A 72,089-nucleotide genomic window follows, 5' to 3' on the forward strand; every position below is an offset into this window, starting at 1 on the left:
CCCTGTGGCCACAGGCTTGGGTGGAGCTGAGAGATCTCTCCAAAAACTGCTCTTGACAGAACAGCTCTAAGAGAGAACCGTTATTAACCCAAGGTCGCACCAGTAGCTGGATGTCAATGGGTTCCTTCTCATCAAGTCCTCAATTGTGGGGCTGGGGAAAAGGGCATGTGCCATAGTTTTGCCTTCTTTCCAGCTTTCCAGATATTTTGGCTGCTGTGATTTCCTCTTTTACAGGGGAAGAGATCTTCATTATACCGTAAATCACCAAGTCCATGCCATATGATTTTGATTAAATATCCCTCGCTCCTGCACACCTTATATCCCTCCCAGTCGTGCACGATGTTAACATAAACGTGAAAGAACCAGTTCATTTGCTTTGCAGTGTTGGGTTTAAGTTTTTATTTGTCTTTTTTTTTTTTAGCTTTGGTCTATACAAAAAAACCCTTAGAGAAATAATAATAAAATTTTCTGAACTACATTTGCAGCTGCATCGATCCCTTTTCCAGTGGAAGCCTGAAGCCATCACGCTGAGAGAGCCGCTTTTTAAAAATGCATTAGAAGAGCGAAGGAAGGCAGCGATGCCGGGGAGGAGGGAAACACGCCAGTCACCGGGGAAAGTCAGGGGAGGGGAGAAAGAGAAGGCCTTGAGTTAAAAGAGATGCTCAAGAACTAGTCAGTAGAAGGCCTGCTTGCTTCAAGAAATGGATAGAGAGAACTTTCTTTGTAGGGGGGGGCTTGACTGGGGCATTATGGGAAATGCACGTTGCCAGGGCAATCTCACCCCTACCCCACACCAGCTGTCCTTATTCTTTCATGAAACCAGAAAGTAAAACGCAAGGGGAAAAGAATTAGCAACATTTCTATTTTATTCGCTTCCTAATCAGCAAGAACAAGAAGTGCAAACAAAGAAAGGGGCAAGGAAATGGCAAGAAGGTGGACTGGTACTACACGTGGAGGGGGATTGGTATGTATTTATTTGAAAAATAAAAATACTCTTATGAAGATCCCACAGCCGTTCCGAGAATGTTGTCCGAATTTTAAGGAAGTTAGATGTAGGAAGAGAGGAGGAGAAGAAAGTTTGATTCAAAGATGGAAGCTGGGAGAGGGGAACGGAGAGGCGGGGGGAGAGACGGACTTGCTGGTAGAAAGGTTATCGTTACATGGTTGTCAGAAACGATCCTGGGTACGGGGGTGGGGGCATCTTTCCCACAGGCCCGCAGAAAGGAAAACACTTTTTTTAGAAAATAAAACCTCTTTGCAGGGAAAGGAAGAGTCCGTTATCTTTCTCAGGCACTTCTGTCTCCCAAGCGCCCCCGGACTCGAGCACTGCTCTCTTCTGTGTTGAGAAAACATCTGTGTGATGAGGAGGAAAAAAGAGTCAGAATCAAAGGATAGAGAATCTCTAAAACCCAGGCTCCCCCGTAGCCCATACGGCCTCCCAGTGCCTCTCACAGAACAACCAAGTTAAGTGCCGGACTCGCAGAGAAGGTAAGTGGGCAGCCGTACCCTCTTCTGAGGGACAGAGCTGTTTATTTTACTCCAGAGATAGTAGCAGGGGTGGAATTTTAGCAGGAGCTCCTTTGAAGAAGATGATGACTGCAGATTTATACCCCGCCCTTCTCTCTGAATCAGAGACTCAGAGCAGCTTACAATCTCCCATATATCCCCCCCCCCAACAGACTGTGAGTTGGGCTGAGCTGAGAGGACTCTCATAGCAGCTGCCCTTTCAAGGACAACCTCTGCCAGAGCTATGGCTGACCCAAGGCCATTCCAGCAGGTGCAAGTGGAGGAGTGCACCCTTGGTTGATACTTTTGCAAATCCGGTTCTCCCAGATAAGAGTCTGCGCACTTAACCACTACACCAAACTGGCTTTCATATTAGGCCACACACTGCTGATGTAGCCAATCCTCTGAGAGCTTACAAAAAAGAGCCTTGTAAACTCTTGGGAGAATTGGCTACATCAGGGGTATGTGGCCTAATATGCAAAGGAGCTCCTGCTAGAATCCCACCCCTGGATAGTAGCATATAATCAGGCTTGAAGAAACCTTGTTTTGCTCATTCGTTAGCCTGTGTCTACCAAGGAGAGACTTTACTGTCTTATAGGCACTGCCCCAAGGCAGAAATTGCTTCCTGGACAGAAGCGTTTTGGAAGAGAGGCACACGAATGGCTGCTGAATGAGAAAAGAAGGGAGGAGCTTCCTGCAAAGAGTATCCCAGTCAGTGGCTGTTAGCTTCTGTGGAGCCTTTTGTGTTTGAAGAAGAAGACTGCAGATTTATACCACGCCCTTCTCTCTGAATCAGAGACTCAGAGCGGCTCACAATCTCCTCTATCTTCTCCCCCCCACAACAGACACCCTGTGAGGTGAGTGGGGCTGAGAGGGCTCTCACAGCAGCTGCCCTTTCAAGGACAACCTCTGCCAGAGCTATGGCTGACCCAAGGCCATTCCAGCAGGTGCAAGCGGAGGAGTGGGGAATCAAACCTGGTTCTCCCAGGTAAGAGTCCACGCACTTAAGAGCCAGTTTGGTGTAGTGGTTAAGTGTGCAGACTCTTATCTGGGAGAAACAGGTTTAATTCCCTGCTTCTCCACTTGCAGCTGCTGGAATGGCCTTGGGTCAGCCATAGCTATTGCCAGGGCTCTTTTTGTAGAAAAAGCCCAGCAGGAGCTCCTTTGCATATTAGGGCACACCCCGTGACATCACCATTGTTTCACACAGGGCTTTTTAGTAGAAAACGCCGAGCAGGAGCTTATCTGCATATCAGGTCAGGCGGAACTGCATTCCTGTGTGTTCCTGCTCCTATCGCAGGAGTTGTCCTTGAAAGGCCAGCTGCTGTGAGAGCCCTCTCAGCCCCACCCACCTCACAGGGTGTCTGTTGAGGGGGGAGAAGATAGAGGAGATTGTAAGCTGCTCTGAGTCTCTGATTCAGAAAGAAGGGCGGGGTATAAATCTGCAGTCTTCTTCTTCTTCACCACTACACCAAACTGGCTCTCCTTGATCAATGTTCGGAAGCAGCAATCTCTCTCATTACCAAATCCTAGGGCCAGAGGGACAAAGGAAGTCTCTCTCATCGATGACTGGCTTGCGAGAGTTTCCGTGGGGCTGCTACCTGGAGGCTGCCCCGAGCCACAACTCTGGAACAGATGAACCGCTGGCCTGACTCAGTGATCTTCTTTATTCTGCTTGCGACAAGCTTGCAGAACTCTGCTGCTTAACTAAGCGCTCTCACGTGAGCATGTCCCCTCACAAACCCCCCCCCACAGCCCTGGATTTTATATTTATAGCATGATTTTCTCTCCTATGGGGACTCAAAGCAGCGGATGTTGGCATATGCTCCTCTTCCGTCCTGTTCCCACTACCCTGTCAGGTCGGTTAGGCTGAGATTGTATGACTGGCCCAAGACCACCCAGCAAGTTTCCATGAGAGATGGTGCAACCCAGGGTCTAACCACTACACCATGCTGATAAGTGTTACTACCAAGTGCTCCATTTCCCAAAACAGAAGCAAACCACCTTCCACAGAAGTTATGACTATCAGTATTATTTCTCAATAGGTTCCTTCCCAGGGCTGGCGGACAATCTGTGATCTATGAATCTGCTGTGTGCAGGCGTTCAGAATTAACACACAATGGTGGCACAGTCTGCAGCTTGACACTGGTCAAGCCTACATGGTGTGGTGGTTGGAATTCAATATTAGGATCTAGGACTGAGGTTCCCAACTTTCTGCAACGTGCAGGCCCCTTTGGAATCCTAACAAAATGGCTGCCTCAGGAGATGGACCCAACTACAAAATGGCTGCCACAGCTTGACTTCAGTCACACAGTGAAGATCTTTATGCTGTGGTGGCAGCTGTTGCCAAGCAACAATAAATCTGAACAGCCTATTGGAAGCCTTGCTGGGCAAAAGCCCCACCTGGCCCTGCCCACTTTCTAAAAACACTTGGCGGATGCAAGAAAGGGTGTCAGCAGGCACAATGGCACATCATGTTGGGGACCCCTGATCTTGGAGGCCCAGGTTCAAATCCCCACTCTGCCATGCCAGCTCAGTCTGTGATCTTGGGCCAGCCAGTCAGTCTCTCTCAGCCTAACGGACCTTATGGAGTTGTGAGGGTAAAACAAAAGGAGTGAGGACATAGCTCCTTATTGTTTGAGGAATTTTGGTCCCACCTGACTAGTCGGTTCTGAAACATGCCCACAGAGGCCTTTACCTTAAGCTCTCCCAAGGAGTGCACTAGGCGAGCATGTGGTCTGCGTAGGGTGCCCGCACATTGTCACTGTAGGCGTCCATGGGGTACTCGGCGTCCATATCCAGGTGCATGTCCATGGGGTCATCCCCAGCGTACATGCGATAGCCACCGTCCAGTTCCACTAGAATCAAAACAGAGGTGCTCATACAGTGGTTAATGCGAGGAGGAGGGGTGGCAAACACAAATGGCTACTAAGCCACAGATGGAATTCCAAATAGGATGTCAGGTACATGCAAAAACCTGACCTAGAGCGTTGCTTCCATGGCTAAGGGTGCTCCAATCCCCACTGCTTTAGCACAGCTAACTGTGCTACGAAGAGAGGATGTATGCCATAGGCACAGACAGCTTTAAATAGGGGTTAGGCAGATTCATGGAGAAAATGTCTATCAGTAGCTACTAGCCATGGTGACTAAAGAGAACAGGATTTTTAAAAAAAGAATGTGATTTATCTCCTGTTCCCCACCACCAAAGGATCTGAATTGTCTCAGTCTTATTTCCAAGAAGGAAGATGCTGTCTGCAACCCAACCAGAACTCAGGGTCTTGGTCAACACTAAGTACCGTTCCACTGAAGAACCGCTCTTCCTGACCGTTAAGAGTGGTTCCGCCGTGGAACAGGCTTCCTCGGGAGGTGGTGGGCTCTCCTTCCTTGGAGGTTTTTAAACAGAGACTAGATGGCCATATGACAGCAATGAGAATCCTGTGAATTTAGGGGGAGGTATTTGTGAGTTTCCTGCATTGTGCAGGGGGCTGGACTAGATGACCCTGGAGGTCCCTTCCAATTCTATGATTCTACTTTTGGGCCTCTCTGATTTCCATCACGTCCCACAAAAGTCACAGTTTCTCCTGGAAAGCTTAAGCCGGGCAACTTAAACCAGGTGGAAGCCAAACAAACCTAGATACTTTTGAGGCAATGTAGCTTCCTTCCTCATTTCACATTGAGAGAAGTTTTAGTATCCCACTTTATTGTATTAAGGAAGACAGTTGCTACTAGGACTATTAAGAAGGTAAATAAGAATATGTTTTTTGTCTTGGTTACTTACCATCTGCATATGGCTCGTGAATGGGTATCATGCTCTGGGCCTATGGAAAGACAACAATTCACATATGATTACAAGCTTTCCACAGACTGTGGTAGTTAATTCAGACCAACCACAAGGGGTCACTATGGAGTGATATTGCCTGAGTGTTCCTCACTTAGGTTTTCCATGGCAACTGGGGGCAGCCATTTTGTTGGCCTATGATTTTCACCTGGACTTTGTGCTTGTGAGGAGGCTGTGAAACTACTGCCTCCTAGGATGGCAAATGGTCAAGAAATTGCATAAAAAAGCCCAAAAACTGGTGAAGGAAGCTCATCCTGCAGAGCTTTGAGATCCACCAGACTTTCCCAGTATGAACCATGTCCTTCATAAGCTCCATGCTTACTCAAATCAGTTCTGTGGTTGGGCAAAGAGTTTCTCACTTCGGGGCCATTTTTCAGGAAAGCAAAATATTACCCATCGGAAGGACTGTCACTCTCTGTATCAACCTATGTACTCCAAATGCGTTCTCTCCCTTTCGGTCCACCCCTCTGCTCATGTGGCAGGCTCTACCCTTGTCTGTTCCAGTTCTGTTTTGATTGCTAACCCCTTATTATGATGTTTATGATGGATGTTTGCCAGGCTTGCAAGAGCAATCCTTCTTCAACAAGCTCTCTCTCAAGGGGCCACTATGTCCCAAGCTGGAAGTAAACCAGCTTTCTGATAGGCAACTGATGTTCTGCTGAGGAGCGTAGGGTTTTATACTGTATGTTTTTAATTGTGTTTGGTCATGTCTGTAAGCTTTTTAGGACTAAACAGGAAGAGCAAGGTATAAACATTGTGAAATAAGTTAATTCCTCTAATGAGACCCCCACCTCCCTCAGCCCCAGGCTGTTCTTACTGGTTATCCTCACTCTCTCCAAACTCTGTTGGGAAAATGGCACTTTTAAAAAAGACATATCTTAGGTGGCCTAGGTCTCTGCCTGCAAGAATAAGCACCTAAATCAAAATTATCTAGGTTGGAGCGTACAGATTCTGGCTTGCTTCCCTAGGCCAGGGGTCCCCAACCCCCGGGCTATGGACCGGTACCGGGCCACGGCCTGTTAGCAACCAGGCCATGAGTTGTATAATTATTTCATTATATACTACTATGTAATAATAATAATAATGATGACATTGGATTTATATCGTGCCCTCCACTCCAAATTTCAGAGTGGCTTACAATCTCCTTTATCTTCCTCCCCCACAACAGACACCCTGTGAGTTGGTTGGGACTGAGAGGGCTCTCCCAGAAGCTGCTCTTTCAAGGACAACTCTGTGAGAGCTATGGCTGACCCATTCCAGCAGCTGCAAGTGGAGGGGTGGGGAATCAAACCCGGTTCTCCCAGATAAGAGTCTGCACACTTAACCACCACATCAAACCAATAGAAATAAAATGCACAATTGTATCATCCCAAAACCATCGCCCCGCACCTCGCAGTCCGTGGAAAAATTACCTTCCACAAAACCAGTCCCTGATGCCAAAAAGGCTGGGGACCGCTGCCCTAGGTGTCACAGCATGTACAGGAAATCAAGGGAAATCAAGGTGGGGCAATGTTCACATTTGTGCAGGGATTTTGCAGAAGACCCAAGGAGTGCCTCACAACTGCCACCGCCTTCTGCAAAACCCCAAGTGGGGACGGAAGCCAGGCCTCCTTTCTTCTACCAAATTCTCCAGGCAGGAAAAGGAGAGATGAGTCCTCCCTCCTTCTCTTCCTACAAATCTCCCCAGCATACATGGGGAAGAATGAGTCTCTCAAATCAACCTAGAAACAGAGCTTGAACTACACAAGCAGAGATCGGTTCAGAGTAAGGAAGACTGTGTGGAACAATCCGCCAACAAAACTGCCCTAAGTAGAGGGTTGGTAGAAGACTGAACTAGATGATCCACAGATTCCAGTGCAGTTTTCATGCAACAGCTCTGTTCTAAGTGCCAGAAGGAACAAGTTGCTTCCTGCCTCCTAAAAGACCAGTCTAGAACCAATTTTTTTTCCAGCAGAGGCTCTGAGACACCCCCTCCCAAAACACTCCCCTTGGGTCTTACGTGGCCAAAGCCTCCACCCTCTTCATTTTATATGAAGCACATTTTTAAAAACCCTTTGGAGATGAAAAGAAGATAACGACTGCAGATTTATACCCTGCCCTTCTCTCTGAATCAGAGACTCAGAGTGGCTTACAATCTCCTTTATCTTTTCCCCCCAGAACAGACGCCCTGTAAGGTGAGTAGGGCTGAGAGGGTTCTTACAGCAGCTGCCTGTTCAAGGACAACTACAAAAGCTATGGCTGACCCACAGCCATTCCAGCAGCTGCAAGTGGAGGAGTAGGGAATCAAACCCGGTTCTCCCAGATAAGAATCCACACACTTAACCACTACACTAAACTGGCTCTCAGAAGGCGCTTGTGCATCCTGAAGTCTGGCTCTTACAAAAGTCGGATCCTATGCTTGAACTTCAAAAATGTTCCAAAATCTGCTTTTGAAATTCAATGCTTCTGAAGGAGATAAAACACTTTTTAAAAATGCTGCTGACCCTTCTTCCAACTCCCAGAGCATGAGCACGAAATTTGGGAAAGGGAGGCATGTTTGCCTTTGTGATTTGGTTTTTTACCATGCCTCACTGGTGAAGATTCAAAAATATCTATAACCGCTGATTCCAAGAGATTGTTACGGTCAGCTCGCTAAATACGGTACTCTGCGTTTCCATTTTGTAAAATCAGAAAGCAATGGATTATAATAATTATGGGGTTTGGTAAGCCAATTCATACCAGGGCAGAACGTGCGCAGCAACTGATCTCCTCCCCTCCCCCACCTATCAACCCCTCCTTGCCCAAGAACCAGAGAGCACTCACAGCTTCCCAAGCGGCAGGGTCGTGCTTGAACAGCGAATTGGTCAGTTCCACTGAAACGCGTTTCCGATAATCTGGGTTTTTGTCTTCTGAGATGCGGAAGAGCACAGCTGCCGCATAAGTGGCTGGAGGGGGGGAAAAAAACACCAAGAGGCCCTTCATCAAACATCCTTTGATGTTAATCTCTGTGCATCTGCAATGCTATCCTTTCTGTTTTGGGTGCATTTCTGCAATGCCGCCATCTCAACCTCCCTGTTTGTTTGGGGTTTTTTTTGTAAACTTAATCTCCCCTTTGCCAGTTCCGTATCCACCTTTTCCCATCTTTTCGCTATAAAAAGTGTGATAGTGTTAAGCAGTGTGATAGTACAATTTTTTTACCAGTAAATAAATACACCAAATTTTACCATCCTGTGTTATTGCAGAGCTTTTTTTGTTCTCAAGACTGAATGTTATACCTACAGTGGTTTTGCAAGGGAGATTTGTGAATAGACCCTACACTAATAGAATCTGCCCTTCTGACCTTAACAGGACTGACACACCCTTTCACGCTCTGCTGGAACGCAGATTTTTTTAGGTTGTGAGGGATTCCTGTACCCAACCAGTCATCTCCCCACACTCTGGAAACCCTGGCTCTTTTGCTCAGGGATAAGGCTCCTAAGATCACTCCAGCAATTGCAAAGTTTGCCTCAGTCCTTTTAGCCCTTGCACCAAAAAGTGGCTTCTGCTGCTCAAGATCTGTGAATCAATGAGAGCTTCTAAGGGTACAAAAGGAAAGGAGAAGAAATGCAAACTTAATCTCTGACTTAAAACAAACTCTCCATTCCTTCAATCAGTGGCAATTATATGTCAAACCTTTCTTTGGCTGTACTACTAGGAAGCCAAAGACCTATTTGTCTGAATCATCCTCTCCCTTCTCTGTAGAGGTGGGTTGGATCCAACCAGCTTTTCTGAGAGTCAAAAAGGCACAAAGAGGTCTCCCTTCGAGCACCCTCCCCCCCAAAAAAAAAACAGCTCTCAGGAATCACTAATCCTGCATGGACAAATGTAGGACAGGGGTGTCCAGTAAGGAGGGTTATTGGGCCCAATTAAGCCAATTGGAGCCAACCCACTATATACAGAAAAACTAGTCTACTTTTGGGAAGGAGTGGTCAGTCTAGCCTTCTTCCAGAGGGTCTAGTTTTCCATCTGTAACGAGCATCCCTGGATAAAATAGAAATCAACCTTAAAAGGACCTCCACCGGTTACTTCTCTTCCACCTGGATATTTGCCAAGCAAAACCCTTTGCCAGTCCTTTATTCACTTTTCCCATCTTTTCACTATAAAAAGCATGATAGTGTAAGCAATGTGATAGTACAATGCCTTACTGGAGTGCAAATAAATACACCAAATATCCTGCACTTCCCTTTCCCCAAAAGAGAACAGAACAGCGCAAAGCTTTGCTTGACTTAACTTTGGCAAGCCCATTTTGCCTGGCACTGCTATATTCAAACATCTTTTAATTATTCTCCCCGCGTTTGTCTGGGGAGCTTTCCCATACGAGATAATTAAACTAATAAGCCTGTCGATCAGAGAAAGGGGGAAAGCGTGCCTGCAGGAATGTGCAGTATCCACATAGCTGAACACAGCCCAGCATTTTTTGAAACAAACAAAGTGGCAACACAGTATATTACAGACCAAAATCAACACCGCAGCGTATATAAACAATGAAGAACTTATAAACCTGAAGAGTCTTATACACAGTACAGAAAATTGTTTCAAAAGGGGGTGGATTTCACAACACAAATTTCTAACTAGTTTTATCACCACAGCTCCATACAATTTTTCTAGAGAAGTTCCTTGTTGAATCTTTTAGAGCATACATTCATAGTCCTTATTGTTGAAACAAGTCCACTAGAACAGCGGTCCCCAACCTTTTTGGCACCAGGGACCGGTTTTGTGGAAGACAATTTTTCCACGGAGCCGGGGGTTGGGGGACGCCGATGGTTTCTGGATAATACAATTGTGCACTATTTCTATTAGTTTGGTGTGGTGCTTCAATGTGTGAAGTCTTATCTGGGAGAACTGGGTTTGATTCCCCACTCCTCCAGTTGTAGCTGCTGGAATGGCTTTGGGTCAGCCATAGCTCCCGCATAGCTGTCCTTGAAAGGGCAGCTGCTGTGAGAGCCCTCTCAGCCCCACCCATCTCACAGGGTGTCTGTTGTGGAGGAGGAAGATAAAGGAGATTGTGAACCTCTCTGAGACTCTGAAATCTGAAAGTGGAGGGCAGGATATAAATCCAATGTTGTCTTATTATTATTACATTGTAACATATAATGAAATAATTATACAACTCACGGCCCGGTTGCTAACAGGCCACGGACCGGTTGGGGTCTTCCTCCCTCGACTAATGGCTCCAAAGGCTCCAGTCTTCTCCTTACGTGCCTGTCGACTTTATGGGTCACATTTCTCAGAGCTGCTTGATCACAGAGCCATTCTGCAAATTCAGTCTTTTGACATCAAAACTAAGACTTCCAACATTCACAAAAGGCTTTCTGTACTGTGTATAAGGTGTCTTTATAAAGTAAGAAAAGACTCTTCAGGTCTATAAATTCTTTATGGTTTATATACACAGTGGTGTTGCTTTTGGACAGTATTTTTGGAAGGCAAGCGTATATACATCTCTCACCTGTGCCTTCGTTCCGGGAGTGCAGCAGCTCCATGAGTGGGGCTGAGGCACCCTCTGCGTCGATGGCATCAGCTGCTTCTTTATCCTGGGCCAGTTCACACAGCACGCCAGCTGCCACACGCTGAATGTTTTCTACTGGAGAATAGAGGAGCTGCAGTTTGGAAAGGGAAGAGAGAAAAAGAAGCATGAGGAAGTGAAGACTTCATAAGACCGTAAGAGAAGCCATGTTGGATCAAGCCTATCCAGTCCAACACTTCGCGTCACACAGTGGCCAAAACCCAGGTCCCATCAGGAGGTCCATCAGCAGGGCCAGAACTCCAGAAGCCCTCCTGCTGTTGCCCCCAAGCACCAAGAATACAGAGCATCGGTGCCCCAGACGTAGCGTTCATCCACCTTGTGGCTAAGAGGCACTTATGGACCTCTGCTCCATACGTTTATCCAATCTCTTCTTGAAGCTGACTATGCTTGTAGCTGCCACCACTTCATGTGGCAATGAATTCCACATGTTCATTACTCTTTCTGTGAAGAACTTCCTTTTATCTGTTCTAAGCCTATTGCTCATTAGTTTTGTTGCGTGCCCACAAGTTCTTGTATTGTGAGAAGGGGAGAAAAATACTTCTTTCTCTACCTTCTCTGTCCTATGCATAATTCTGTAAACCTCTATAATGTGAAGAAGAAGAAGAAGAAGAAAAAGAAGAAGATGATGATATTGGATTTATATCCCGCCCTCCACTCCAAAGAGTCTCAGAGCGGCTCACAATCTCCTTTACCTTCCTCCCCCACAACAGACACCCTGTGAGGTAGATGAAGATATTGGATTTATATCCTGCCCTCCACTCCGAAGAGTCTCAAGAGCGGCTCACAAGCTCCTTCACCTTCCTCCCCCACAACAGACACCCTGTGAGGTGGGTGGGGCTGGAGAGGGCTCTCCCAGCAGCTGCCCTTTCAAGGACAACCTCTGCCAGAGCTATGGCTGACCCAAGGCCATTCCAGCAGGTGCAAGTGGAGGAGTGGGGAATCAAACCCGGTTCTCCCAGATAAGAGTCCACACACTTAACCACTACACCAAACTGGCTCTCCGTCATCATTTCTCCAAGCTGTCACCCCTCAGTCATCATTTCTCCAAGCTGAAGAGCCCCAACCTCTTCTTAGGAAAGGTGCTCCATCCCCTTAATCATTTTAGTTGCGCTTTCCTGCACTTCCCTCACCTTTGCTACACAGCATCTTCATTCTAGGTTGTTAGCTTGTCGGAAGGGACCACAAAGGGCTACTTGTCTTAAGATCAGCGCCAAGCTTCTGAAGAGGCCCATGGACACAATAGGATGAACAAGAACCAAATAAAGCAAAGAGTAAAGAAGAAAGACGAACGGGTTCTTCGGGATGCTGGCTAAGACGCCTGGTTAGATCCCCATTTTTCTCTCTCTATAGTTCTATCCCAAGAAGGCTACAGCAGAAAAACAATGCAAAATTGGAACTATTCAAGCGGGCTCTTCTATGCAGGCAATTGGGTAGCACTGTTACAAAAGGCCTCACAAAGTTACTTGGATGAATCATTGGGGATTGTGAACTGTACAGCTGTGTAACATTTGCTGTGGGTTGTTTCCCCTTGTGTAATTCTGCCTCATTTAACACGCCACATTGATACTCAATACTTTGCTTCAGTTTGGGTTTTTTAGACATCTGGTTGGATCTACAACCCAAATCCTATTTCCAGGGCTTTTTTCACAGCAGGAACTCCTTTGGCTATTAGGTCACACCCTCCTGAAGTAGCCAATCCTCCAAGAGCTTACAGTGGGCCCTGTAAGAAGAACCCTATAAGCTCTTGGAGGATTGGCTACATCGGGGGTGTGGCCCAAAATGAAAAGGAGTTCCTGCTACAAAAAAAGCCCTGTCTATTTCATTGTTTCCTGACTGCTCCGTTTTGCAGATTGTCTTGGTATATAATTTGCCTTGAGTCCCAGTGAGAAAAGCTGACTATCAATAATGTCACTAAATAAATGAAGCCGCATTTGCCCTTGCAACTCCTCTGCAGAGTAGGGTGGGCTGGGATGAGAAAGAACGACTGATTTCCCGTCATCAACAAGTGAGCGCAATGACCTGAATCAAGGTCTGTCTCTTGCATGCTAAGCCGCTCAGAGCAGCCATTCCCAGCATCACCCATCCTTGCAGCATTCCCTCCCCACCCCCTCCGAGCAGTCTCTCACCTGCACGAAGAGCGGAATGGTGTTCAGACGGAAGATTTCCATGCGGTTCATAGGGTCGCGAGCCAAAATGTGCAGGGCGCCTGTGGAGCCTTCCACGATCTCTTCCATTTTCACTCCATCCTGAAACGGGGGGGGGGGGGGGGGAGGGCAAATTTAAGAGACTCAGGATATACAGCGCACAGTAGCTTGGTCCTAAGCCCCATCAACCCACGTCTACTATATTTGTTAAAGTTACAGCCTCATGGCTTATTCTCCAAATAAATCTTTCAAAATCAACAATTTCAATGTTTGTTTGTTTTTTTACTTTTAGGATGCTCCCTCCCGCTACACTCAAGCCACACCCTGATGCCCTCCGTGCCCCCTCACCGTGTACGGCTGCTGTGTGCCAGCAGCTGCGTGGCGCTGGGCATCCTGATGAGCCTTCACCAAAAGCTGGACCAGGCGTGGGATGACGGCAGCTTCCTGCAAGGGGGCGTGGTTGGCGGGACACAAGGCCAGGTTGCGGATGAGGCCGATGGTAGCCTGGGAGCAGAAGGGAGAAGAGAGGCACATGAGGCTTGAGAACTCCATCCAGAAGGCTTTTCTGTCTGCAGAGTGTGTTCTACCATCTAGATCAGGGGTGTCGAAATTCATTTGTTATGAGGGCCAGATCTGACATAAATGAGACCGGGTCGGGCCGGGCCATGTGTGTACCTGTTTAAGGTTAAGTAATAGCAGAGATATAAATTTTATAAAGGACACAAAGTTTTTTAAAAATCCTTAAAATAAAACACGCTTAAAACATTAGGACTTGATGGTCTTAAAGGTGCTTTCTTTGTATTTCTCCCACAGGATCCAGGGAACTGGGCAAAGGAAGCTCTGACTCTTTTCTTCCTTCCCCAGGGAACCAGGAGAGGGAGGAGTCTCAGCCAATAGAAGGAAGAGTGGCTTGGCTCAGTAGCTGGGCTATGCAATTGGGAGAGCCTGGCAAAGCAAACTCTCCCCCCCAACCTTCCTTCCCAAGGGAGGAGTCTCAGTCAATGGAGAAAACAGAGGTTTTGCTCTGTAGCTCCTGCGTGATTGAGCAAGCCTGGCAAAGCAAGCTACTATGCAGAAGGAAGCGAGAGATAGGAAGAAGGAAGCAGATGAGAGCCAGTTGCTCGGGGGCCTGATAGGAGCCTTCCGGGGGCCTTGATTCGGCCCCCAGGCTGCACGTTTGACACCCCTGATCTAGATACACAGCAGGGACACACAGCCAATCAATACAGGACAACGAAAGCAAAGTCTCTCTTTTTTCCCTTTGCTGTCAAGTCGCAGCAGACTTACGGCAACCCTTGGTGGGGGTTTCAAGGCAAGACTTCAGCGGTGCTTTGCCATTGCTCACTTCCACGTAACGACCACTGGAATTCCTTGGTGGTCTCCCATTCAAATAGCTACCAGAGCTGACCCTGCTTAGTTTCCTTAACCTGATGAGATCAGGCTAGCCTGGACTATTAGGTTCAGAGAGAAGTCCCTTTTTGTCTGGCAAAAATAACACTGCCAGTGGGAAATCCCACTGTTGCTGACTGATAAGAACTGTGCAAAGTGGCAGCTGCGTTACTTGGCCACTGCAAAATAAAATCCCTGTAAGAAATTTTAAGAGAAATGGTAAGAGAGGATTGGCTACATCGGGGGGGGTGTGGCCTAACAGGCAAAGGAGTTCCTGCTACAAAACAAAGCCCTGTGAGAAAGGCTCAGATTCCTGTAACAACCAAGGAGACCTAAGAACCAGACACACTGCCGTGCTTCCCTGCCGCCATACCTTAATCAGTGGCCACTGGTTGGGTTGGTTGAGCAGCTTCACGATGGCGGGGATGCCATAGTTGAGCCGCACAGAATTCTGGGCCATCTCGGCCTCAGGATGCCGGCTGGTGAGGTGCCTCAGGGCACAGACGGCAGGCTCGGTGATGTCCTCTTTGTCTCCCGCCCGGAGGATGGTGTGTATCAGGGCCTCCACCCCGTTGGACTGAGTCACCAGGGTTTTGTTCTTGCTGTTGTTGCAGGTCAGATTGGAGAGGGTGCCAGTGGCACAGGTCAGCACGTTGATGTCATCGGAGCTCAGCTGGTTGACCAGGATCTTCAGGACACCGTCGAGGCCCTCCTGCAGAAGGAGACAGCGGATGGAAGGAGAGGGGGGGAGAGAAAGTTCACCAGCGTGTTACAAGCTAAGTCTGTTCAGTGGGGAAAAGGAAGACCAAGCGTATTTTTCGCTCCATAAGACGCACCCCTTTTTTGCATGCCAGCACGCGATCTCCGGCTTTTTTGGGGGGGGAACTTTGGGCTATAGCGTTTTAGCGCTATAGCCCGACATTCAAAAAAAAAAAAAAGCTGGAGATTGCGCGCCGGCAGGCGAAAATGGCTGGCGCTGGTGGAAGCGAGATAATGTGCACTCTTTTTTGCAGTATTTGCTCCATAAGATGCACACATTTCCCCCCACACACACTTTTTTTTTTGGGGGGGGGAAGTGTGTCTTATGGAGCGAAAAATACGGTATATATATTAACTTATACCTTGTGCCTTCTCTTCCCAAAGGGGAACTGTGGCTTACATTTTTTAAAAATACAAATAAATACAATTATAGAACAGCTAAACCAATCAAAACACCAATTTAACAGTGAGTGATTCGGAGAATTAAAACAACTGGCCAGGTTTCTGGTTCGTAACACTAACAAAAGGCCACCCAGAACAAAGCAGCCCAACGTGTCCTATGGAATGCTAGAAGATCCCACAGGGCATCAGCTTCCCCAAGGAGCTGATTCTAGAGAGAAGGGGCAACTATTGAAAATGCTCTTGGCCCTGGTGGTTGACAAACAGGCAATCTGAATGCCAGGTACCTGTAAAAGGCCCTGTGAGCATTTCAACAACCCCACCCGTCAAAACTTAATACAGCTTTACTGCAAACCCATCTAGCTTGGAATCTAACAGGTAAATCCTAAGCTTTACACCTTTATACATTGATACGCCAAGAAAGGTCAGTCAGTCTGTCTGTCTGTCTGTCTGTCTGTCTGTCACCTTTATTTATAAATCTACTGAAACCACCGGGCTTAGATTAAGGTGCAACTCTGCTTACAACTGCAGTGTTGTCAACATGAGGGGGGTCACATTAAGAGGTTATATCCTGCTTTCTGGCCACCCAGATGCAGTAAAAAAAATGGGATCAGAGAGAGATGGAATTAGTATTTGCCGCTTTGGAGAACGTGTTCTTGACCTATTGCCCTTTACGTCCTTCTCAAAAGGGTCCATCAGTGACTGACCAGAAGCCCACAGCGGTTCTACAAAAGGAGATCAGGAGGGGTATATGGATGGGTCCAATAGAGGAGGGTCTTGAGAAATATCAATTTAGAGCCCAAACACTCCAGTCAGCTCTGCTCACCTGTTTGGTGGCCACATCTGAGAGGTTCCTCAGAGTCCACAGACAGTTCTGCACCAGTCTTGGGCTGGAACTGGTCAGGTGCTTCCCCAGGGCTTGCATGCCACCTGTGGAGGGGGAGGAGAAGAGAGAAAACCTAGTTATCCACTTCCCAGTGCCTTGCGCCTCAGTATCCTAAACAGGGTTGTCCACAAGGTCTCAGGATATCTTCAAACAGAGCTAAATCTCTACGCTGCAGACTTTGAATCTGTCAACTTCATGTTCCCTCCATTCTTTCTGAAGAAATCCAAAGGCCTCTAAAAGCATCCTTCAAGACACACTGTCTTTTAGCATATTTATAAACCTACATCTTCCTCAAATATCGGGACCCACTATGCTAAGGAAAAAACCACACACACTCAAATTAAGGTTCTACTAAAAGCTGATATAAGACACTTCAGGTCTCATTTTATATATCTGTTTACATTAATGCCTTTCTAACAGGAACAAAGGAGTGACTTAATTGCATGGTTGAATGAACATTTCAGGGTGATCCTGCGACACGAGTTATTCCCCCCCCCCCAATTATCAGGTGTGTAGCTGCGCTGACCTGCAGGAGAACAGCACCATTCCAATTCAGTAGCATCTTAAAGACCAACTAGATTTCCAAAGTATAAGCTTTCAAGAGTCTCACGAAGGGAGCTTTGACTGTCTAACGCTTACACTCTGAAAATCTGGCTGACCTTTAAGGTGCTAATGGACTCGAATCTTGCTTTTTGTTGTTGTTGTTACATGAGAAACGCAAGGCTAACAATGCCAAATGCTCTGCTGTTAATAAAATAGCTCTGTTAATAAAATGCTTCCAATAACTAAGCACAAAACACAAAAGTTAAAGATGGATCTTGCTCAGAAGATTATGTTCAAGGGGGTGGACCCAACCAGCTTTCTGATTGGTAAAAATGGGAGGAGAAGGGTACCAGTGTTCCCTCTAAGCTGAGTTAGCGTGAGCTAGCTCACAGATTTTTAGCCTCCAGCTCACACATTTTTATCTTAGCTCAGGAAGAATGGCCCCAGAGCGCACTGATTTATGTAGCAGCTCACAACTTTAATGCCAGCAGCTCACAAAGCAGAATGTTTGCTCACAAGACTCTGCAGCTTAGAGGGAACATTGAAGGGTACCCGCTTGATCACTTTAAAAAGCTATTTTGGCAATCAGGGATAGAAACAGAAGCTGTGTGAGATGGGGTCTGTTAAAAAAAGGAGATCTGATTTAGCAAGCAAGCTGGCTGGATTCAACACTTGGGAGCATCAGCTATCATGAGTCCCTGGAAAAGAAGGACTTGAACCCAAAACCAAAATCCAACTCTCCATCCAGGCTGAACTTGTAGAAAGCAAAGGAGCTAGAAGCAGGACTTGTGAATAGGCTTTTCCATAAGTGGAAGGGTCTAGAGGACCAAGTGATTGGTCTGGGAACATCAGACGTTGTAGCAACAGCCAGAAAGGTTATAACAAAGAAAAATAAAGTAAAATATAACTATGCCCACAGTACAAATGCACAAAACATCAGTATGTAACTGACTAATGCAATCAGAAGTGCAAAAATATAATTTAGAAACAACAATCCAGTGATTCAGCATCTAAGGACCTAACCCCAAACGTTCATTTACATAAATACAGGTTTAAAAGTACATATTGTCTCTGTGTGCAAGAACCAACAGCAAACACATTTCAGCACGCGGCCTTCCTCGGTATACGTCAAACTGAGCGCTCCCATTCATTTCACAACAACATACAGAAAACTGACCATATGAAGACTGGACCTTAACTCATGCTACAATGTTCACCTGCGGAGTAAGTGGTATCAAATTTTCCCATGATACAACATGGGCAATTCATCAAGTTAGTTTCCCTGAGCACTCCATTGGAGCTTTGAGCATTTCTGATCAGACCTAAGAAGATCCATGGGCAAATGAAATGTTTTGCATTTTTAAAACCTCTCGTGCAGGGTTGCACTGTGGGTTGTCCCCACAGCAACAGCCAAGCCAAGGTAGGTAGGTTGGAACTGAGCAGGGCCTTGAATGAGAAACCACCAGCTGCCCCTGACTCGCATCTGTTGGCTCACCACCACTAATAATGCACACGGGAATCACAGGGTTGGAAGGGACCCTAGGGTCATCTAGTCCAACCCCCTGCACAACGCAGGAAATTCACAAACACCGCCCCCTACATTGAACATATGAAGCTGCCTTATATTGAATCAGACCCTGGGTCCATCACAGTCAGTATTGTCTACTCAGACCGGCAGCTGCTCTCCAGGGTTTCAAGCTGAGGTTTTTCATGCCTATTTGCCTGGACCCTTTTTAGTTGGAGATGCCAGGGACTGAACCGGGGACCTTCTGCTTACCAAGCAGATGCTCAACCACTGAGCCACCGTCCCTCCCCATTATTCCCACCAGCCTCACCCCACCCCACCTCCCAGAGGACAACCTGCTGGATTTCTTTAATCTAGCAGCCCTACGACCTGCTCCCTACGACCCTCCACACCAAATAATCCCTGGCCCATCTCCAGAGGCATTCGCAGCCTCTCCCCCACCACAAGCCTCCCCCCTCCACAGGTACTCCAAGGACAACCCCAGGTACATATGAACATATGAAGCTGCCTTCTACTGAATCAGATCCTGGGTCCATCACAGTCAGTATTGTCTTCTCAGACTGGCAGCGGCTCTCCAGGGTCTCAAGCTGAGGTTTTCCACGCCTATTTGCCTGGACCCTTTTTAGTTGGAGATGCCGGGGATTGAACCGGGGACCTTCTGCTTCCCAAGCAGATGCTCTACTACTGAGCCACCGTCCCTCCCCTGCTCTCCAGGGTCTCAAGCTGAGGTTTTTCACACCTATTTGCCTGGACCCTTTTTAGTTGGAGATGCCGGGGATTGAACCGGGGATCTTCTGCTTCCCAAGCAGATGCTCTACTACTGAGCCACCGTCCCTCCCCTGCTCTCCAGGGTCTCAAGCTGAGGTTTTTCACACCTATTTGCCTGGACCCTTTTTAGTTGGAGATGCCGGGGATTGAACCGGGTACCTTCTGCTTACCAAGCAGATGCTCTACTACTGAGCCACCGTCCCCCCCCTAATTCACAGAATCAGCATTCACAGAATCAGAAATCAGGGCCTTTGGTTATCTTGAGAATTAAGTATCTCCTCTTTTAAAAAAAAAAAAGTAAATAAACACCACGGGCATCTTATTTGCTTTGCACACTCTTAAGTGTAGATTTAGGAATTATTCAACATGTAAGCAAATAAAGGCAACTGCCTCAGCCCAGCTTTCTACAGACCCTGTTGCAAGTTAATGCTTTTATGGAAGACAAAAGGAAGGGTGTGGCTGACGGGCAGCCGATGACTAATGCGGGCGCTTGGGAAGCACCTTCGCCCGACTCCACCTGAGCGTTCAGCCGCTTTTGAGGTTACTCACCAGCTTCCACAATGGCTGGCTTGTTGCTGGGGCACACAGACAAAACCTTCAGGACGCGGCTCGTGGTCCACAGCAGCTTTTCATACGTGTAGCTGCGCATGATCTGGACAAGGGCTTGAGGGCCGCTGTTGGCCAAAATGATGAGCTGTGAAGATGAAAGGAAAGGGGGGGGGGAGAGCAACATTGACCTTCTCCTCAAGGATAAGGACGTCATAGAACCAGGTCCGGCCCTGGCCCTTTTCAAACATTATATATATGTTTAGCACAGCAACCGTGTGCATCAAACCAAGTTTGCTCCCTAAACGCATGGCTGTTTGAATAGTGGTGATATAAAGAAGAAGAATGCAGATTTATACCCCACCTTCACTCTGAATCAGAGACTCAGAGTGGTTTACAATCTCCTATATCTTCTCCCTCCACAAGACACCCTGTAAGGTGGGTGCGGCTGAGAGGGCTCTCACAGCAGCTGCCCTTTCAAGGACAACCTCTGCCAGAGCTCTGGCTGACCCAAGGCCATCCCAGCAGCTGCAAGTGGAGGAGTGGGGAATCAAACCGGGTTCTCCCAGATAAGAGTCTGCGAACTTAACCACTACACCAAACTGGCTCTCTGGAATATGTTAATCTGGAATAGGGTTGCCAGTTCCCAGTGGAGGTTCCCCCCACTTTTGGGGGCTTTGATCCACTGCTGGTGGAGAACCCCACCTCCTGCAAACAGGGATGTTGCTGTGCGATGTTCCCGATGCAATGACGTTACTCCTGGGTGCCGCCATCGCACCAGTGGCATTGCACGGAGGAGCTCTGGTATTTTTGCAAGCTCTAAAGTTTTGAGGGCACAACCCCCATAGATTTTCACTCAAACACCAGAACGTCCCCACCCATCCCTGGAACACCTTCCAAATCCCCTCAGCAGATGAGTGAGGTAAAATTGGCAACCCTAATCTGGAACATTTTTAGCCCTGGACTGGACCAGTTACAAAACCCTCCTACTTAAGAGCACTGAATTAGCATGTTGTTAATTTCTGTAATGTGGGTGTGGAATGTGCTAACCAGGAGTCGACTTTCCACACACAAAATATGCACATTGCCTCTGTTCTGACAGCATAGCGACCACATACGTTGGGAAGTTATACATGCAGTTGCTGGCCTCCTAGTGCGCATGAGCATAATATCTGAGCACAGCTCATTGGAACGGTTTTTACAGAACTCAGAATACTTTGGCATACAACCCGTCTCCCTCTCAGCCCCCCTCACCCCTGCTCTAATAATGCAGCCTTTTGAGGGGCTGAAGTCAAGAGGGGGAGTCCCCCCAAGAGGCTTAATCGAGACTGAAAACGTGAGAAGAGGCAGATGAAAGAAGAGTATGCACCTCACCTACAGCAATTTCCACAGTATGTGTGGCCGGGGAGGGGGGGGGGGGGGGAGGAACTGCATGTTATCTGAGAATGCATGCAGGTGCAAAGTGCTCAGAACCAAAAAGATCTCCTCTCCCGTACATGCAAAAGAGAGTATTCCGGCTGAGTGGGCAACCTCCCCCTTTCCCCCCTGACCTTGCTTTCCTGATTCCCGTAGGCAAGTAGCTGCAGGCAGTCTGTGGTGATGGCCAGAAACTTGGGGTTGTTCTTGGTCAGCAGGGGGACCATCTTCTGGAGCCCGTCGGCCAGGCGCACGGCCATCTTAGCCCCTTCCTGGTACAGCAGCAGGTTGTGAAGGGTGGTGATGGCATAGAACAAGACAGACTCTACGGGAGAGCTGCAGACAGAGGAATGACAAATTCTTTTAGACCATGTGCAGAATCCCTGAGAAAGACAGGGCAGATCACAAAAACACTTTAAAAGAGGGGGGGGGCAACTGCCTTGACATGCCTGGGGCAAGTGATGCTCTGTATTCTTGGTGCTTGGGAGGGGCAACAGTGGGAGGGCTTCTAGTGTCCTGGCCCCACTGGTGGACCTCCTGATGGCACCTGAGTTTTTTGGCCACTGTGTGACACAGACTGGATGGGCCATTGGCCTGATCCAACATGGCTTCTCTTATGTTCTTCTGTGACACAGAGTGTTGGACTGGATGGGCCACTGGTCTGATCCAACATGGCTTCTCTTATGTTCTTATGATAGCCCAAACAAGCCCGATCTCGTCAGATCTGGGAAGCAAAGCAGGGCTGACCACCTGGCAAGTGTTTGGATGGGAGACCTCCAGAGAATACCAGGGCCAGGAGGCAGAGGCAGGCAACAGAGCCACTTCTCTGAACGTCCTCCATACCACAGTAGGAATCACCAGAGGTCACCATGACTTCCAGGCAGGCACCAAAATGCAGAAAAAAAGGGGGGGGGACTGAAAAACAGCCAGTACACAACCTAGTCTTGAAATGAGGCCTCAACCAGCTTAAGCCCTTCTATTTCCCAGCCCCAGTCCCCTCTTAAAGCTGTACTGAACAGAATTCAAGGCTCAGTGGTAGAGCATCTGCTTTGCATGCAGGTCTCAGGTTCTGTTCCCGGCACCTCCTGTTAAAAGGATCAGGCAGTTTCCTAAATGCACTGGCTTTCAAGAAGATGACACCTTTGCGTAGACAGAGAATGCATAATGCCCTTGGAACCATTTTAAGTGCCAGGACACATCCCTTAGCCTTCTGTGTTACTCCTTCACAAGTTCTTAGGCATACAAAAGTGCCTTTTGGGGGGAGGGGGATTTCTTCAAAAAGGCAGAGATACACAATTGCCAGGAAAGCCTGATGTCTTTTAATTGTTATATAAATAACATGAAGCCTCAAAAGGTAAGGGAAAGCACCACAAGCTGGTATGGAGAAATCAAAGGGAAAGAAAGTACATAAAGTACAGACAGATGGCAATTATGCACTTCTAATTACAAGGCAGGCTTCTTCTATAAGGTACACACTGTTAAGAACATAAGAAGAGGCCTCGTGGGCCAGACCAGTGGTCTATCTAATCCAGCATCCTGTCTCGCACAGTGGCCAACCAGTTCCTCTGGAGGGTGAACAATGGGGCATAGAGGTCAAGGCCTTTCCCTGATAAGAACATAAGAAGAGGCCTGGTGGATCAGACCAGTAGTCCATCTAGTCCAGCATCCTGTCTCACACAGTGGCCAACCAGTTCCTTTGGACAGCCAATAACAGGGCATAGAGGCCGAGGCCTTCATAAGAAGAGCTCTGCTGGATCAGACCAGTGTTTCATCTAGTCCAGCATCTTGACTTTTCGTTTTAAAACAATTTTATTCCAGTAGCATATGGTAACAATAGGCTTCCCAAACCTCCCGCCCTGGCGGGGGACCCCAGGATTTCCACCCTCTTCCCCCGCTCCCCCAAAAAATGAAAGCAGGGGGAGAGGAGGGAAACGGCGCCGGGGAGCATGGCGAGTCGCCCGGAGGCCACCGCGCCGCACCGCTGCCGCCCCCTCCCTTCCCACCGCAGTTGCTCCTCCAAGATGGGCCCAGGCTGAACCCATCTCGGAGGAGCAGCCAAGAGACAGCAGCAGCGCAAGGGAGGGTGAGGCAGGCCAGAAGCATGGCGAGCCGCAAATCCGGGCCCTTCTAGGACTCGGACTTGTGGCTCGCCACGCTCCCGGCCAGCCTCCAACCCCCACCTCCGCTTCCACCCCAGATGCGGAGTGGGCGAGGCGGCAGCGGCGGCCTCTGCTCCGCTCGCCGTGGCTGCTCTTCCAAGATGGGCTCAGCCTGAGCCCATCTCGGAGGAGCAGCAAGGCGAGCGGAGTAGAGGCCGCTGCGCCGCTGCCGCCTCTGCTCCGCTCCGCGGCTGCTCTTCCGAAATGGGCTCAGGCTGAGCCCATCTCGGAGGAGCAGCACGGCGAGCGGAGAAGAGGCTGCGGGGCGGTTCGCCACGCTCCCCGGCGCCGTTTCCGCCCCTCCCCCTAGCTCCACCCCAGTGTCTCCTGGCTCCACTCCCAAAGTTTCCTGGCTCCACCCCCAAAGTCCCCAGATATTTCTGGGGTTCGATTTGGGAACCCTAGGTAACAATCAATTCTTGCATTATTAATTACTTCTTTTTATCTATCCCATATATTACTTTTCTAACCCCTCCTCCCCCCATTACCTGACCCCCGCCGATGTTGTATACTTAAAATACTAATATTTAAAAGTACCTAATAAAACAAAAAATTCTATTTTTCTTTCTTTTAAGACTTAATCCTTATCAAAAATTGTCCAATGTCCTTTTATTTTCCATTCTTTTTCTATATAACTTCTAAACTTCTTCCACTCTAACTTAAAAGTTTCTAGATCATAGTCTCTTAAAATTCTTGTCAATTTGTCCATTTGACTCCATGTTATAACTTTTATAATCCAATCCCATTTCTCTGGTATTCTTTCTTGCTTCCACAACTGCGCATACAATGTCCTAGCAGCTGAGAACAAGTACCAAATTATAGTTCTATCTTCTTTTGGAAATTTTTCCAAATATAATCCCAACAGAAAAGGCTCTGCAACTTTCTTAATTTCATATCCCAAGATCCTAGATATTTCTTGTTGAATCATCTGCCAATACTTTTTTGCTCTTTCACAAGTCCACCACATATGGTAAAAAGAACCTTCATGTTTTTTACACTTCCAACATCTATCTGGCATCTTATTGTTTATCTTTGCCAACTTTTTAGGAGTTATATATCATCTATACATCATTTTAAAACAGTTCTCTTTAATATTAAGACATGTTGAAAGCTTTATAGATATTCCCAAGTTTCCATCTGTATTTCTTTATTTACATTAATTTCCCACTTAATCATTTGAGATTTCACTACTTCATCTTCTGTAGACCATTTCAAAAGCAGTTTATATAGTTTTGAAATTAATTTTTCATTATCTCAAAGCAGAACTATTTCCATTTCTGTTTGTTCTTTTCTTATTCCTTCAGTTTTAAGGTCTTTTTCCACCAAACTCTTTTTGTTGCATTTGAAAACAGTCATATTTACTGTTCAACTCTTTCGCAGTTTTCAGCTCTATTTTACCGCCTTGTATTTTTAATAGCTGATTATATGACAACCACTTTTCTTCACTCACTTCTGCTGGCACTATCCATAACGGTTTTCTCTCATTGCCATATTTCTTATATTTCATCCACGTATTCAACAAATTATTTCTTATAGAATGGTGTGAGAAAAAACCATCCATCTTTTTTTCCCATAGTACATATAAGCGTGCCAGCCAAATTTATTTCAACGCCGAAAGTTTTCTATTTAGTAGCATCACCCATTCTTTTATCCACACTAAGCAGACTGCTTCATGATATAGTTTTAAATCTGGTAATTGGAATCCTCCTCTCTCTTTTGCATCTGTTAAAATTTTCATTTTGATCCTTGGTTTCTTCCCAGCCCACACAAATTCTGAGATCTTCCTCTGCCATCTGTTAAACTGTTTGTTGTCCTTCACAATCGGAATAGTTTAAAATAGATACATTATTCTTGGTAAAATGTTCATTTTAATTGCAGCTATTCTTCCCAGCAATAACAAATTAAGTTTATTCCATTTTATCATGTCTTCATCCATTTTACGCCATAGCTTCTCATAATTATTTTTAAACAAATCAATATTCTTCATTGTTATCTCCACACCCAAATATTTTACCTTCGAGGTAACTTCACAATCCGTTAGCTTTTGTAACTCCTTTTGTTTACTTACTTGCATATTCTTACATAAAATTTTTGATTTTTCTTTATTTATATAAAATCCCACCAGTTCTCCATATTCTTGTATTTTAGCTAACAGCAAGGGTGTTACTTGAGTTGGATTTTCATTTATAAACATTATATCATCTGCAAATGCTCTATATTTATAAGTAAATCCTTTTATTTTTAATCCTTCTATTTCTTTGTCTTCTTGAATTTGCATCAGCAAAATTTCAAGTGTCATTATAAACAACAGTGGAGAGAGCGGACACCCTTGTCTTGTACCTTTACTAATTATCATATCTTCTGTAAGATCTGCATTTATACATAGCCTTGCATGTTGTTCAGTATATATTGCCGTATATATTGCTTTTAAAGTCTTCTCCCATCTCCATTTTCTCCGTAACTGCAAACATAAAGTCCCAGTTTAGATTATCAAATGCTTTCTCTGCATCCGCAAAGAACAATGCTACTTCCTTTTCTGGATGTCTTTCGTAATATTCTACAATATTTACAACAGTCCTAATATTGTCTCTTATCTGTCTTTTGGGGAGAAACCCTGCTTGATCTTCCTTTATAAAGTTTATCAAATATTGCTTAAATCATTCTGCCAGTATTCTTGTGTATATTTTATAGTAATTATTCAATAATGAAATCAGTCTATAATTTTTTACATTCGTGACATCTCTATCTTCTTTTGGAATTAACGAAATCACTGCTTCCTTCCATGTATTTGGTATTTTACCTTTTAATCTTATCATGTTAATCAATTTTTGGAGCTTCGGTAATAATTCCTCTTTAAATGTTTTTAAAAACTATATCCATCTGGCCCAGGAGCCTTTCCAATTTTCATTGCATTGATCGCTGCTTCAATCTCTATTCTTTCAATTGGCGCATTCAAAACTTTTTCCATATTTTCTGTTAAGGGTGCTATTTTAATATTTTGTAAATATAGTTCCATCTTTTCTTTCTTTATTTTAACATCTTTAAATAGTTTAGCATAATATTTAAAACATTCTTTTTATTCCTTCTTGAACCACAATCTTACTAATAATTTTACTTTCTCTTTTTTTCAATTGCCAGGCCAGGTACTTTCCAGGTTTATTTGCTCCTTCAAAAGACTTTTGCTGTAATTTTTTCAAATTCCATTCCAATTCTTTATTTAACAAATGTCTCATTTGTGTTTGTAATATTGTAATCTCCCTCATAATTTTGTAATCTCCCTCATAATTTTCTTTTTCCCTGGCCTTTTCCTTAATTCACCTTCTTTTTTCTTTATTTCATTTTGAATGTCCAACATCTGTTTATCTTTTACCCTCTTATCTTTGTTGTTCAATGTTATCAATATTCCTCTCATTACTGCCTTATAGGTATCCTACACCGTCTGGAATTCAATATTTTCTCTGTCGTTTATTTGGAAGAAAGCTTTGGTCTCGTTTTCTAGAGATGTCACTATTTCTTTATTCTGTAGTAAATCTTCATTTAATCTCCATCTTCTTGATTTTTTCGACGAATTTGTAATCCACATTATTGGGTTATGATCAGCTATTTTAGGCAAAATCTCAATTTTCTTTGTTATAAGGCCCAAATCTTTAGTGCCCCACAACATGTCAATTCTAGAAAAAGAATTATGTCTTGCTGAAAAAAAGGTATAGTCCCGTACATCAGGATTAAATTTCCTCCATATATCTTCCAGATTTTCTTGTTTAACCAGTTCAAAAAAAGATTTTGGCAATTTTTCTTCTTTATTATTTTTTTTTGTCCAGATCTATCCAATGCATTCTGAATTGTTCCATTAAAGTCCCCCATTATCAAAACTTGATCATACGACAATTCATCAAGTTGTAGTGTAATATCCTTAAAAAATACATCTTTCGCTCCATTTGGCGCGTACAATCCCAAGAACAACGTTTTTTCCTCATTCAAATTTATTTCTATTGCTACAAATCTTCCATTTTTATCTTTAAGTACTAATTTCGGATCCAATTCCTGTTTAACATAAAAAATCACTCCCCTTTTCTTCTGCTCAGCCAGGGAATAAAATTTTAATCCCAACTGTTTATTCCATAAAAATTTATAATCCTTCTGTTTATATGTACTTCTTATAGACATACTATATTACAATTTTGCTTTTTAATCCAATGAAATGTTGCCCTTCTTTTTTGTGGTGAATTTAGTCCATTTACATTCTAAGACAATAATTTGTAATCCATCATGGTGCAAATTCTTTATGTGCTTTATAAAATCTACGCGGTTCCTGTTCATTTGTAATTGTGGTTCTTTTTCCCTGAAGTTCAAAGCTCAGACCTTCAGGTATTATCTATCTATACCTCATTTCATTGTCCCGTAATTTCTCTGTCAGTTTTTTGTATGTTCTTCTGTCATTTATCACTTGCCTTGGTAATTCCTTCATGATTCTTACTCTGCCACCTGCCACTATCAATGTCTTTTCAAAATTTTTGTTCATAATCTTTCCCAGCACTTCTTTTGTCATATATCTTATGATCACATCTCTTGGTAGATTATTTTTTTTGGCATAGAATGAGTTCACTCTATACATATAGTCATACATATTTTTAGTCTCTTCAGGATCTTCCTCCAAAAATTCTGCAATTATTTTTATTATATATTCTTTCAAGTCACTCTCTTTCTTTTCAGGTACTCCTCTCAGACGTATCTGAGTCTCCATCAATTTGCAGTCATGGATTGCCACTTTTTCCTGTATTTTCAACAAGGTGGAACCATGTACTTTCATTCTCCCTTCTACCTCCTGAACTTTCTTAGATGTTTCCTCAGTCTCATTTCTGAAATCAATATCTTTTTTAATCTCTTCTATAATTTCTTTCTTAGAGGCAGTTATCATGTCTTTCATAACTTTCATCATTCTAGCCTCCATTGCCTCTAATTGTTCCTGCATTTTCTCCAGAGAGGTAGCCCTTGTACGGGTTTGCTTATGCTCTGACATTTAAAAACACTGAAAATTTTATTCTCACCAATTTCAAAATTAATTATCAAATTCAAAAGATTAGAGCTTGCTTTTTCCAACCAGCCTAATTTCGCCATCCTCAGAGCCTCCTAGGCTGAGATATTAATTTTTAATTTTTTTATTTCTTTCAAAATGGTGATCGCGACTTTCTACTTCCCTTTAAAAAAAATTTCCTTTAAAAGCTTCTAAAATCCAATATTGACAATAATGTCCAATAGTATTTATCCTTTCATCACCATCTCAATTATTTCCAACAATTATTAATGTCCTGAACACCTTAAAATTATTATTTTAATTTTGACCTCCTTACAATGGCCACCGATGTTTTTCTATGCTATTATAGTCCTAGAGTAGGCTTTTCATCTGCTTCCTGCTTTACTTGCCACCAAATCCCGTTTTCGCTGGTAGAGAGATCTCATGATACTTGACGTACTTGCTGTGTTGACTGTGTATGCTGCAGGTCTGTGATGATGGTGCTCTTTTTTTCAAAACCGCAAGTAGACCAAACAATAAATTCCTTCTCACTTTTTAGCACTGTCCTTTAAATTTAAAAAGTCCAAATTTCACCATTTCATCCCTTCTTCTTCCAGGCTTTCTAGATTTCCATTTCGAACCTTTTGAATTTATTCTGTTTACTTTTAAATAGTCCCGGAATGAAAGATAGTAATCTGTACCTTTTCTGCAAATTATCCAGATCCACATTGGTTAGTCCAGCATCCTGTCTTGAACAGCGGCCAACCAGTTCCAATGGAGGGCCAACAACGGGGCATAGAGACCAAGGTCTTCCCCTGATGTTCCCTCCTGTCCCCTGAGATATGGCAAGGGCTGCAGATTACCTGAGCATGCGCACCAGAGCTGGGATGCCCCCGGACTTGAAGATGGACAATAGTCCCTCGCGGTGGTGGGACAGGTTGTGGAGGATGCTGGTGGTGCAGCGGGCCGTATCCAGGTCACTGGTGTTTTGCATGGTGCGCACGACTGCAGCCACAATCTGAGGAGACTGCATCAAAGCACGGCGGGATGCCTCCTTCTTAGAGAGCTGGTTCACAATCATGGCGGCTTTGCTGACCACCACCTGGAAGGGAAAACAGAGGGCAACTTCATAGGATTGCCAAACAGCCTTGCTCCACGGAGCATTAAGTTCTAGTCACATTCCAACATGGTTCACCTCCAACTACCAGAGCTCACACCACATTAAGCTAATTTGCCCCGTGGTTGTTTTGTGTAACACACCACTAAATTCTGTGATCTGTGTAAGTCACACACGAAAATGTTAGCCTGGTTTCTTATTTTGTGTTATTAAGTTTGCTCTTCCAAGTTACAGAAGGGTCGAGGGCCAACAGAGAGAAGAATGAATCATGATGCTGAAGCATACTCTACCAACAGGAGTCCCCAACCTTTTTGAGCTTGTGGGCACCTTTGGAGGACTGACAGTGTGATGGGTGCAAACAAAAAATGGCCATCACGATACAGCTGCTGCAGTAGGTAGAACTAGCCACAAAATGGATGCCACAGATTACTTTTCAGTCACACAGGGAAGAGCCTTGTGTTATGGTGGAAGCAGGTGCCAAAGCAATATTTTAAAAAAATCTGCACAGAAACAAATCTCCAATGGCCAACAGAAGCCTTGCTGGGCAATGGACCCATGCCCCCCTTCTAAAAACATTTGGTGGACATAAGAAGAAGACTGCAGATTTATACCCTGCCCTTCTCTCTGAATCAGAGACTCAGAGCGGCTTACAATCTCCTCTATCTTCTCTTCCCACAGCAGACACACTGTGAGGTGGGTGGGACTGAGAGGGCACTCACAGCAGCTGCCCTTTCAAGGACAACCTCTATGAGAGCTATGGCTGACCCAAAGCCATTCCAGCAGCTGCAAGTGGAGGAGTGGGGAATCAAATCCGGTTCTCCCAGATAAGAGTCCGCACACTTAACCACTACACCAAACTGGCTCTCAAACTGGAAAGGTGTCAGATGGTGCCACAGTGCCCACAGCATCACTTTGGAGACCTCAGATCTACAACCACAGGAAATCTTTTTTGGTTTTGTGTGTGAGTGTGCGTACACCTAGAAGTCATGGCGACCCTTGGTGACTGACCCCTACTGGGGAAATGGAGGATATTCGAAGAGATGGCTGAATAAAGGCTGCCTCTGCCTTCTGACTGCTGGTATTCCAAGGAGGTCTCCTATCCAAGTACTGCCAGAGTCGGCCCTGCTTAGTTTCTTAGATCGGGTTTGCCTGGGCTATCAACATCAGGGCTCAGCACCAGAAATCTTATTCCCCAATTCCTCTAGTTTCTGCGATTCCATCAGATATTACCCATATATGCATATAAGTGCATCTATTTCAACGACATGGGCTAGGAACAACCCTTCTCAACATGAACTACTTGTGGCCGGAACCGCAGTCTCCAGCTTCTCTGTTGCTTCCGCAGAATTCTGCCATACAAACACAGCCTTTTCTCTTTTAGAGTCTGTACGAAGCCAAGACACAACTGCACCCATTCTACATACAAGACCACAGAATGGTCAATTGTGTTCCTGGCTGTGCTTTGCTAAGCTAACCTGGCTTTCCCTGTACCCCCATTTCTTCCCAACGCCTCTATGCGCTGCATTACCGGATCCTCGTCATTCAAGAGCTTGGTGAGTTCAGGGATGGCGCGGGTGGCCAGTTCAGCATCGTCCTGGTAGTTGATGAGATGCACAATGGCTGACTTGAGCATCTGCGAGGGTTCGGCCAGCCGCTGCACGTTTGTCTGCTGCCCTTCAACTTGGGTGTTGATGAGAAGGGAGCGGTCCTCCATAGTTTCCGGGTACATGGCGGCCCGAATGCGCTGGGCGCGCGTCATGGCCAGTTGGGACTCCAAATCGGCTGCAAAAGAGGATGGAGAGGACATGATCAGCACTGAACAGCAAGGGCGGGAGAGCGGCCATCTTATGTTCCAAGCCAGGATTTCTATCTGCTGCACAGACAGAGAGATTCATGGAACAGCTTCAGCTCAACAAGGAGTGGAATACTTACCATGTGAGTGAAGAGATAAGGTAGGAGTTAATTAGCCAGCACAATTCAACTGCTGTTAACACAAAGCTGCTTAATTAAAAGAAGACAAGGAAGACGGAAAGTGGGGGTTGGATTGCACAAGAGCTTCTTTTTTTTTTAAAAAAAGAAGAAGAATAGGGATGGGGAGGTGGGGATCTGGAAATTATTGCTGGCTGTTTTCGGAGCATCCTATCATCTCAAAATCTTCCTTTGCTTTGTATCTATACCCCTGCAATATAGGGGAGAAGTCAAAAGCTGCCTTCCTTTTCACAAGAGAGTCAGTGTGATTGGACTGGGATCCAGGAGATCTCTGTTTTCTGCCAGACCTGTTCTGTGAAACTCCCCGAGAGTCGGATTTTGTCAGATTGCTGGTTGATACACACATACACACCACAAGGAAATGAACTGCCAAAATTCAATACAATTTACAATCATGCATTTCTGTGCGTAAGCATGAAAGTCACGGAACAAGAGCCATGATCCTAATAATGTCACTATTCAGCCACACAGCATAAAATGTCAATCAACACCTGTTTTGGCTTATAATACCCACCGTTGTAATATACACAGTATGTGTATCTATGGTTGAAACGCTTGGGACTCTTTAGCTTGGAGAAACGTCGACTGCGGGGTGACGTGATAGAGGTTTACAAGATAATGCATGGGATGGAGAAAGTAGAGAAAGAAGTCCTTTTCTCCCTTTCTCACAATACAAGAACTCGTGGGCATTCGATGAAATGCTGAGCAGACAGGTTAAAATGGATAAAAGGAAGTACTTCTTCACCCAAAGGGTGATTAACATGTGGAATTCACTGCCACAGGAGGTGGTGGCAGCCACAAGCATAGCCACCTTCAAGAGGGGTTTAGATAAAAATATGGAGCAGAGGTCCATCAGTGGCTATTAGCCACAGAGTGTGTGTGTGTATATATATATATATATAAAAAATTTTTTGCCACTGTGTGACACAGAGTGTTGGACTGGATGGGCCATTGGCCTGATCCAACATGGCTTCTCTCATGTTCTTCTGTGACACAGAGTGTTGGACTGGATGGCCATTGGCCTGATCCAACATGGCTTCTCTCATGTTCTTCTGTGACACAGAGTGTTGGACTGGATGGGACAGTGGCCTGATCCAAAATGGCTTCTCTCATGTTCTTCTGTGACACAGAATGTTGGACTGGATGGGCCATTGGCCTAATCCAACATGGCTTCTCTTATGTTCTTCTGTGAAACAGAGTGTTGGACTGGATGGGCCATTGACCTGATCTAACATGGCTTCTCTTATGTTCTTCTGTGACACAGAATGTTGGACTGGATGGGCCATTGGCCTGATCTAACATGGCTTCTCTTATGTTCTTAGTAACCACTGAAGAAGGCCCACAGGGCCGAAACATGTTTGGTCTTGTTTACTGTAATTGTGGCCTTATTTCTATGTCTTCAACTTGTGGACATCCATTTTGTTCTATATAATGTAAATATACGCTGAGGACTACTTGGTCTATGGTTTCAGCCTAGAGGCTAAACGCAAGGCCTATATTTTTACATTTGTATTTAAATGCACTGTACAATACATTGATTTGTTTTAATTTGTTTTTACATTGTTTTTGCTCAGCCTTCATGGTACCAAGCTCCTGGGAAACCATGCCAGGCCAACCCACTTCAGGGGGTTTCTTTTTGAAGGGCAGAACAAGCTGCTTACGGAGGCAGCACTAATAGGATTTCCCTAACAGTAGCCTCAAAGCAGAGTAATGTACCAGAAAGCCTACAGCTTAAACACTGCAAAATCTTTTTATGCTGCAGAGCCAGTTTTAATATTGTTCCTGTTTCTTTGGTGTAGTGGTTAAGTGCGCAGACTCTTATCTGGGAGAACCGCGTTTGATTCCCCATGCCTCCACTTGCAGCTGCTGGAATGGCCTTGGGTCAGCCATAGCTCTCATAGAGCTGTCCTTGAAAGGGCAGCTGCTGTGAGAGCTCTCTCAGTCCCACCCACCTCACAGGGTGTCTGGTGTGGGAAGAGGAAGATAAGAGAGATTGTGAGCCGCTCTGACATTTGGAGTGGAGGGCGGGATATAAATCCAGTATCATCATCAAGGTATCATTGCTGTCAAACCACAGTTGAGTTCTGTCAACCCTACAGTGTTTTAAAGGCCAGAAACATTTGGAGGTAGTTTGCTGCTGCTTGCCTCCATGCCATGACCTTGGTATTTCTTGGAGGTCTCCCATCCAGGACCAAAACTGTTTCCAAAGTCTGACGAAACAGTGCTATCTTGGGCTACCCAGGGTCAGGGCAAATGAAATATGTGTACTGAAAAAAAAAATCTCAGCATTCTAAGAGGAAGGGGGGAGTACAATACAAAAACGTGATGCAAACAATACAAAGAAATCAGTACCTTGAGTTTGGACTGGTGGCCCTCCAGGCTGGCTGTAAGTGGTGGTTTTCTTAATGGTGTATTGCTTGCCGTAGAGGTCGTCGTCATCCACCAACTTGCTGCTGATGGACGGCACCTGGGTGTTGACCCCAGAGTGGATCCCCGAGTCATAGGTGTAAGTCTGCTGCCATTCCGTCACCTTGATGGGCTGCTCCATCATGTTTACCACCTCCATGGCTGCTCTGGAAGAACCGAGAAACATAACGGGGTTAAAGGACGGCTGTAGTGAGTCACATGCCAGGGGGGTGTCTTGCCCAATATCCACTAGCCCCAAGGCTGGCTACATAGGGCTTTTTTGTAGAAAAGTGCAGCAGGAATTCATTTGCATATTAGGTCACAACCTTGGCACCAAGCCAGTCGGAACTGCATTCCTGTGCATTCCTGGTTTTAACCCTGCACAAGCCCTGGTTTTAACCATGCACAATCAAGAATGCCATTTCTTGCTCTCTGAATCCAGCAACTCAAATTCGGGACTCCCTCATACCAGCAGAGACATTACTCAGCACCTGCCTCTCATACATGACAACTGCATGCTGAGCCAGCATGGTGCAGCCTATAGTGGTTAAGAATGTTCAGTATCTGGGAGACCGGAAGTCAAATCCCCACTTGTGCCTTGGTCCAATCACACTCTCACAGCCTGAACTACCTCTCAGGTTTGTTGTGAAGATAAAATGGAGGACAGGAGAATGCTCCCCACTGGGGAGAAAGGCAGGGGTACATAGGCAATAAAATAAAATATATCGGGGATCCCGGCTTCCTATAAGTATAAACGTAACTTTCAAGCCATTGGTATGATACTGGGGTATGTTCTTTAGCCTGATCTACTGTACAGATTTTGGTTTGGATGTAGTCCAGTCGCTACTGAGCTTAGAGTCTTGTAGGAGATGCGTTCTTTTCTCTCTCTTTTTCTTTAAAGACTTTGCATACTAGAGTTGTGGTAGGAAAACTGAGCTAAACTTCTCATCAGGGTAGTGCAGCAAGAGTCTATATGACTTCTGCAAAATTGTGAGCATTTTAGAACTTCGCAGTAACAGCGCTAAGCAGGGAATCTGCCTTGTTTATATGCAGTAATGCAAAACTGAATTATATGCAGTATTCCATTGCAGCAATGCAGCTCTCCAGAGGTCCTGGCAGTGGGGCAGTCCTCCTCTTCCTCCTCCTAAAACAGGGTTGGCTCCTTTAAATTTATCCAGGAGGGGGAGTGGCCTTCTTCCCTGGAACCTCCCCAGTCTATCTGGCCCTGCTGCTGAAGACATTCCCCTTATAGGACTCTGTGAAATGACCATATCCCAAGGAGGGAGCACTGATGAGTGATGGCTACTTATTAAGCAAATATAGAATCATTGAGTTGGAAGGGACCTCTAGGGTCATCTAGTCCAACGCCCTGCCTAATGCAGGAAACTCACAAACACTTCTCCCTAAATTCACATTGTTGTCAGATGGCCATCTAGCCCCTGTATAAAAACCTCCAAAGAAGGAGAGTCCACCACCTCCTGAGGAAGCCTGTTTCACTGAGGAATCGCTCTAACGGTCAGGAAGTTCTTCCTAACGTTGAGCCAGAAACTCTTTTGATTTAATTTCAACCCACTGGTTCTGGTCCTACCTTCCGGGGCCACAGAAAACAATTCCACAACATCCTCTATATGACAGCCCTTCAAGTACTTGAAGATGGTGATCATATCACTTCTCAGCCGCCTCCTCTCCAGGCTAAACATCCCCAGCTCCTTCAATCTTTCCTCATAGGACTTGGTCTCCAGACCCCTCACCATCTTCGTCACCCTCCTCTGGACCCGTTCCAGCTTGTCTATAGCCTTCTTAAGATGTGGTGCCCAAAACTGAACACAATACTCCAGGTGAGGTCTTACCAGAGCAGAATAAAGCAATACCATCACATCACGTGATCTGGACACTATATTTCTGTTGATACAGTCCAAAACTGCATTTGCCTTTTTAGCCACCGCATCACACTGTTGACTCATGTTCAGTGTATGATCCACTAAGACCCTTTTCACACATACTACTGCTAAGACAAGTCTCCCCCATCCTATAACCATACATTGGATTTTTCCTACCTAAAGGCAGAACTTTACATTTATCCCCATCAAAATTCATTTTATTGATTTTAGCCCAGTTTTCCAGCCTGTCTAGGTCATCCTGTATCCTGTTTCTGTCTTCTTCTGTATTTGCAACCCCTCCCAATTTAGTATCATCTGCAAATTTAAGAAGCATTTCCTCTACTCCGGGGTGGTCAACAGTAGCTCTCCAGATGTTTTTTTGCCTACAACTCCCATCAGCCCCAGCCAGCATGGCCAATGGCTGGGGCTGAAGGGAGTTGTAGGCAAAAAACATCTGGAGAGTTACCGTTGGCCACCCCTGCTCTATTCCTTCATCCAAATAATTGATAAAGACGTTGAACAAAATATATTTTCACATTTCATGCACTGTCCTTGTCCTTTTCAGAGCCCCACTATCAGGATCATCACTCTACTTCTAGTGGCAGAGAGTTCCACACGTCACTATGAGAGGAAGGTTGCGAGGGATTCTTGTCATGTGCTGCATTTCATGGGCCACATCAAAGTATCATGGTTAGACTTATATATGCCAAGGTCATAGTATAAAATCTGGAGAGAGGGCTCAAAAAGTCTTCAAGCAATGAGTAATAAGAGCATGAGAGAGCCCTTAGTTGGGTAAATTAGCCCCGCTTTTACTTAGTTCCGGGTGTTGCAACAGCCGATCAATACCTATAAACTGCATGTTCACCCAAACCCAAATCTGGCTGCAATAAAGAGATGAAGAAAAAGCAGTAACGGGACTCTGGCAGCTGGGCGCAACAATCGGGGGGGAGCACAAGTTTTATAACAACAAAAAAAAAGAAACAAGAAAAATGTGAAAGCTAAAACATCACAGCTTTTAAAAGTGTGGAACCCTGCCGGCTTTCAGATCGCGACAAAAACCTGGGAACTGGTACAACTAGTTTGTTGTACAACTGCCTTCCCCGTTTTCGTCATTCTGTAAGCTCCTCAGGGCACGGGCCTGCAATTTTTGCATATATTAATCTGGAAAGCAGATGGTACACTGATGATATTGTAATAAAATATTTATAGTGACAGATCATTAGCATGAATTATTAACAGCAATATTAACAGCGACACTCTTGTTATGATAATACTGATGTTCATTATTATTATCGTGGTTTTTTTAAAAAACTTGCCTTTACACTTTGGGCAGTATGGGTTAAAATCTATATTAAAGGCAATTACTAGGAATAAGAATCTTTCTTATTTGAAAATGAAGTTCTTCTGCATTTCCCCCCCCCCCCACCCTTCTTAGGGGAAAAAAAGGACACACACACAAAACTGCCATGTTGGGGACATACTCATATAGCACATCTCTACACTTAGAAATTCATGTTGAGACATGAACAGAGGCGCCAGCCAAGAGAAATGAGTTTCGGTACACCAAGACAGCCTCTGCTCTGGTTTCTTGCATACTTCAGGTAGTAAAGATAGGGCCCACACAGACTGTAGCAAATTTTCTGAAAGGGCAGAAACCAGCCAGTCCATTCAGAATCCCTCTGTAAGAAAGGGAGCAAGTACTGGAACAGCACCCAGAAGGAAACTTCTCTTGTATTCTTATTAAGCAGGGAAATCATCCAGGCAGCCAAATAGGGGGAAGAATGGCGTTCTGAGAAGCTAAACACAACAACAAAAGGAACTTCTGAAAGCATCTCATTTCTAGGCCGTCCTCAAAAAGCCTAAAAATAAAGCATGTTTCATTTTCAGACACATGGAAAGAGATGCATACACGCGCATAGCCTCCAAAAGAAAAATAAGCAAACTACCACCACTTGCCAAAGGGATAGGAGAGAAAGACTTAAGAACACAAGGACAGCCCTGCTGGATCAGACCAGTGGTTCGTCTAACCCAGCATCCTGTCTCATACAGTGGCCAACCAGATCCTCAGGTGGGGTGGGGAAGGAACAGGGCATAGAGGATGATGTCTTCCCGTGATAAGAACATAACAGCCCTGCTGGATCAGACCAATGGTCCATCTTGTCCAGCATCCTGTCTCACAGAGGGGCCAACCATCTCCTCTAGAGGGCCAACAACAGGGCACAGAGGCCCAGGTCTTCCCCTGATGCTGCCTCCTGACTACAATTCAGAGGTTTAGTGCTTCTAAAAGTGGAGGTTCCCCTCAGTCGCTGTGGCTAGTCACCATGTCACTCACCAGAACTCTATCAGCGTCTCCTGTGGGTGGGGGTTCATCCGAGGGATGGGAATCTGGCAGGAAGAAGGGCGGTTGGAAGCCTGGAACAGACCTCAGCTCACCTGCCGGCTTGCTTTCTTAGAGTAGGGAGTGGCTCTAGAAAACGCCTTCTCAACCCACCCACCCCTCCCAAGATATCAGCCTCACCCTCTGAGAAAAGCCACCACCCCATGCTAATTCTACGAAACAGTAACTTGTGAGGGAAGAGATGATGCCAGGGTGACAGTTAAGGATGATTAAAATGGGGAGGGAAGAGACGATCAGAGCCGGATTAACAATTAGGCCGGGTAGGCACTGGCCTATGGGCCCCCACACCTTTAGGGGCCCCGCGCTGGCTCCCCCCCCCCGGTTTTCCCCCTGCTTGCAGCCCTCCCAGCCTGTATATGCAGCCAGCAACTGAGCTGCTCTTTGCCCAACTTGCCTGGTATGGCTGCTGCTGGCATTTTTGCCAAGTATGCCTCTCTCTGCCTCTCCGCTGCAGCTCTGTCAAAGGGGCTTTTGAGAAGGTGGCTGCAGTGGGGGCTGTGGGAGGCGGGGCAGGCGCTCAGACTCTGATATAATTTGCGAGGGGACCCCCAAGATTTTGTCTGCCTAGGGGGCTCCACAGAGTTTAATTCAGCACGGGAGAAGATACAGGAGGGGGGACAGAAAAGTGCTAAGAGATATCAAAAGCACCACATCTTAGGGAACAGGCACAACTTTCACACAAGGCCCTGGTTGCAGTCCCCTTTGTGAGTAGGTCTCTGTGTGTAAGTCTTGTACCTTTGAAGTGTGGGTAGGCATGCGTGGGCAGAAAAAAACACCCAAGCAGGCAAGGGAAGAGAAGGGAGCCAAATCATACCGCCAGTTCCTCCGTCCTTGAGAACAGAGGCGCTAGCCACAAGACACAACAAAACACAAAACTGCAGGACAGTCTCATCCTAGCATGCTCCTCCCTTATATCCGTTCCAGAAATCAGAATCAGCACCAACCTGGATAAAAGGCAAGCATTTCCCTGGCAATAATACTTCACACCTTGCTTTTGCTACAAAGCATCCCTATCCAGGAAGCTGAACCAAACCCAAATTTAGTGGCACCTTAAAGACTAAAGTGGCCCCGTGGCGCAGAGTGGTGAAGCAGCAGTACTGTGGTCTGAACTCTCTGCTCACAACCTGAGTTCGATTCCGGCGGAAACTGGATTCAGGCAGCTGGCCCAAGGTAGACTCAGCCTTCCATCCTTCCGAGGTCGGTAAAATGAGTACCCAGCTTGCTGGAGGGAAAGTGTAGATGGCTGGGGAAGGCAATGGCAAACCATCCCATAACGAAAAGTCTGCTGTGAAAATGTTGTGAAAGCAGCGTCACCCCAGAGTCGGAAATGACTGGTGCTTGCACAGGGGGCCTTTCCTTTCCTTTCCTAAAGACTAAACACATTTATTTCAATATAAGTTTCCAGGGGCCACAGCCCACTTAATCATCCTGGGGAATTTTTTTTTATGAGGAAGGTGGGGGAAGAAATGAGTCACAGCTTGGTGTGAATTACACTATGAGCTTTTCAAGGGAAGATGTCAAATGAGATTTTATTTTCCTAAGGCAGGCTAAAAGGCCTTTCCCCTTTGCAACCGCAGTTTAATATAATAGCAGATCGCTTCCGAGCTGTAAAGAAAACATGAGATTTTAAATTGATTCTAAGATGAACTTTCACCAGTCAAATAGAATGCGCCTGTGTAGGTGAGCTCATATTCAAGAAAGATGTGCTATGCACAGCTTCTTGCTCCTCATCCCATGGGGTGGCTTCTGCAAAGCTGGTCCATTAGTGGCAAGTCTCTTCTGGAAGAGGGCACCTCTGCTAAATGGAACAAATCTACCATGTTTACTAGCTCTTTGACCTCACAGCTCACCTGACTTCCCATCTGTATGCTCTCATCTTATCTATACACATATGCAGGCAAGGCTAACTTCGGGCACCCCCCCTCTGCACTGATAACGTCACCGAGTTACATGGGGGGGGCACCCCATTCATCGCACCCCAGAAATCTGGCGCACTAGGCAACAGCCTAGTTTGCTTAGTTTGCAGAGCCGTCCCTGCACATATGCCCTGAAAAAGAATCGACTACTGCCTGCTAACTTCAGTATTTTGTTTAAAGCTTCTCCAAGCTTGTTGTAAATCAGTGGAATATTCTCACAAATGCCTTTTTTAGGTATTTGTGCAACAACAAAAGTTACAATACAGCCTAAGCAGAGCTGCTCTGGTCTCTTTGCATACGATTGCACTGTAAATCTTGGAAGGTCCCACGACCAATTGCGCAAACCACAATATAGCAAGCCTCCCCCTCCACACACACACCAGTGGGGGAAGGGGGGCTTGTAATATACAAGTCCTGCTCACAAAGCCTGGGCTGGCAGCTTGTGGCAAAGGCACTGAGAATGCTTTGCAAACTGAATAGCAGTTGCTGGGCTAATTCTACTAAATGCCAAATTCTACAAAGCAACTTTCTAAAGACAAGTGGCCTTGGAGTATCTGGGCAGCTTTAAAGGGTTGAAAAACTGACATTATAGTTTAAAATAGCACCAGAGGAGATCATGCGGACAACGTTTTCAGCTGTACACAGGCCTTCATTGTACACAGGCCTTCATTACTACTATAGCAGCTCAAGTCTCATCCTTGCTCCGACATAAGATGGCGCTTATTGCTCATACAAAGGACCATTCCCCTGGGGCAGGACTGTAGCCCACAGAGGGGCACAGGGGCGATCCCCCCTATAAAATCTTTCATGCTTAGGAAACACTGAGTGAGGTTGTTGCAGATTCTATAGGGGCACCCCCGCCCCTGTTGCCCTGCCCCTCCCCACGCCTGGCTACAGCCCTGATCTGGGACAAGTCTCAGATAAATCTGAGGGGATTGTTGTAAGAGAAAAACAGAGAAAGGGAGAACCTTGAGCTTTTTTGGTGGAAGGTGGGGGGGAAGAGAGAATGCGGCAGCCAGATAAGCAGGGCGATAAGCAAGGTAACGTCATTTATTTATTTGCACTTCTAAGGGTGTTTTTCTACACACAAAACAGCTTACCCAAAATTTCCAGGCCACATTTTATTTTAAAAAATCCCAGGCAAGTCCTGCTTCACTAGGCTGGCTATTGTATGCCCTTAAGCTGGGGTGGAATTCTAGAAGCAGCTCCTTTGCATATTTGGCCACACACCCCTGATGCGGCCAATCCTCCAAGAGCTTACAGGGCTCTTTTTTGTAAGCTCTTGGGAGTATTGGCTACATCAGGGGTGTGTGGCCAAATATGAAAAGGAGCTCCTGCTAGAATTCCACCCCTGCCCTTAAGGCTGAGAATCACAAGCTAAGAGCCACTGGCCAAGAGTCCAAGCGCTCAAGCCTCTGGCCACACCCAGCTCTCTTGCCTGCCAGCATGAAGGAAACAAAAGCACAATAAGCACACCTGAGGTCTCGTGGAGCTGGCCAGATATTCCCCAGCAATTCCCCTCCCTCCCTCTTGAAGCCTCTGGGCACACCCAGCCCTTGTTCCAGCAATTCCTATCCTTTGGTCATCATTTCTGGGCTGCCCTGTTCTACACCACTGCAAACATGGGGACACTCCCATTTTATTCTAACAGCTCTCTGGGGTTAGTGAGCCTGACAATCAGCAAGAGGCTACTCAGTGGTCTTTGTAGCTGATATAGCTCTAGATCAGGGGCATCTAAACTTGCTTAATGTAAGAGCCGCATAGAATAAACGTAAGATGTTTGAGAGCTGCAAGACATGAACATCTGAGGAAGGACAGAAGGAGATGAAGATACTGAATTTATACCCCGTCCTTCACACTGAATCTTAAGAGTCTCAGAGTGGCTTACAATCTCCTTTACCTTCCTCCTCCACAACAGACACCCTGTGAAGTAGGTGAGGCTGAGAGAGCTCTCCCAGAAGCTGCCCTTTTGAGGACAGCTCTACGAAAGCTACAGCTGACCCAAGGCCATTCCAGCAGTTGCAAGTGGAGGAGTGGAGAATCAAACCCAGTTCTCCCGGACAAGAGCCTGCACATTTAACCACTACACCAAACTGGGTCTCTCAAAAACTGGCTCCGTAGCAGGGAGAGAGGGAAAGAAAGCAACTTTAACTTTGAATGCATTCCCCAAGTTGCTGGCTGGCTTGGCTTGGAATAAGGGATTTAAAAAGACAACTTCCTTCTCCAAGTCAGCCGATGGGGCAGTAGGGGCTTTGAGAGCCGCACAGAATGTGTGAAAGAGCCACATGTGGCTCCCGAGCCACAGTTTGGCCACTCCTGCTCTAGATCTTAAAGCTAGCCAAAGATAATATGACTGAGCAGGGACTTCAACTTTGGCCAAGGAGCCAGTTTATACAGGAGAATCAAGCGTTCAGGAAAAGTACAACTACCTGGCAGCAGAAAGATATGCACCAGGGAACAGCAGAGAGCTGTACTGCCGAATGTTTTCCCTCCTCCCCCAAAAGAGAACTCTGCACACTGAAAGCCAGCATCCTAGTTACATATGAACATATGAAGCTGCCTTATACTGAATCAGACCCTTGGTCCATCAAAGTCAGTATTGTCTTCTCAGACTGGCAGCGGCTCTCCAGGGTCTCAAGCGGAGGTTTTTCACACCTATTTGCCTGGACCCTTTTTTGGAGATGCCAGGGATGGAACCTGGGACCTTCTGCTTCCCAAGCAGATGCTCTACCACTGAGCCACCGTCCCTCCCCAGCATGAGTGTTTGCAATGCTTTAGCACAGCCATTTCTGTTTTGAACATATGAAGCTGCCTTATACTGAATCAGACGCTTGGTCCATCAAAGTCAGTATTGTCTTCTCAGACTGGCAGCAGCTCTCCAGGGTCTCAAGCTGAGGTTTTTCACACCTATTTGCCTGGACCTCTTTTAGTTGGAGGTGCTGGGGATTGAACCTGGGACCTTCTGCTTCCCAAGCAGATGCTCTACCACTGAGCCACCGTCCCTCCCCAAAAGTTATGTCGCTTTAACCTAACTTTCCTCCCACCAGGTTCCCAAAAGCGTTTAATGTGCGGCATGTTATTTTACAGAATCACATTCAAACACGCATGCGCATATCCCCAGAAAGTTTTTATCGCTCTATCCTGCTGATTATGTAGCAATCCTAAGTAGAAAAAAACCCACACGAGTAAATACCATGGCTATATTTAGGGCGCAATTATACCATGGGTTTGAACTGAGTTTAATTACTGCGGCTCCTTCTCCCAAGACAACCTGGGAATCATAGTTTGCGGCAGCTCAGGGGACGGCAGATCTCCCACAGAACAACTCCTCTAAGGAGTCTTAGAGACAGAGGTGGCAGCTAAACCTGCCTACGTTTGTGGTGGGGGTGCGCCAAAGAGCAACAGCTGGGAATCAGAAGGAGGCCACACCACTTGTGTGGTCAGAGAAAGGGCCTCCCTCCAGAGAGAGGATTAATGAGAACACACCCAAGTTAGGAACGGCAGCAAGCTGCCACCTTTCTCTTCCCAAAGAAAACCAGTTGGACAAGTTATTCCTGTCTCCAGATACAGGCTGGTTAGAAAGGTATACGCACTGCTGAGGAACGGGGCTTCTCAGCCAAGACTGACACTCCCTTTACCAGCAGCTAAGCAAGCCAATGCATGATAGGGAACAGAACACCAGCACACCCATCCACGTTCAAAAATGACACGGCCAAGCAAACTTCTGCCCCAAAAGCAGCTCCAGCTAGGAGAAAGGCAGGGGCAGTACACAGGGGCTGTCAACGCTCTCATTTTGTCTACAGACAACACACACAAGAGTTATGCAAAGATCTAGTTATCTTTAAGAACATAAGAGAAGCCATGTTGGATCAGGCCGATGGCCCATCCAGTCCAACACTCTGTGTCACAGAAGAACATAAGAGAAGCCCTGTTGGATCAGACCGATGGCCCATCCAGTCCAACACTCTGTGTCACAGAAGAACATAAGAGAAGCCATGTTGGATCAGGCCGATGGCCCATCCAGTCCAACACTCTGTGTCACAGAAGAACATAAGAGAAGCCATGTTGGATCAGGCCGATGGCCCATCCACTCCAACACTCTGTGTCACAGAAGAACATAAGAGAAGCCATGTTGGATCAGGCCAATGGCCCATCCAGTCCAACACTCTGTGCCACACAGTGGCCAAAAAACCCCAGGTACCATCAGAAAGTCCATCAGTGAAGCCAGGACACTAGAAGCCCTCCCACTGTTCTCCCTCCCAAGTACCAAGAATACAGAGCATCACTGCCACAGACAGACAGACAGTTCCAACATCACACTGTGACTAATAGCCACTGATGGACCTCTGCACTGTATGTTTATCCAAATGCTTATCTTTCTTGCTTCCTTCCTAGACAAAAGGGCTTTTCAAATGGGCAACTCATGCAGCTTCTCTCAAAAATGTGAGGCAGGGAGTAGTTGAAAAGGAGTCCTCCTTGCATACAGGCAAGGCCATGACTTTGAATGGTGTTAAGAGACAGGAGGTGAACCGATGTGGACGGAAGAAAAAAAGACATTCCTGGCACATCGTGTCCATGTCCATTTGAGGGGAAGGAGATATCACCGCTGCCTAACTGCCCAAAAGTGACACGAGATAAACCCATAGATGAAATCGGCAGGCATACCTGCGCATCCAAATGTTCACACACTCCCCTAACTAGAAGCTGCTTTCCCCAAAGGAGGAGATGGAGGTGCGTGTGAGAGGCTGTAATGGCCACAGGAATAAACAGGAATAAGCACCTTTTTAAAAGGCAGGGGTGGAATTCTATCATGCGCTCCTTTGCATATTAGGCCACACACCCCTGATGTAGCCAATCCTCCAAGAGCTTCCAAAGAAAGAGCCTTGTAAACTCTTGGAAGATTGGCTACATCAGGGGTGTGTGGCCTAATATGGCCTAACATCAGGGGTGTAGGAGAGCCAGTTTGGTGTAGTGGTTAAGTGTGCGGACTCTTATCTGGAAGAACCAGGTTTGATTCCCCCACTCCTCCACTCGCACCTGCTGGAATGGCCTTGGGTCAGCCATAGCTCTGGCAGAGATTGTCCTTGAAAGGGCAGCTGCTGTGAGAGCCCTCTCAGCCCCACCCACCTCCCAGGGTGTCCGTTGTGGGGGAGGAAGGTAAAGAAGATTGTGAGCCGCTCTGAGACTCTTTGGAGTGGAGGGCGGGATATAAATCCAATATCTTCTATCTTCTTCTTCTTCTTATATGCAAAGGAGCGCATGATAGAACTGTACCCCTGAAAAAGGGATTAGGCAGATTCATGGATAGGTCTTTCTGTGGCTACTAACCAATGGTGACTGAGGGGAACCTCCACATTCAGAAGCACTAAACCTCTGAATTTTTATTTTATTTACTTTAGATTTCTATCCTGCCCTCACCGCAAGACAAGAAGCAACATCAAGGAAAGGTGTCCGCCTCTATGCCGTTGCTGGCCCTCCCAGAGGAACTGGTTGGCCGCTATGTGAGACAGGATGCTGGATTCTATGGACCACTGGTCTGATCCAGCAGGGTTCTTCTTATGTTCTTAAGATCTTACACTGCCTTCTACTCAATCAGACCACTGGTCTTTCCGAGACAGCACGGTCTGCTTGGACCGGCACCAGCTCTCCAGGGTTTCAGTCAGAGGTCTTTTCATATCATCCACCAAACGAACTGAACCGGGGAACTTCTGTATGCCAAGCAGATGTTCTGCCACTGAGCCACGGCCTGCCTTCCTTCCCTAATCAACCCAAGCCCATACGAAGTGACTGTGACTACAGACTGACTCATTTCCAAGTAGCTGTGCTGAGATGGTTAAAAATAACCCCACCCTACATGGAAAGATGCTTCCTACACAGTTTTTTAGTACGATGGGGGAAACCACACCACAAAAGATAACAAGAGACTTGAGCTCGATGACTTGTCCGTAAGGGCTGGGTTGGCTCTCCAGTTTATGAAGGTTGGCGTTTCAGGCCATAAAGTTCACGCAGATGATTGCAGATAATTACTCTTACCTGGAACCCACATGGCAGCCAATGGACCAACTGGATCATTCCTGTTATGAATAAGCCCCTGACAGAGACACAAGGAAGTCCTATCTCAAAGGCCGTGTGTAAATGAGAGCAAATTAATGCTATCGTAGGACAAAGGTTTGGCCACCCAATGAGAAGGGAGCACTCACTGGAGAAGATCTTGACGCTGGGAAAGACAGAAGGGGATGGCAAAAGGTGAGATGGCTGGACAGTGTTACTGATGTAACTAACACAAATTCGAACAGACTTCGGAGGATGGTGAAAGACAGGAGGGCCTGGCGTGACTTGGCCCACGGGGTCGCAAAGAGTCAGACTTGACTGTGCAACTGAACAACAAACAAGGACAAAGCTTTGAAGCATTTCTTTAAAATAAAAAGTCTGCGCACGTTCAGTTTGCGCAGGAAAAAGGAGCTAGAATTGAGATACAGCAGAGGCCTGGAAGGGAAAAGAGTCTTTAACACCTGGATTGTAGGAATTACATGTGCTAATGGTTTCTATGGACACAACTTGACATCTTTCTTTTAAGAACAGGCTTTCTGGAGCCCACAATTGAGGGGGGAAATTCTCCCACAGCTACCTCTCATGGTGCCTCAGATTGTTCTTAAGGACCTTTTTATTGTTGTTTTTTTTAAAGTTACTTTGTTCCTTCTGATGTTTTCCCCACTTCAAAGAGGTTTTGAGCACAGTTATTTTTACAATCTCCCTTGCCTGGCTTGCAAAACAAAAACAAGAATGGAACAAGGGCTAATACTCCACAATGCTGTAAAAGTATTACAAGCAGAATGGTTGTATATATCCAGAAAGGCTGGATATTGGGGGAATTTTTTTTTAACAGATAAGAGTAGTTCAGAGGTGGAACCACCTGCTTAGGAAGGTGGTGAGCCCCCCTTCATTGGCAGTCCTCAAAACGCAGCTGGATGATTATTTGTTGGAGATACTTTAGGCTGATCCTGCATGGAGCAGGGGGTTACACTGGGTGATCTGTATGGCCCCTTCCAACTCTATGATTCCATGTATTTGGAGAAGAGCAGAAGTCGGCCATAGACTCACCTCTTTTTTGGGGGGTGGCCTTCCGAGTCCTGATAACATTAATCCTGACAGCACTTTGAATTCAGAAGTCCTTTAGGACTACCCATCTGTCAATGTGAAGATTTTACATTCTGTTTTAAGAAAAACATTGCTCAGTGCTAAGACAGTTGCATTTTAATATTGCAGACCAGCACTTCAACTGACTTGAGCCTGTTTATACGAGAAGCTACTGTGTCAGACCTCTTGGCCTCTCAAGGTCAATGTTGTCTATTTTGACTGACGGAAGCTTCTTTTTCCAGGGTCTCAGGCAGAGAGATGTTTTCACATCATCTGCTACCTGATCCTTTTAAATGGAGATGCTAGGGATTAAACCTGGGAACTTTTGCACACCAAGCAGATGCTGTGACCCCACCCCTCCATCTTTTCAATAAATCTGCTCCAAATAAATTAGCAGCTTGCCTGTCCACATGGATTGGCCATTAGAGACACAGAGTCTGCAAGAGAATCTAACTCTTCCAACTTACACAGGCTTACCTGAAAGCTAGGAGGAAATTATGATGAATAGGCAGGTAGCAATTTCTTTTAACATGCCTGCTCTCAAATGTGAAAATGGAATTAACAGAAAGTATTATTCCTTGTGTTTTATGGGTACTGCAGACTCCCAAAAAGACAAGTAAGTGGATTCTAGGTGAAATCAAGTCTGAACTCTCCAAAGAAGCTAAAATGACTAAACTATGGCTATCGTAACAAAGTTAGAGTTCAGTGGCACCTTTAAGACCAACGAAGTTTTAATCAGGATGTGAGCTTTCAAGTGCATGCACGCTTCCCAGACCAGGGGTGGCCAAAATGCAGCTCAGAAGCCACACGGGGCTTCGAGAGTCACACAATATGCGTGAAAGAGCCACTCTTTCGCACATATTGTGTGGCTATCGAAGCCCCACTGCCCGGCCAGCCAGCTTGGAGAAGGTGTCCCTCTCTTTAAATCACTTCTCCAAGCCAAGCCAGATGGTGGCTTGGAGGATGCATTTAAAGTTAAAGCTGCTTTCTTTCCACCTTTCCCTCCCCCATCTATTTGCTTTGCTTTCCTTCCTTGCAGCTCTCGAACATCTGATGTTCATGTCTCGCGGCTCTCAAACATCTGCCGTTTATTCTACGTGGCTCTTACATTAAACAAATTTGGCCACCCCTGTCCTAGACTATCGTTCCTTGGTCACATCATGAGAAGATGAGAAACACTGGAAAAAGGCAGTAACACTAGCAAAAGCTGAAGGCAGCAGGGGGGTGGGGGGGAAGGAAGATGCAACATGAGACGGATTGACTCAATCAAGGAAGCCCTGGCCCTCCTCCGTTTGCAAGACCTAAGCAAGACTGTTAATGACAGGATGTTTTGGGAGGACATTAATTCATCCGGTTGCCAACTGGAAGCCTCCTGGCGGCACTTAACATACACAGCATTCATTGTTGTAAAATGCAGCTGTCTTTCAACATTTCCTTTATCAAATCTGACAATATGAATCATTCTCAACACCCCAAAATGGCTTCTAAAGCAAACAAGTTCAAGGACTATCAGGAAAGAACTCTGGGCTACAGGGACTCTCTTGGCCAGCAAGTTAATTCCAACTTCCTTATGCGCGGCGGCCAAATGATGACTGGTAACAAAAACCAAGCAGATCTTGAACATGCTGTAGCAGGGATGGCCAAACTGTGGCTTGGGAGCTACATGTGGCTCTTTCACACATATTGTGTGGCTCCCAGAGGTCAAGGAAGAACTTAATGCAAGCTTACTCTCAAGTAAGTGTGCTTAGTATTGGGACCTCAGTCAGCCTCTGAGTGCTGACCCATAGGTAGGTGACTATTTCTACCGCATGTGAGGTGAGGGAAGGAGGGGAAAATAGGCAGGTTTGCAAGCTCTTCCTCCACCACAGAGACTGCCCAGAGACCTAAAGCAGGGAAAGACGGAGCAAGAGCTGAAGGAGCCACTGGAAAGAGGGATGGAATTAAAGAGGGTGACACAGGGTTCCCCTTTAGTTTCATAGCTCTTGTAGGAGCTATATTTACTAACCTTAGTGTCAAGGCAAAGAGAGATGCATAATGATGCAAACGGTGGTCAGTGATTTCTATGGTACATGTGTGTTTCCTTCTCCCACTGGTGCCAAAAAAAAATTCCCTAACCTTTCCCTATGCTGGTCTTATGGGGAATGTTATTCCCAGCTTTTGTTTTTAAAAAGTCTTCTACCATGGTTGTGTTGTAAAGTGAATACATATGCAATTTATCTTTCTGTGCAAAGAAAGTATTAGGCATTTTAATAAAGAAGCGTGTGTAATATTTGTTCGTATCTTGTGGCTCTCAAACATCTGATGGTTATTCTGTGTGGTATTTACATTAAGCAAGTTTGGCCACCCCCTGCACTGTAGGTTCTTTTACCATGCTCTTGGTGTCAGATCCGATTCACTCTCGTGTCTCAACAAAAGAAGTCAGTCTTCATGGGCAGCAGTTTCCAAAGAACAGTCCATTGCATGCTTGCTCTGTTAAGGCCTTTGTGGTGTACTATACTGCATTTCTCTTTAGTAAAAACCTAGGACAGCATTTGGGATTGACAGAGAGAAGAAAGCAAGGAAGGGGAGGGACGGTGGCTCAGCGGTAGAGCATCTGCTTGGTAAGCAGAAGGTCCCAGGTTCAATCCCTAGCATCTCCAACTAAAAAGGGCCCAGGCAAATAGGTGTGAAAAAACTCAGCTTGAGACCCTGGAGAGCAGGGGAGGGACGGTGGCTCAGTGGTAGAGCATCTACTTGGTAAGCAGAAGATCCCAGGTTCAATCCCCGGCATCTCCAACTAAAAAGGGCCCAGGCAAATAGGTGTGAAAAAACTCTGCTTGAGACCCTGGAGAGCAGGGGAGGGATGGTGGCTCAGTGGTAGAGCATCTACTTGGTAAGCAGAAGGTCCCAGGTTCAATCCCCGGCATCTCCAACTAAAAAGGGCCCAGGCAAATAGGTGTGAAAAAACTCAGCTTGAGACCCTGGAGAGCAGGGGAGGGATGGTGGCTCAGTGGTAGAGCATCTAATTGGCAAGCAGAAGGTCCCAGGTTCAATCCCTAGCATCTCCAACTAAAAAGGGCCCAGGCAAATAGGTGTGAAAAAACTCAGCTTGAGACCCTGGAGAGCCGCTGCAAGTCTGAGAAGACAAAACTGACTTTGATGGACCAAAGGTCTGATTCAGTATAAGGCAATTTCATAAGGTAACTATTCCTGATACCTTTGTTCCATCACAGAAGGCTGAACTGTACAATACAACCATATTCTTTTATTTGGAAAATTAGCTCCTTGAGACATATCAGTGCTTTTTGGTACTACGGGTTCTGATGGGGGCATACATGGGCCAGCGATCAAAATTGCCAAGGGGGAACTAGTTCCTTGACTGATTAAACCAAAGAATTTCCTTTTATGGACACACGGAGACAGCTGTTGTCTGAAGCACATTCCAGCTTTCTTCCTCCCCCTCCCCTAGCAAGGGCTGCTGAATCAGAGATTCAGACTTCTATGAGAGAAACAGGACAGAGAGAGAGAGGGGGGGATGGTGGTTGAAGACAGACCCAAGAATCTGAATGACTGCATCACTCAGAAACAGTTGAAGCTAGATAACTGGTACGGTCCCTCTTCCTTGTTGCACTCCGAAGATCAAGAATGCGGCCAAACATCATTATGGTTGGCTTTTAAAAAGCTATCAGCAAACCTGCATGTATTCTCCAGTTCCCTAAGTGTGGGAGGGTTACAAAACCAAGCCAAAAATTTACTGGGCTGTCCTGCAACCTCCTCCTCACTGGCCTGCCCTGTTTTCCCTTCCCAGTCAACTCTGGATGCCTTTACTAACACACCTCCTTCTTTCTAACACACTTCCTTCTTTCCAACCGCTATGACTTCATCGCCTCTTTTCTTACAGCTTACATTGACCAACAGTGTAAAATTTATTCCTTTCTCCCTGACGAAATCTAACAGCGTCACTTCTGGCTCTCTTTCTACCACACAGGACAACCAGTGTGGCCCAGCAGTTAAGAGTGCTGGACCTGGATCTGGGAGTCCCAGGTTCAAATCCCCACTCTGCTATGGAAGCTTGCTGGGTGCCCTTGGGCCAGTCACAAACTTTCAGCCTTATCTTAACTCATGGGGTTGCTGAGACGATAAAAATGGAGAAGAAGAAAACAAGGTCAGCTGCTTTGGGTCCTCCACTGGGGGAAAAGGCAGGGCATAAACAAAGCTAACGCTGACCTCGATGGCTCAGGCTAGCCTGATCTTGTCAGATTTCAGAAGTTAAGAAAGGTTGGCCCGGGCTAGAACATGGATGGGAGAGAGGCTTGCAAATCCCTAGGTGGGGACAGGGGATCCCCCTGTTTGGAGGGTCATCAGAAAGCAAGCAGGGAGAGGAGGGGAGGGAAATCTCTGCTGAGTACTCCATTATTCCCTATGGAGACCGATTACCATAGGGTATAATAGAGAATTGATCTATCAGTATCTGGGGCTCTGGGGGAGCTGTATTTTTGAGGTAGAGGCACGAAATTTGCAGCATAGTATCCTGTGCCTCTCCTCAAAACACCCTCTAAGTTTCAAAAATATTGGACCAGGGGGTCCAATTCTATGAGCCCCAAATAATAATAATAATAATAAATTTTATTTATATCCCGCCCTCCCCGCCAAGGCAGGCTCAGGGCAGTGAGGTGAGAAGAAGGTGCCCTTATCCTTCATTATTTCCAAATGAAGGGAAGGCATTTAGAAGGTGTGAGGTCCTTTTAAATGTGGTGGCCAGAACTCCCTTTGGAGTTCAATCCTACTTGTAACAACCTTGCTCCTGGCTCCACCCCCAAAGTCTCCTGGCTCCACCCCCCAAAGTCCCCAGATATTTCTTGAATTGGACCTAGCAAAGCGATGGTATTCCCAGTAGTAATGCATGGCTGTGAGAGCTGGACCATAAGGAAGGCTGAGCGCAGAAGAATAAATGCTTTTGAGATGTGGTGCTGGAGTCCCTTGGGTTACAAGAAGATCAAATCAGTCAGTCCTAAGGGAAATCAACCCAGAGTGTTCCCTGGAAAGTCAGATGCTGAAGCTCAAATACTTTGGCCACCAAATGAGAAGGGAGCACTCACTGGAGAAGTTCTTGATGCTGGGAAAGACAGAAGGCTGAAGAAGAAGGGGACGGCAAAAGATGAGATGGCTGGACTACTGATGTAACTAATAGGCATCTGAGCAGACTTTGTTTGATGGTGGAAGACAGGAGGGCCTGGCATGACTTTGTCCATGGGGTCGCAAAGAGTCGGACTTGACTGTGCGACTGAACAACAACAGCCCTAATGGGAGACCACCAAGGCATACCAGGGTTGAGAGGCAATGGAAAACCACCTCTGAGAGTCTCTTGCCTTGAAAACCCCAGGATCACCATATATCAGCTGTGACTTGACAGCAAAATAAATAAATGAAGCTAATAATAATAATGTTAGCAGGGGAGAGGATATACTGTGATTCTGCAGGAGTGCAAACCCTCCCCAAGAAGAGTCCAGCACTGGACTTTATGTTCTTTAAAACCGTTTATGTTCTTTAAAACCTGTTTGTTTTTAAATAAGGTTTCTAGTCCTCACTGTTGCAAAGATAGACATTAAAATCTCCATGCAATTTTTTACAGAAATCTTGGAGGACATACAAATGCTAAAACTGCATTTCCAATGACTGGGGTAAGTGTCGTGTGTGGCTTCTGAGATCAGCAAAGCACCCTGACCTTCCTTATGCATAATTAAGGAAAGGAAAAGGAAAGGTCCCCTGTGCAAGCACCAGTTGTTTCTGACTCTGGGGTGACGTTGCTTTCACAACGTTTTCACGGCAGACTTTTTACGGGGTGGTTTGCCATTGCCTTCCCCAGTCATCTACACTTTTCCCCCAACAAGCTGGGTACTCATTTTACCGACCTTGGGAGGATGGAAGGCTGAGTCAACCTCGAGCCGGCTACCTGAAAACCCAGCTTCTGCTGGGGATCGAACTCAGATCGTGAGCAGAGCTAAGGACTGCAGTACTGCAGTTTTAACACTCTGCGCCACGGGGCTCTTACATGCATAACTAAACTGGTATACAAATTATGAACATATGAACATATGAAGCTGCCTTATACTGAATCAGACCTTTGGTCCATCAAAGTCAGTATTGTCTTCTCAGACTGGCAGCGGCTCTCCAGGGTCTCAAGCTGAGGTTTTTCACACCTATTTGCCTGGACCCTTTTTCGGAGATGCCGGGGATTGAACCTGGGACCTTCTGCTTCCCAAGCAGATGCTCTACCACTGAGCCACCGTCCTTCCCATTATGCAAATTATGCAAAACAGTAAAGTGAATCAGAGTAAACCTGTGCAAATTCATTTATTTGCATGACTTATTCAGTTTACAAAACTGAGCACAGATTGAGTTTCCCTTGGTGCACATTGTATGTTTAGCCAGGACTTTTTTTTTCTGCTGGAGCCCACAGGAGCAGAACTCCACTTGGTCTGGCCAGGGCTCAGGCTGGTCCGACCCACCATGTGTCAGCCACGTGCTCCCAGGCTAGGTGGTGTGGCCTAATATGAAAATGAGCTCCTGCTGGGCTTTTTCTACAAAATTTAAAAAAAGTACTATGTATAGTTAACCATAAGAGCCCTGTAGCACAGAGTGGTAAAGCTGCAGTCCTAAGCTCTGCTCACAACCTGAGTTCGATCCCGGCGGAAGCTGGGTTCAGGTAGCTGGCTCGAGGTTGACTCAGCCTTCCGCCCTTCTGAGGTCGGTAAAAGGAGTCCCCAGCTTGCTGAGGGGAAAGTGTAAAAGACTGGGGAAGGCAATGGCAAACCATCCCGTAAAAAGTCTGCCGCAAAAACGTGAAAGCGACGTCACCCCAGAGTCGGAAACGACTGGTGCTTGCACGGGGGATTACCTTTACCTTTTTTTATAGCTTACCATACATGCTCAATTATCACAAGCCCCTTTCCCTGCCTTCCCCAACTCCTGGCTGTGGACCGTCTGCACATTATGCGCCTGGAACTGTCAAACCCATCCCAAACATTTCCTGAAGCACCCCACCTGCTTGCTGTGCTGGAAAAGTGACATCTAGAAAGCCAACATTTTTAGATGCTTAAGAATTTAGTGCTTCAAGCCCTGAGCTGAGGTCCAGAACAGGTGTACAGCATGTGGATACATATGAGATGCCAACCTCCAGGGGGTACCTGGAGATCTTTCACTATTACAATTGATCTTGACAACCAGGATCAGTTCCCCTGGAGAAAATGGCTGCTTTGGAGGTTGGTCACCATGGCACTGTACCCTGCTGAGGTCCCTCCCCTTCCCCAAATCCCCAGGTTCCACCCTCCACATCCGCAGGTATTTCCCAACCCAGAGCTGGCACCCCTAAAAGATCTGGAATATTTGGGAAGCTATTTTCAGCCTCTTCTCCCATATTTTTGTATTCATCCTTATTTTTATATATAAAACAAAGTGTAATGACATTTGAGGGAAAGTCACAGGTACTAAGATTTGACACGTGCACATGCGTTCAACCCACAAAAGAACACAGAGCCAGCAGAGCATGTAAGCAATCGTTAGCGGTAGCAAAATGGGGAGGGGAGGGAGAGAGAGAGAGTCATTGCTAAAAACAAGGCCTCATGCCTCAAGACACAAAAACAGTTCCCACTAGATAAAAATCTGAAGCTTGGCAAAAGGAACTCATTGGAAACATTTACACTGTGCCCCACCCCCTGCCACAGCACAATTAAAAGAAAATCACCAATACACCCTCCCACACACACACACTTCTGGTATTCTTAGCCCATGCTTGAAGTTCTGACTAGGTTAAAAAGCCACATCATATTGAAATATCCAAGTTAGATCCCACAGCGCTTTAGTTCTCATTAATGAGATTACAGGATGCGCCTTGGACACTTTAAATTATATAAATGCTCGTTATTTGTTCTGAACCAGACACTCCCAGCATACCCCACTGGGCTTTCGAAAGGATAAAAACAAAACAAGAATGTTCTGTAGTCTATGCAGTGCTCTTGGGGATAAGGGGTGTGTGCATTCGATTTAGCCCAAACCGGGATGCGGTGAAAAGGCAGAAAATCCACATGAGGTAATAAGAGTCCTTTCCCAAGTAAGTTTATCAACATTTTCCCTTTGAGCAAGAAAACAATAACCCATTTTGAAATGAAAGCTGATTTCTCTACCAGAATATTGGCTCTGTGTGCTTATGAAGTAACCTGAAGAACAAAAGACTTGTCCAGAAATTACTCACACGGATCTGTTTTATATATATACATATATAAAACACAGAAACTCCTAGATGTAAGGAGGCATTAAGAGTGAGGAAGCAAGCCAGGTAGGGATGAAATTCAATAAGCAGGAGGTTGTTACACCTGTCCTTGGGAGATGAAATCCTTGAAGACAGACCTGGGTTCAGAAGATTTCTCAGATAGGGAACAGTCTGCATAGATCAAAATACAAGCTTTGGTGAAGATGGTTTCATTTTTTACATTCAATTGCTTTAAACAAGGCTTGAAACATGGCAAGGACATGGATCCCCAGCGTGGCACTCACTGACATTTCCCTGGTGCCCACGGAGTGTTTTTAAGAAGTGGGCAGAGTCAGATGGGCCTTTTGCCCAGCAAGGCTTCTGATTGTATGCACAGATTTTTTAGAAACATTGCTTTGGCAGTAGCTGCCACCACCACACAATCATCTTCACAGTGTGACTTAAGAAAAGCTGCAGCAGCCATTTTTTTGTGGCTGGCTCCATCTCCTCAGGCAGCCATTTTGTGGCTGTGCCCATCACGCTGTGTCAGAATTCCAAAGTTGTTAAAGAGACTGGGAACCCCTGCCTTAGGACATCATAATGAGGTATTAAAAACTCAACATTAAATATAAAAATGAGCATGAACTGAGGGAGAGAAGTACTCAAGCCAGGTGAATTACTCATATTAAGCCTGCTGGATATCCCTAGGGGGCCACTTGAAGAAATCCGCAAGTTAAGGTGTTGCCGCACCTACAGAAGTTCAGAACAAGTTATGGAGCTAAAGGCAGAGGACAGACATTTACCTGCCATCACAGTGAACACACAGAACAGCTCTTCCAACCGGTGAAGTCTTGAAACAAGGCCCATTGGACTGCATAGAGAGCCTGTCCAGGCCCCACCTCTGGGCTAAACAATATGACAACGCCATATGACTCTATGCGACGAGCAAGCTATTGTTCTCTCTCTAGAACAAGGTAGCCATTTCCAGCTGACAAACAAGAGTCAGCACATGAGGTGGCTTCATGCATGACATGAGGCGTCAGCATTTCCTCCACTACCGTGACTGAATGCGTACAGAAGGGGCTTCTAGAAATCTGTACAATTACAGCTGCACCACAAAGCTGTGAGTAGGGCGGCTCCCTGTAGAACTGGGGCTGCTTCAGCAGAACCCTGGAATCTTGGTGTTTCATACAGTAATTACTACATTCTTCACTCTTGTGTTTGCAGGAAGTATCACCACCCGATTTGGCCCCCGGGATGCATGTTTGACAGCCCTGCTCTATCATGTCACCCCCCTCAGTCATCATTTCGCCAAGCTAAAGAATTCTAACCTCTTTTAACCTTTCTTCATAGGGAAAGTGTTCCATCCCTTTAAATCATTTTAGTTGTCTTTTTTGCATCTTTTCCAATGCTACAATATTTGCTTTGAGGTGCGGTGACCAGAACTGCACACAATATTCCAAATGACACCACGCCGCAGATTTATACAGGGGCAATGTGATACTGTTTGATTTGTTTCAGTTCTCTTCCTAATAATCCACCGCCCAGCAATTGCTTTTTTTAATCACAGTCTCACAGTGAATCCCATTTTCAGCCAGTTATCCACTGTGACTCCAAGATCTCTCCTCCTGGTCAGTTACTGCCAGTTCAAACCCCATCAGCATGTATTTATTGGCTTTTGGCACCAATGTGCATTACTTTGCACTTGCCTATGTTGAATCATTCGCCATGTTGATGCCCACTCGTCCAGCCTCAACAGATCTATCTAGAGCACCTCAGAGTCCCCCCCCCCCCGGTTTTCTCCACCCTGAACAACTTAGTGTCATCCACAAATGGAAGCCACTTCACTACTTACTTCCCAGCTCGAAATCATTAATGAACAAGTTAAAAAGCACCAGACCCAGTGCTGAGCCCTGTGGAACCCACTACCTTCCTCTGTGAAAACTGCCCATTTATAGTCACTCTCCGTTTCCAGTTAATTAACTGGCTTTTAATCCACAAGAGGACTTCTCCTCTTACCCCATGACTGCTGAGTTCACTTAGGAGCCTTTGAAGAGGAACTTTATCAAAAGCTTTCTGGAAGTCACTTGATCTTTCAACTCTTTTTTGTCCTTTAGCAAGGTTCCACCGCATGGTGCCCGTGGGCGCCATGATGCCCATCAAAGTGTTTCAAGAAAGGGGTGGGGCCAGATGTGGCTCCTGCCCATCAGGGCTTCCTGGTTGATTAACGGAGATCTGGGCAGATTAAAATTACAACAGGGACAGTTTCATCCCCTCTCCTGCTCTTCTCCAGTATGTTATTAAAAGTTTAATCCTTTTTGACCCCAGCATTTGGGCTTCCTGTGTGTGTTGCCTCCTGCAGCAGACATTTTGTGGTTGTGCCCACCACCTGTGTCAGAATTCCAAAGGTGTTTCCAGGCTCAAAAAGGTTGGAGACCCCATCTTATAGTTTTCCTCCTTCCATTGTCCTACTTGGCCTCCTGCCAGGCAAGCACATGCTGTCAGCTCCCTCTCCTGTTTGACCCTAGATTCTGACCTACCCTCAACCTGTAGGCCCGGCTGAGTGAGCTAACATGGTAGAAGTGGGGATCTGAACCCAGGTCACCCAGAGCCAGTTTGGTGTAGTGGTTAAGTGCATGGACTCTAATCCGGGAGAACTGGGTTTGATTCCCCACGCTTCCACATGCAGCTGCTGGTGTGATCCTAGGTCAGCCCAAAGTTCTCAGCAGAGCTGTTCTCTCAAGAGCAGTTGTCCAAGAGCTCTCTCAGCCCCACCGACCTCACAGGGTGTCTGTCGTGAGGCAAGGAAGGGAAGGAGATTGTAAGCTGCTCTGAGACTTCCTGTGAAAGGCAGGGTACAAATGCAATCTCCTCCTCCTCTTCTTCTCTAACTACCTTCAGGTGATGGCTGGCGATCTGCTATTGCATTTAGGGGAGGGACGGTGGCTCAGTGGTAGAGCATCTGCTTGGTATGCAGAAGGTCCCAGGTTCAATCCCTGGCATCTCCAAAAAGGGGTTCAGGTAAATAGGTGTGAAAAACCTCTGCTTGAGACCCTGGAGAGCCGCTGCCAGTCTGCGTAGACAATACTGACTTTGATGGACCGAGGGTCTGATTCAGTATAAGGCAGCTTCATATGTCCATATGATCTTCAAGTAACATATCCGTTCACCTGGAAAAAATGGCCACTCTGGAAGCTGCACTCTATGGCATTATATCTCACCGAATTCCCTCCCCTCCCCAAACCCTGCCCTCCCTCCTCAAGCTCCAACCCCCAAATCAAGTCCTTCCAAACCCAGGGTTGGCTTCCCTACCCCACCTCTAACCCAAGCCTATCAGTTCTGCATATCGCCACCATTGTGCTGGCTTCTTTTTTGCAGTGGAACACATTCTATTTACATGGAAAATTTTCATGCCATCTCTCCAAGAAAACTGCTTGAGACAGCTTAAACATCTCAGCTGTCCAAACAAAGAAATACTGGCCAGTATACAAGAACTAAAATCACTGACCATGAAAAATGGGATTGTGTGACCTATTCGTAGGTTATGGAAACACACAGCAAATTTGCTGAAAATGAATAGTAAAGAGTAATTTTATCTACCTGTGAAGTCACAGGAAAAAACAACGGGACTGTGACGTATCAGGTTCTTGCCTTCTCCCTATAAGAACATGTACTCATATCTTTCCACCCCTTCCCAAAGCCCAACTTTGCTTCAGTTTTGGGGGGGCTAGAAATTTGGCTTTTGTTAGAACCCAAAATCAAGTTCTCAGCATGCCGGCCTTCTGTGCCCAATTCTAAAACTCTATGGTTGTGGAGCAGAGCCATCAGATGCACGCAACTTTGAGCACATCTGGACTGGATTCAGGAAGGGACATCTTTTTGTGAGGAGGAAGCGCATGAGAACATTCAAGAGCCCCAGAAACAATACCAAGTTTAAAAGATGCAGTTCCTTTCATTTGAGCTCTGAAAAGCTCTCTGATAACGAGCATCTGGGAAACGTGGCACTGCGGACAGAAGAAGAACCAGTAGAATTAAAAGGGGGCATTAACGTAGACCATCCCTCAAAATAAGTACAGGAATACCAAGGTTAAGTGCCGCATTATCAGCTCTAATACCATTCCAGCCTACTACAAGTCACCTTAAGTCCTTTTGCAGTTGAAACCATTAGAGGGGAAGAGAAGTTCAGGAATTCGAGGAGGAGAGTTGCAGATTAATACCCTGCCCTTCTCTCTGAATCAGAGAAGCTTACAATCTCCTATATCTTCTCCCCCCACAACAGACACCCTGTGAGGTGGGTGGGGCTGAGAGGGCTCTCACAGCAGCTGCCCTTTCAAGGACAACCTCTGCCAGAGCTATGGCTAACCCAAGGCCATTCCAGCAGGTGCAAGTGGAGGAGTGGGGGAATCAAAACTGGTTCTCCCAAATAAGAGTCCGCACACTTAACCACTACACCAAAGAGGCAGACTTGATGCTTTTTTAAAAATGTTCTATTAGTTGTTGTTTTAAAGAAAAGAAGTAACAGCACAATGCAGTACCAATCCCCATCCAGTCCTAGGTTTAAAATCCATCCAAACCACCAACCGCAAAAATAAAAGAAGCAAGTTAAGTCTGAGGTTTCAGGAACACAGCGGGGGCTAAGACGGAGAAAATGATTTGCTGGTAGGACTGGAATGCATCTGAGAAACAGAACAGGCGACAAACGGCGGCTTAAACATAATTCCAGAAGTACAGGAGGGAATGGCCGAGGACAGGAGTTAAGCCTTTAGGTGTATTTATCATGCATCAAATCAACCTAAAAAAATTAATACTGTTGATTCTGCACAACGGTAGTATTCCTAGAATCAGTGAAGAGGATAAGCAGGCATTAAATCTCCCCATTAGTATCCATGAGATAAGAGATTATCCACGTTTTGGAGCAAAAGAGAACTCCAGGACTGAACAGCTTGCTGCTAAATTTTATGGTTCCTGTTAAATATGTTTGAGAACTTAAGGTGTTTAAGTACCTCTGAAATATCAAGCGCTAGAATTATTCCTTTGTATATACAAGAATTTGGGGGAGGGGGAGGGGGTTCTTGTTTTTGTGGTGGAGGAAAGTGACATCACGTTGCAGCCAACGCAAGGCAACCTCTCCTGGGGTTCTCAAGGCAAGAGACAAACAAAGGCGGTTTGCTGTTGCCAGGGCTTTTTTTGAGCGGAACGCACAGGAACACAGTTCCAGCTGGCTTGGTGTCAGAGGGTGCGACCTAATATGCAAATGAGTTCTTGCTGGACTTCTTCTGCAAAAAACCCTGCAAAGAACAATGACGACACTGGAGTGCGGCCTAATATGCAAATGAGTTCCTGCGGGGCTTTTTCAGCGAGAAATGCCCTGGCTGTTGCCTTCCTCTGCATAGAAACCCTGGACTTCCTGGGTGATATCCCACCCAAGTACCAACCAGGGCCAATTCTGCTTAGTTTCCAAGACTGGGCTAGCCCGCGCCATCTAGGCCAGGTTTTTTTGTTTTGTTTTTTAAATCAATTGGGGGGAACAAATTAGGCATGACTTAACTGCATGTCTTTCAGCAAAGTGTCACAGATTAAACCTGTTCTGAAGCCTCGCCAGAGCGGAGGAAACGCCATCTCTGCTTGGAGCATAGCTTAAAGGAAGAAGCGCTCAGCACATCAGGAAACCTCCACAATCATCATCCCCCACAAGTACCTGCTTTGTGCATTCCTAGGCTGCCTCCCCAAATTCAGACATGAAGCTCCGAGGTGTGGTAAGGTGGAATTAATGGGTGTGAAATACTTTTTAACAAGGGGGAAAAAAATCTATGCAATTAAAACCTCACCAAGCCATTTCAAATCCCCACTATGTTTTGCGTACTTTCAGGAACCCTTGCAACCATCTCCTTGAAAAATGGGACAGTTATTGCTAACCTCATATTACAGAGGGCGGACTGAGGCTAAAAGAATAGCAGTTCACCTGAGGCCACCTACTCCTCATTTATTATGATCTGAGATCAGTCAATACCTACTAAATTTGTGACTAAGAAGAGATGTGAAATACAGGCTTCTTAACTTATAGGTGGTATGCTTAGCCACTGTAAGTGAAGCATCTTCAGTGTGTTAGTAGAAAAGAAGGAACCGGAAAGTGGGTTGCTGCCCTTCAGGTGAGGCCAAGAGTTCTTCCATAACTACAACTGATCTCCAATCTACAGAGATCAGCTCCCTTTAGGAAAGGCCTTTTTTGGTAGGAAAAAGTCCAGCAGGAACTCATTTGGATATTAGGCCACACCCCCTGACATCACCATTGTTTCGCACAAGGCTTTTTTGTAGAAAAAGCCCAGCAGGAGTTCATTTGCATATCAGGCCACACCCCCTGATGCCAAGCAAGCTGGAACTGCGTTCCTGCTCAAAAAAAGCCCTGCCTTTGGTGGAAAACAGCTGCTTTGGAATTTACAGCATTATACCTTGCTGAGGCCCCTCCCCTCCCCAAACCCTGCCCACCCCAAGCTCCACCTCCACATTCCTAGGGATTTCCCATGCTGGATTTGGGAAGGACGGTGGCTAAGTGGTAGAGCATCTGCTTGGTAAGCAGAAGGTCCCAGGTTCAATCCCCGGCATCTCCAACTAAAAATGGTCCAGGCAAGTAGATGTGAAAAAACTCAGCTTGAGACCCTGAAGAGCCTCTGCCAATCTGAGTAGACAAGACTGCCTTTGATGGACCCAGCGTCTGAGTCAGTATAAGGCAGCTTCATATATGTTCATAATTGGAAAGGAGGGCGTTGAGTAAACTCCTGGACAGGGGGAAAAGAAGGTTGTTGGATTTCCAGCTGGAAGGGCATGAGCAGACCGACAAGGATAAAACTTGGCTTGTTGTACTTCAGCACAGGATACCCAATACTTTAAAAAACATCCTAACAGGAAAAGAAAAAGAGGTCACACAACATCCCTGGGCCCTTCTTCCATTGTTGAACTTCTATTACAGGCAGGAAGTCCTTCCTACTGTTTGACCCAAGCAGAGTTCCTGTGTAATTTAAACTCATTTGTTTTTGTCCCACCCTCTGTGGACATGAGGTGTAGTGCCCCTCACCCCCTGCTTTCTGATGTCTTTCTCAACAATATGCACCCAAGGGATACATGGAAGTAAAGCAAGCAACGGAGAATGTTGGCTTGTGAGATTTAGCTTTGCGTATTTTCAGTATTCTTTTCCTTTTCTGTGAAAGACTTAGCTTTACTCAAAAAATGAAGTTCACCAAGAAGAGAGATGGAAATACAGATGGACGCATACGCAAGTCCGGTTTACTCTCTACAGCCTCACCTCTGCCATTATACCACTGCTCCTAAGTCCATTCAGTACAGTGAAAGGGGGTGGGTGGGGGGAGGAATCTGTTCTGTCTCCTTGTGCCCGAACCGAAATAAACATAAATCAGAATATACTAATGTTTAACACTGTGATATATATATATATATATATATATATATATATATATATATATATATATATATATATATATATATATATATATATATATATATAAAGAGAGACAGAGAGAGGAAAGAGAGGCTCAGAATAATTAAATGCTATGCCAGTCATCAGCAATGAGAAGCACCTGGCCTAAATTTGATTCCCTGGTGAGATGCTTTGACATCAGATCACTCAGATAATGTGAAGGAAGGTAGTTTCCACAGAGGCAGGTTTTCAGCAACTTTCTATCCCATAACCCTGAATCTTCTACCCTTCTGCACTCATCTTCTGTTCTCTCTTGTTCCTAAAGTCCTACCATGTCCGCCAGCTAACCTCCAGTCCCTCTTCCTCTCTCAGGTCCTTTATCCTCAGACCTAAAACATCTGACTGACTTAGGGGTCGCCAACGTCCAGGGGGTTATACAGAAAGAGATGGCTATACCGAAAAGCGATATTGTAACAAAAGGAAAAAGCTGTATAAAAGTAACAACTGTCGATACAAGTCTTGGATCGCTACTCTGTATTTTGAAACAAACAATTTATTATCAATATTATTGACAGAAAAACACTACACACTCGATGCCAGATTATAACAACACTGGCAAAATTACAAGAGAGGGTTGATGTTACAGCAGCAGCAGCGATGGATTGCCTAGGTAACTGTCCATTTCATTTGGCTTCTTCAGGCGGCAGTACACTAGGTAAAGCCTTGAATTCAATAATGGAATGCCCAGTATTTCCTTCAAATTTATATTTAGACACTCTCCAGCTTTTACAGTTGCTGTATAGGCAGTCGCAGTTGGAGCCTCAGAGATCAACAGCCTTCCATTAGGGGTTACCCACTGTCAGAATCAAAATACATCCAAGCGGGCAGCCATGCTAAGCTCGAGTTTTTCTGTCAATAATATTGATAAGGAATTGTTTGTTTCAAAATATAGAGCAGCAAGCCAAGACTTGTATCAACACTTGTTACTTTTATAGTTCCCCCCCCCCCTTTTTGTTACAACATCCAGGGGATGGCCGGAGATCTTCCTAGGATTACAGCCAATCTCCAGGTGACAGATCAGTTCTCTTGTAGACAATGGTCACTTTGGAGGGTGCATTCTATGCCATTACAGACCATTGAAGTCTCTGCCTTCCCAAAACCCTGCCGTCTTCAGCCTCCACCCAATGTCCCTCCCTTCCTCAAACCTCACCCTTCTTAGGCTCCACCCACAAAATCTCCAGGTTTCCCAACCCAGAGCTGACAACCCTAGACAGATTCATCCTCTTTCAGTCTCCACCCCCCCCCCCCCCCACAAAATCCCTCATTTCCAACTTCTGTCTTTCTGCTCCTCTTAGCCAGTGGTTCACAGCCTATCTGCCAGCCCACAAATCTTTCATGCTTGTCTTCTATGAATTCCTGAAACTCTTTCTGAAAGCTTAGCCAATCTAATATAGGCTTTAAGACTGACACCCTGTTCTCATTTCTGTATCCTGAAGACAGCAAGCCGCCTCCAACACACACACGCACACCACTCTGGTATTAGGTAGATTATGATAAATCAACCAGATTGGGTATGGAGCGCCAGAAAACAGCTCCATATACCGTTTGCCCCAAGCTTGTAAGCAATGTTCCCTCTAAGCTGCAGAGTCTTGTGGACAAAAATTCTACTTTGTGAGCCACAAAGTATTAAAGCTGTGAGCTACTGGCATTGAAGTCGTGAGCTACTGCATAAATTAGTGTGTTTGGGGGCCATCCTTCCTGAGCTAAGACAAAAATGTGTCAGCTGGATGCTAAAAATCTGTGAGCTAGCTCACGCTAACGCAGCTTAGAGGGAACACCGCTTGTAAGTTAGTGAAGGTTACAGAATTTAACAGTAAGTTACCACCCAAATATCTGCAAGGAGAGTTGTAGCGCTCCCCCCTCTCCATTTTGACATGCACAGCTACCAGCCACCTTATACAATCACCACCCAAGGCAGCAGCTTGTTCCTGGATGGCTCTATTAAACACGACATCTCTCCACCACCACCCCACCTCCTGGAAGAGGCAGACAATTCTTAACAGTTGCCCATTTCGCTCCATTTACTGTTCTCCTAAGAGCGCACACATTCACAATACACAAGGTAACTTGCTGAAGGGAAGAACAGTCAGTACCTTCATGCAAAACAATCAAATCCTACAAAATAAATAAATCCAAATGCTCTATTACGTCCTCATGGCTCACCCAGAGAGTACAACATTTAAGTGTGCCTTCACACCAAACTCAGCCTATTGCATTGTGTACCAACTCAGTTTCTTCTTCCACTCATCATCTCTTTGGAAGTAAAAGCAGGGCCTTTTTGGGGGGAGGGGGAGAGAAAGCCCAGCAGGAACTTATTTGCATGTTAGGCCACACACCCCAATGCCACCATTGACTCACACCTCAGGAGTTCATTTGCATATCAGGCCACACCCCCTGGTGCCAATTCCGGCCGGAACTGTGCTCCTGCTCAAAAAAAGCCCTAAGTAAAAGCATACTAAACTGCTTTATGTGCAGGTATAGTGCCAGCAATACAGGACAGTTCCTTTGTACTGCCAGAGTTACAGAATGCATCAGTTATAGCAGGCCACACCCATGATGCTGTGCCAAATTAACCTGGAAACCGAGTGTCACGAGTTAAGTTCAACATTTCTAGCTCTAAGATCATTCTCACATGCTACATCTAACCCCTGTCCAGAAGCTCAGAGTTCTGGCTCTGTGACTACTCAGTCATGTAGGTGGGACAGCTGGCATCTCTGCTTAAGGAATGCCAGAAAGGTAGTCCCCTGTGCAAACACCAGTCGTTTCTGACTCTGGGGTGACGTCGCATCACGATGTTTTCATGGCAGACTTTTTACGGGGTGGTTTGCCATTGCCTTCCCCAGTCATCTACACTTTCCCCCCAGCAAGCTGGGGACTCATTTGACCAACCTCGCAAGGATGGAAGGCTGAGTCAACCTTGAGCCGGCTACCTGAATCCCAGCTTCCACCGGGATCAAACTCAGGTCATGAGCAGAGAGCTGGGACTGCAGTACTGCAGCTTTACCACTCTGCACCATGGGGGTCTTAATGACATGCCCCCCCTTTTTTTGCTTCTGGGACAGAACACATTAAAAAAAAACATTTTGTGGTGCACCATCAATGTGAGTCCTTATGTCCATGTTCTTAAATCTCACCAAATCTAGACCGCAAAGGGAAAAAGAAGGTCTGGTGGAGTCAGGACAGGTTTCTACCAACTGATACAGCTTAAAGACCATAAAGAAATGCCAATTCAAATGCAAAAATGACTCTAAAATGTCAAATGTAAATGCCTTGTGGGGATACGCCCTAGACTCCCAATGGGAGGGAAAGTTGCAACCGGGTATAAAACAATGGATGTTACCAGCTCTACTACAGTGTCAGGAAAGCAAGCATTCTCCATCCATACCCAGCAGATAAGAGCTAACTACTTCATCTACCGCTGAATGAGGAAATTACTGCAGACTGTTATGGCTAGACTTACGCCAAGCTATTTGGGCTGCTTATACAGAAACATTTGCATGGGTGGTTAATAATATCAATCGAGAAAACAAAAACCCATTATGTGTAGGTGGGAAAGTATGCAATTCCCTTCCTTCTGCATCATCCATTTTGATGTCTTATTTTTTTGTTCCAGTCTCTTGCACGGTTAAAAAAAAAAAATAACCCAGTGATATATCAAAAATGACACAGAAATATAAGCATCACCTTTATCTGAACAGCATTTCTGACAAACCGACAGAGACAGGGTGATCAGCAACCCCGCTAAAAGAAGTAAATCCAGTCAAGCCACTGTCATTATTAAACAAGCACACCAGTAGAAAATAGGCATTTTATTTCCCCCCCTAGCAGGAAGGCCCAGGGCTGTTGTGCGCTTATTTTTACACATTGGCACAGATGTGTTTTAAAAACACAAAGCATGTCCCTCTCTACTAGCATGTCTCCCTGAGAGCCAGTTTGGTGTAGTGGTTAAGTGTGTGGACTCTTATCTGGGAGAACCGGGTTTGATTACCCACTTCTCCACTTGCAGCTGCTGGAATGGCCTTGGGTCAGCCATAGCTCTCGCAGAGTTGTCCTTGAAAAGGCAGCTTCTGGGACAACTCTCTCAGCCCCACTCACCTCACAGGGTGCCTGTTGTGGGGGAAGAAGATAAAGGAGATTGTAAGCCGCTCTGAGACTCTGATTAAGAGAGAAGGTAAAGGTAGTCCCCCTATGCAAGCACCAGTTATTTCCAATTCTGGGGTGGCACTGCTTTCACAACGTTTTCACGGCAGACTTTTTACGGGGTGGTTTGCCATTGCCTTCCCCAGTCATCTGCACTTTCCCCCCAACAAGCTGGGTACTCATTTTACCGACCTCGGAAGGATGGAAGGCTGAGTCAACTTCGAGCCGGCTACCTGAACCAGCTTCCGCTGGGATCGAACTCAGGTCGTGAGCAGAGAGTTCAGACTGCAGTACTGCAGCTTTACCACCCTGCGCCACGGGGCTCATTGAGAGATAAGGGCGGGGTATAAATCTATGGTCATCTTCTTCTTCGAAAGCTTGGTGCACACTTCGGATGAACATTCGCTCAGCGGGAAAGGTGGGGGGCATTCCTGCGTTAAGAGTTTTGCTCACTGCACGGCAGATATTCTATTCCGTTGTCAATAAGGGCCGGCAAACGTCATACCAGCCACAAAGAAAGCTAATCCCCCTTTTGGCATTATTATAAACAAAACTCCACGGAGGGAGAGGAGATTGGCTCTTATTCGGATGGCGGCGATTAAGGAGGGCAGGACGTAAACTTACTTGGGTGGCCTTCAGTACAACGTTCTCTTGGCCTAAGCTCCCAAAATCTTTGAAGAGAGAGGCCGCGCATCACTGGCAGGCTGCCGTAAGGCCAGGGGTCACACCTGACTTGGCTGAAGAGTCCCTCGGGAAAGGTGGGGGAGTGCAAGTCTTGTAGCTACAGAAATCACTGCTTCCATATTCCTTTTTTATTTTTGCCGGAGAGGGGGAGAGCAGCTGGCATCTCACCAGGGAATCAAATTTAGGCCAGGTGCTTCTCATTGCTGATTACTGGCACAGCATTTAATTATTTTGAGCCTCTCTTTCTTCTCTCTCTGTCTCTCTTTATATATATATATATCACAGTGTTAAACATTAGAATATTCTGATTTATGTTTATTTCAGTTCGGGCACAAGGAGGCAGAACAGATTCCTCCCCCCACCCACCACCTTTCACTGTACTGATAGGGAAATGTACCTAGCATAATCTGGGAGGATTTAACACAGAAGTAACAAGCAAAGCAACCAACTTGAGCTCCCAGTCTGTCAACTGTGAACGGCAAAAACTGTGCAACTTCTTGTGCCTGTTTTGCTCCATCTCAGGATTTTGCACGTCTGTCCACGGAGAGCCAGTTTGGTGTAGTGGTTAAGTGTGCGAACCGGGTTGGATTCCCCACTCCTCCACTTGCAGCTGCTGGAATGGCCTTGGGTCAGTCATGGCTATCACAGAACTTGTCCTTGAAAGGGCAGCTGCTGTGAGAGGCCTCTCAGCCCCACCTGCCTCACAGGGAGTTCGTTGTGGGGGAGGAAGATAAAGGAGATTGTGGGCAGCTCTGAGACTGAGTGGAGGGCAGAATATAAATCCAATGTCGTTGTCTTCTTCACAGAGAGGGAAGCAGGAGTTCTACTTAGGATGCTACCAAGAAATGCCAAAATCCAGGAGGGACAATACCTGACATCCACTTACACAGAGGAAGAGAACTACTACGATAGGCAAAGTTTTCCCAGGCCTGTACTACTTTAGGCTAAAGAGGAGAGACACTACATATATGAATTATTTTATTTAGAATTCACATTCCCAGCTTCAAGGGATCCAAAGGAATTTAAAAACTCAAATCCCTATTGAGAAGTTATTATTATTATTTATTATATTTGATAAATCGCCCTATCCTGGCCAGCGCCAGGCTCAGGGCGATGTACAACAGTATAATCAGTTACATTAAATATATATATATATATATATATATATATATATATATATATATATATATATATATATATAAATTACATTGATTTTAAATTAAATTAAAGTTCCGCACACATGGGGCAAAGGGCATAGAAAAGAAACCACAGTGTTCCTCTTCACCTTGGTATGTAAAGTTTTTTTGTATGCAGGAAGTTCCCCCCTCCCTACCAGGGAACATTTACACGTATAAGACCCATACTCGCAAAGCAGAACACGGTCCAGAAAAAACGTTATCACTCGACTCTGCTGAGTGTTTAGCCATTAAGAAAAACACAAGCCATGGGTGTGGGTAAGCAATAACTTGCCAGCATTTAATCCAGCATAGTCCATTAAATCTCTGCAAAGACACTGTGATTAAGGACTTAATGCAAGGGAATTACTACATGCAAATAAACCCAAGGAAAAATTGCATATGAAAATGCACCTGTGCTGAGCCATTCCCTTGCCTTTTGAACTGGATTCCACACTTGCGAAAGGGGAAAGCAAAGCGGCACAGATTTAACATGAAGTGGTCTCTGGACACAACCCAACTGTAACTTGGCAGTGGCTTTCCAAAAGTCCCTGCTGAAGGGGGGGGGGGGGGACCAAAGAAAATACAAGGCAGAACTTTCGTTGCTGAGCCAAGAGGGTCGGGAGCTCGTGAAAAGCAAAGAAAGGCTCTGCTTTCCCAGTAAAACCAAACGTATGAAAATCAGAATCTCCAGCATCTTCATCCTATCTAGGACTTAGACAAATCCTTATCCTGTTAGTCAGGGGTCATTTTGTAGGAAAATAGGTGGAGCTCATCTGCATCTCATTAGCATATGCCCCCCCCAACCAGCCCAAAGCAACCTGACGCAAGAAAGGAGAGCCCCAGGCGAGTGAGGCCTCCTTGGGCTGGCTAGACATCCAGCCAGCCCAAGCAGGCCTGGCTCACCTGGGGCTCTCCTGGGTTGCCCACTCCCCCAGTAAGAAGGCCAGCAAGCCACCTGCCACCCAAAATTACAAAAGAAGTGGAGAAAGGGTGGTGCGGGCTTCTACAGGGGTTCATGAGGGGTACTGCGGGCGTGGCAAAGCCCCTGGTGGCTGTCTGACTGACCACTCTCCTAATCCAAGGATTGTTATGCAGCTGCACCTACTATTCAATGAACAAGGTAGGTAGGGAGGAGGAGGGGGAGGCATCAGAAAGGTTCAGGAGATGTGCTCCTGTGAGCTCCTGCTGAACCTGAGGCCTGTTATTCAACACACAGTTTACTGCTGGATAATTCACATGCCTTCTCATGGAAGCCCCGGATCCTACGAACGAATTCTGTGCATGCTATATAGCTTGTTCCGTGGAGCACACTTCCTTCTGCGACAGCCCTTCTCCATGGAAAACCACTGACCCTGCTCAAGTGTCGGAACAAACAGTGATCGTTCCAACACTACTCATTAAACTCCCAATTCTTTTCTAGTGTCCAGAAGATAGTGTATCTTTCGAAATGATCCTGTTTTTAAGTGTGTTCAGTCTGCCGATTGTTTTTATAGCTGTCATTATCCAGTAATAAGATGGAGTGGGAGGGGGAAGAACCAGAGTTACCACAAATTTAGTATAAATCCAGAGAATCTGTGCAGGGGACTTCTGCCCACCAGCATACTGAGTTCTTCATAAAATAGTGTAGACCAGGGGTGTCAAACATGTGGCCTGGGGGCCAAATTAGACCCGCAGAGGGCTATCAGGCCCCCAGCAGCTGGCTGTCATCTGCCTCCTTCTCCCTCTCTCTTGCTTCCTTCTGCATAACAGCTTGTTTTGCAAGGCTTGCTCAATCGCACAGGAGCTACAGAGCAACGCCTCTATTTTCTCCATTGGCTGAGGCTCCTCCCTTGGGGAGGAATAGCTTGCTTTGCCATGCTCTCTCGATTGGACAGCAGAGTTACCGAGCCAAGTCTCTCTTCCTTCTATTGGCTGAAGCTCCTCTGCCTCCTAGTCCCCTGGGGAAGGAAGGAAAGAGCCAGAGCTTCCTTTGCCCAGTTCCTTGGATCCCATGGGAGAAATACAAAGAAAGCATCTTTAAGACCAACGGGTGCTAATGCTTTAAATGTTTTTTTTTAAAAAAAATCTTTGATTGTGCCCTTTATAAAGTTTTTATCTCTGCTACATAATCTTAAATAGGTACACACATGGCCTAGACTGACATGGCCCTGCTAAACAAGGTATTTATGTCAGATTCGGCCCTCATAACAAATGAGCTTGACATCCCTGGTGTAGACATTTTGTGCATGATCCAAGGGCCCATGACAAAGATGCAAGCATGTCCAAATCACTGAATGGATACCCATGCCTCCTCTTTCTTCTCTGGAGTTGTGTTAAATTTATTTTGAGACTTTATGCACTCTTCTTCCACAGATGACCAAATTCCTTTCCCGAGACCCCAACTTGTCTCACACGTCGCCACCTTTTCTCTCCTTGCTAGCAAACTACTCAATTCAACCCGCTTACCCTTCGCTAAATTCCAAAATGAAGCAGAGAGGAAACATGAGCAGCCTCCAGAACTTATATTTTAGGATGCTGTAATGTAGAACTGAGCTGAGCCCCGTGATGCAGAGTGGTAAACTGCTGTACTGCAGTCCAAGCTCTGCTCACGACCTGCCTTCAATCCCAGGAGAAGCTGGGTTCAGGTAGCCAGTTTAAGGTTGACTCAGCCTTCCATCCTTCTGAGGCTGGTAAAATGAGACCCCAGCTTGCTGGGGGTAAAGTGTAGATGACTGGGGAAAGCAATGGCAAATCACCCCGTAAGAAGTCTGCCAAGAAAATATCCTGATGTGATGTCACCCCCTGGGTCAGTAACAACTCTGCTTACACAGGGGACTACCTTCACCTTTTTAACATAGAACCGAGCTTCATTTTGATGCAAACTATGAGCAGCTATGTATTTAAGCTCAGCTCTAGCTGCAAGGGAGGCCATTTCCCTGCATGTGAGTATTCCTTGCCCCATTTTTTCATGGGTCAGCTATACAGATGAAAGCAGCACTAATATCAGAGCCTTGATGTACCACAGGAAAGAGTAAAGCAGCATACGAGCCCCGTTAATGCTGCTCATTTTGCGAGAAGCAAAAGCAGTAAAAAACAAACTGCCATCTGTGCG

General features: G+C 45.9%; 1 protein-coding gene across 1 annotated transcript; it reads right to left on the bottom strand.

The window, feature by feature from the left end:
- Positions 1–394: 394 nt before the first annotated feature.
- On the bottom strand, positions 395–34,136 carry JUP (junction plakoglobin). The gene is made up of 14 exons (XM_060255432.1): positions 33,893–34,136; positions 31,080–31,333; positions 29,298–29,536; positions 21,396–21,597; positions 19,849–19,993; positions 16,404–16,507; positions 14,793–15,131; positions 13,379–13,534; positions 13,013–13,132; positions 10,809–10,959; positions 8,147–8,268; positions 5,285–5,324; positions 4,205–4,364; positions 395–1,353 (listed from the first exon to the last, which is right to left on the bottom strand). Exons 1-13 carry the CDS (start codon positions 34,131–34,133, stop codon positions 4,228–4,230), a joined length of 2,250 nt encoding a protein of 749 aa, XP_060111415.1. The 5' UTR covers positions 34,134–34,136; the 3' UTR covers positions 395–1,353; positions 4,205–4,227.
- Positions 34,137–72,089: the final 37,953 nt, after the last annotated feature.

Source organism: Heteronotia binoei, chromosome 15 (assembly GCF_032191835.1).
Source record: "Heteronotia binoei isolate CCM8104 ecotype False Entrance Well chromosome 15, APGP_CSIRO_Hbin_v1, whole genome shotgun sequence".
NCBI classification, from domain to species: Eukaryota; Metazoa; Chordata; class Lepidosauria; order Squamata; family Gekkonidae; genus Heteronotia; species Heteronotia binoei.

Coding starts and splice junctions, on each gene's coding strand:
- JUP (XM_060255432.1), bottom strand. CDS start 34,133: ATGTTTCTCGGTTCTTCCAGAGCAGCCATGGAGGTGGTAAACATGATG. Junction 8,269..10,808: donor CTCCCGGAACGAAGGCACAG/GTGAGAGATGTA, acceptor CCCCCCCTCCAG/CCACTTATGCGGCAGCTGTG. Junction 5,325..8,146: donor ACCCTGCCGCTTGGGAAGCT/GTGAGTGCTCTC, acceptor GTCTTTCCATAG/GCCCAGAGCATGATACCCAT.